General features: G+C 28.9%; 1 protein-coding gene and 2 non-coding genes across 3 annotated transcripts; 2 read left to right on the top strand and 1 right to left on the bottom strand.

Moving 5' to 3' along the window:
- The first annotated feature begins 30984 nt into the window (after nt 1-30984).
- On the top strand, nt 30985-42765 carry LOC111689881 (protein mab-21). Its single transcript, XM_046946285.1, has 2 exons — nt 30985-32189; nt 40332-42765. The coding sequence occupies exons 1-2, from the start codon at nt 31442-31444 to the stop codon at nt 40679-40681; spliced, it is 1098 nt and encodes a 365-aa protein (XP_046802241.1). The 5' UTR covers nt 30985-31441; the 3' UTR covers nt 40682-42765.
- On the bottom strand, nt 40045-40116 carry Trnaw-cca. Its single transcript has one exon. It is a non-coding gene; the product is annotated as a tRNA-Trp (tRNA).
- A 6154-nt stretch (nt 42766-48919) lies between the features above and the next one.
- Trnae-uuc lies at nt 48920-48991 on the top strand. The gene has a single exon. It is a non-coding gene; the product is annotated as a tRNA-Glu (tRNA).
- The last annotated feature ends 8941 nt before the right edge of the window (nt 48992-57932 follow it).

Here is a 57932-nt window from a genome sequence, read left to right as displayed (position 1 = left end):
ACTCGACAACACCTCCTCTTTGTGCATACCAAATTTCATTAAAATCGAATTAACCGTTTAGAAGTTACCGAATTATTTCCCTCTTTTTTTTTTCCTATACCACTGTGCTTTGTAGTTGTTAAATGATTGTGCTATTAAATGATCTTGTCATATTTCACTATTGAAGATTTTTTATTTGCTATTAAAATTAATGTATTTTATTGAAAAATATAAAAAACAAAAATTATGAAAGAAATACTATATTTTTAAATGCCTTGATTATATTCTTACTGTTGGTATATTTTTAAGATTGCTTACTTTTCAGTAAAATATTTTTAAATTTTGGTAATGAATATTGTAGGTAATGTACCTATTTCATATATTACTTGGCAATAAGTTGTCGTTATCAATAAGATAAATTATTTTTTTTTTTTTTAATAGAAATTGCCAATAGCAAATTTCTAATAAGGAATTAGTTAGTGTTTCTAACCGTAGTCGATTTTAGAAGTTCTTTCAAGAATTTATGATATTTATATTTGTGCGAAACCATTACAGATAGAATGATAAAATTACTTTTTAATGGGGCATTGAGTGAGAGAATATACTAGCAAAAATAAAAAATAACTGTAGAACCAGTTTTAAATCCGGAAAAGTCGGGTAAGCAGATTTGTAACCATTTACTTTTTGGCCATCGTCGAACAAAATTAAGTAGTTATTCACCCAAAAGGTAACTACTTACACATTTGCCCAATATTACTTGCCTACTTACCGAATAAGTAAAGATTTTGCTCGGTTGCTTATGAGTAATTTCATGTTTGTAAGTTCATTATTATAGAAATTCAAAAAGTACCTTTAATGAACGAAAAAGAATCAAAAAGTCTCCTTATACAAGTTTTCTATTACTTCAGACTCTATATCTATTTCTAGGTTCAATTTAATGGAGTAGTCCCCATTTATATGTTCATAATACATATGTTCTACATGCATAATTTCATGTTTCTAGGTTCAATATTATAAAAAAAAATCAAAAAAGTACTGTTTGTAGAAATAAAAAGTACCTGGAAGTTCCCTTTAATAAAATCTTACCAGCCTACTGATAATACTCACAACTTATTGCTGTCATTTCGATTAAGCCTTGTTTCATCTTGACAATGCATCGTTTTATGTCTATCGTCGTCATTTTGTCAACGCAAAGTTCTGTTTGACAACATATTGTTGTTACTTCGGTAACACAATTTTTTGGTTCATTTGATAAAGACGTCCATTTTTTATATTTTTGTTGTTGATTTGACAACCATCCGTTGTTTATTACTTTTGTCGAAGTATGTACTAAAAATCCGATTTTTGATAAAATTTGCAGAGGTTGCCTTAGATTTTTGTTCATGTATTTTGCCTTTAATTATAAAACGATTTTGCTGATTTTAAAAAATAAACTTTTTTGAAGTATGTCTGACGGAATTGTTGAAGTTTTGAGTCAAAAAAAACATTGGGTCTTCACAAAATTGATTTAAAGAAACAAACTGACGGATAGACAAACAGACAGACGGTTCCGTTATCGATTGTTATTAAACTGTCATATCGATCGTTCTATAAAGAGAGAGAGAGAGAGATCTCTTCCAAATATTTCATGTCGTAATTATAAAGAAAAAAATAAAATATTCTTTCGTCCTGAGTATGAAAATACTGTATTCGAGAGATATATTTATGTTTTAGGACTTTGAGAAATTAATGAATAATAACTTTGCAGCAATTTTTCTTCAATAAAAATTTAATTTTTATTTAATAAAAATCAAATGTTTCATTAAAAAATTAAAAAAAAGTTAAAAATCAAATTTTTCATTAAAAAATTAAAAAAAAAATTAAAAACTGATTTTTTAATAAAAATCTAAATTTTTACTAAAATCCAAATTTTTACCAAAAATTAAAATTTCCACTAAAAAGGAAATTTTGATTAAAAATCAAAATTTTTGCTAAAAATCCAATATATAAAAAAAATCCAGTTTTTAACTGAAGATTAAATTATTTTACTAAAAGTTTACTAACAGTTCATAGTTAGGAATGTTTGATAAGGAAATCTCTGGGACAGGTTTGCGTTTCTTAAAAAAAATTAGTGGAAAATACCATGAATTAGGCTGCACGAAAGTATGATCAGTTTCCTAGGTATAATTGCTTACTTATTTATGCTAAAACAATTATTAAGTTAACAATGGTTATTAAAACCAGTTTTTATAGGTTTTAGAAAACCATTGTTAACTTTAATAGTCGCTTTTGCATAAGGCCCTTAGAGTTTCTGAGTTATGTTATATCTAGAATAAATTCGTTCTCAATATATTTGGATTTAATTCTATAGAAAGCTGGATATGACAAAGAAAATGTCTTATATTACCTCCAGAAAATTATTCGGTTAATGCTCTTTATCTATTGTCTTCGGACTCAACCTTATCACCTGATATATCCCTAATTTACTTCAGACTATCTATTAGACACATACATATGAATGAGGTATTCGGCTATAAAACCATATTGCGCATGGCCTTACATACGCATGCGTTCCCAAACAATTCACTCATTATTCTGAATTCTCTGAAATGATTTTATATTACAGTTTCCGTCTCTTAGATGATTTTTAAGACATTCTGAAACAGTTTCTTCTTTAAAGAGGCTGTAAAGTAACTTTCCCATAATCCTTATTTTAACATTCTCCTTTAATTCAACTATTTGCTATTCCTTCTAAAAACAATTTCCATTATTCAATCATTTATTTAAACGAACATTTAAGTACAATGTTGCTATTATTAAAATCGTATAACTTTGCTGCAAAAGCAAATATTTTGCAAAATATGTGGGTATCATAAAAAAATTACTTGCCTTAAATGAATAAACTCAACTTTATTCCAATCGAATAAATTCTACACTCAAAATCATCATTATCAATAAATAATCTATAGAAAAAAAAACGAAAGAAAAAAGTACATATTTTTCGCCTACAACTCATGTCATTACGCATCAAAAAGTTCATTTAGGGAATATTTATATTTTCCACAAGAGCTTGCAATTGCAAGAATAAATCCAGAAAGTCAAAAGAAAACTAAACCAACAAACGCTGCGGGATATTTAAACAAATAACATGATCAGAGAAACAAACAAAAACAAATACTACAATAACAAAAAAACAACAATGATGTGTTTAACAAACTTTTATAAAACCCCAAAGAAAAGCCAACAAAAACAGAACTACAATGTCTTTACTTAAAAGGCGGCGGGATCAAGTAAAAAACACTCTAAGTCGACAAACGCACGAATAAGGCTTAAAAACATACAACAGCCGCAGAATAAAAGAAAAAAAGTATCTTTAGAAGGAAAATTGAATTCAAAACAAGCAAAATATCACTTCGATTAATTCAAACATGTATAAACGAAAACGATCATCAAAAAGAAGAAGATCAATATGTATACAGATACATATGTACATATGTATGTATATACCCCCATTAAGAGAAAAACTCACAGACAATACGGATTAAAGTAAAAGGATCCCTTTATAAAATGCTGCATTAATCCATGGATAATATGTACTCAGGGACATTTAATTAAACGCAGTAAAATTTTTCTACCGATCAAAAGAGCAAAGAGACAAACTGAAAACTCGAAATTTTAAAATGTTTTTGAAAATCAAAAGAATCTTATGAAATATTGAAATAAAATCCCTTAATAAAAGATCCTCTACTGTTAAAGAAAAGAAGATCGAAACCCTTTTCATTGTACAAAATAATTCAATTGAAAGAGATCAACGTCATCATATCTGGTGGTTGATTTTGTTATTCACCAAAAAAAAAAAACGAGAACTGCCGTTGGCGTAACTTATTGAAAAAAAACAAAACACAGACCTGGAAAAGAAGTTTCCCTTTAAAGATGAAGTTCGCAGGTTTTTTCTTCCAACATTCTTTTTCCTTCGTCCATCAAGTGCCTAAAAACCTATTGAAGCAATAAGTCTTAAGCTTGTTGTAGCATGAAATCAATTGGAAAATATTGCTTTAAAAAAACTTTCAACAGTTTGTTGTTGTTATTTATTTTTCAACCGCAGACACTAAATGTTGTTTTGGCGATCAGTAGGGATTTCGTGTGATGACGATTAAAAGGTAAAAGAACTTAAGTCAATTGGGACAGAGTAGAACAAAAGTGATCTTTGTATTTTGTATATAATATGTTTAATTTCTCTAAATTTTTGTATGATGTAAAATGTTAGTGAATTTGAAAGAAGGACCCGAAGAAATATTACTGGACCAGGGGACTTTTCCGCACTCCTTTAGCAGATTCTCTGTAAGGAATCAAATAAATAACCTACCGACGTCAAACATTGCAAAAATAATTTATTCTTCTAATAATATTAAAAATTGACTTAGTTTATTTTACATTTAAATGGCTAATTTTGTTTCTTACATCTGTGTATACTTTAGATTTTGATAAGTTGCTTTGGCGTTTTATTTTAATGGAGGCGGCTTCTTTTTAGCGCGGTCTTTTTACGCTAAACTGTTTATTTATTTTAGAGCCTTAGTTTGAAAAATGTGTGTTAAAAGAATAAAACTAGTAGAGTTGTAGAATCAATTTACATTTTTGTTAAATCTTAAAAGGATTTTTTTGCACTTTTTAATTTAATATTTTTTGTTAAAAAATCTAAAAGTCATTTTAAGGTCTAAGTGTACAATAATCGAAATTGTCACATTCATAACTAGTTTCGAGTAATCTATATACTCGCACTAGTTCTACAACCACGTTTTTACTCAAGTATTCTGATTTCAGAATTTCATCATAAAATAATCTAGTCTATAGTCTAGTCTATAGTCTAGTCTATAGTCTAGTATATAGTCTAGTCTATAGTCTAGTATATAGTCTAGTCTATAGTCTAGTCTATAGTCTAGTATATAGTCTAGTCTATAGTCTAGTCTATAGTCTAGTCTATAGTCTAGTCTATAGTCTAGTCTATAGTCTAGTCTATAGTCTAGTCTATAGTCTTGTCTGTAGTCTAGCCAATAGTCTACAGTATAGTCTAGTCTATAGTCTAGTCTACAGTGTAGTCTAGTCTACAGTATAGCCTAGTCTATAATAACTATAATAAGAGTTATTCTGCTTTTCTCCTGGCGCTAAACCGATTTTGAAGTGCCAAAGAATAAATAAATCTTCAGAAGTTCCATAGAATCCTACATATTCTCTTCAATAACAAGACAATGGATAAACTAAATTCTTAATGCAATACTAATGACAGAAACAACAAAAATACTCTTAAATAGTAATTTCCATATAACAACCTGCTGCTATTTAGCAAAACACAACAATAACAATTAATATAAGAATCTCTTAGCTAAATTAAGCTTGACAAATAGTCAAAAACAATAAAAAAACATTAATAACAAGTCTTACGATATCATAGAAAATTCCAAGCTGGAACAACAATATGTTAATACGATTATAAATTTCAATTAAATTAAGCTTAACAAGAAAATACAATGACACTAGTTTTTTTTTTCTTTTTTCACCTTATTTCATTTTTTTTTTTTTATTATTTTTTCAATTTGTTGTTATTTTAGCAACATTGTTTTACACAAATAGTACAAATTAAAAAAAATACTTTAGTATTCACAAAATTATAATATTAATATGCACTTTTCTTTATTAAAATCACACTTTAAACACTTTATTTAATTAATTAAATGACCAGCAATTTAATGGCGTTTTTAATGCAACCACAAGAAAATAACAACTAAAGAAAGGGATGATTAGAAAATGTAAACATATGAGGTTGGTTGCCAGATTGTTAATTTGAAGTGTGTAAAGGGAAAGTTTAGTATTGTGTTAAGGAAATGAAGCAGAGCTGGGTTTTTATTATTTTTTTGTAATAAATGTGCTATAATTGTTACTCGCAATTATTGAAATTTATTAATTTAAGACAAAAGTACAAATTTTTCTCTATTAAACCTATTTTTATAATCAAAGTCAGTTAAATCCCATTTTCTCATCACTAAAATACTATTTTGGTCTTTTTAAACTGTAATTAAAATAAATACACAAATAATTTTAAAAACAATCCCTAAAAATACTGTCAAAATAGTAGGCGCCATTTGACAGTTGTTTTGTTTTCATTATCAATGAATCATTTTTACGATCTCAACTTATAATGTCCACACAAAATGAAAACAAAAAAAAAAAAAAAATAAAAGTTCTCTGACCTTCTCAAAGTAACCCGCTGAGTTTTTCTAATCATTTCATAGCCGTTGATGACAATTTCTTACAATGTCAAATACAAGAATGTCACAAAGAGAAACAAAACAAAGTGCAGTAAATACGACAAGAGTGTAAATAAATAACAACAACAATTTTAACAAGGAATTCTTAAAGAAAAACTGTTAAAACTGGTGGGGGTTTTCAATCTATTGCATCATAGGCTATAGCTATAATCATTATTATCATCAGTATCTTATGGCTCTTGATTAGTTTTGATACAGGTTAAGATACAAAAACAAACTGAAAAATGAGAAAGAAAAAAAGCAGAAACAAACTGACAGCTTTAGTTTTGTCTTGGTTTTATCTTTACAACAGATCTTTCTGCCAAGGAATGCCAGTCGAAAGAATTTAAACTGAAACAACAACAACAAAAAAACTCTATACAGTAACAATTTTATGCTTTTTATTTCTATCCAAAATCCTCTCATCATTATCATTGTCATTATCAGCATGTTGTTGCTGCTTATGTCAATGTTATTTAGGATTCATAAATAATAATAATGAGTTGATTTAAATCTGGATGTTTTGACTCTTAGACTATGTCTAGCAAGTGCATAAATAGGTATTAGTGTAAATATGAGAGTGACAGAGATAGAAATAGAGAGATTGGGTAGTTTGGTAAACATTGACACCTGTACATTTTATTCCTATTTAAAAAGAAAACATTGTTGCATTTTTTGACATTTGTTTTTTAAAACTTTTTCAAAACAAATTGTTTTCATTAAAAAGGGTTAATTAACTCATACGTTAAACTCATTTATATTAATTTAGTTAATTAATGATCAGATAAGAAAACAAAACAAAAATAGTTTTATTATTCACAAATAAAAATTTATGAAGAATGACGAAAATTCCCCATATTAGTTTAACTAAATTAAAGAAAATTTCTTAAATATTAATACATATTTTCCTTTTTTTGAAATATGTATCTGTTGCCTATTAAGAGGTTCATTTATTTTGCATAATAAAACAATTTTCTTTAATTTGATGAATTTTTTAACCCTTTTTAGGGGAAACATTCAGAAATTTTCCAAATTGATGTTTGTTTTAGTTTTCTTTTTATGAAAAATTAACTTAGGAACCTCAAAAACAAATTGCGTTAAGTTATTTCTGTTTACAATAAAAATATTGCGTGGAAGTATTTTTGATATGAAAAACGTCAAAGAGAAAAATTTCAACTGATATCATGTCCATTAAGGTTTTTTTAAATTAATTTATGCAAGACCTTGTTACAAACAAACAAACATTTAGTCGTTGGTAAATGATATGAAAGACACCATTTCTATGAAGGAAATACAATTTCAAAACTTAAAAAAAATAAAGTTATAAATTGCCTGGAATATAATTTTTACTCACTTCTATAGTCTGAGACTAAAGTCAGGTATGTATATAGTCTAGACTACGGTCAAGTCTATGATCTGGAATATAGCATAGAATATATCCTATAGACTGGTATATACACCAGTCTATGTTATGGAATACAGTGTACTCTACAGCCTAAAGTTATATTTTTTTCCGGACACTAGTATTTTTTTCTGAACTATAGTCTATAGTTTTGACTATAGTCTGGCGTGCAGACTTGTATATAGTCTAATCTATAGTCTGAACTATAGTCTTGTCTATACCCTGGATTATAGTCTTGTCTATAGACTGTATTATAGTCTTGTCTATAGTCTGAACTATGGTCTTGTCTATAGTCTTGTACATAGTCTGGACTATGGTCTGCACTTTAGTCTTGTCTATAGTGTGGCCTATAGTCTTGTCTAAAGTCTGGACTTTATTCTTGTCCATAGTCTGTTCTATGGTCTTGTCTATAGTCTGGACAATAGTCTATTCTATAGTTTTATTATTTGTACTGATCATAGTACCTATTACCTATAGTCTGGACTACAGCCTCATCAATAGTCATGATTAAAGTGTAATATATTCTTTAGTATATTCTATAGTTTAGTCTATAATTTGGAATAGTCCTAAGCTTGGAATATAGTCTGTAGTCTTGTCTACAGTTTATATATTCTGAACTGCAGTCTTCTTTATAATCTCGACTATTGTGTGGTCTATAGTGTGGACAATAGTTTATTTTATAAACTTGACTATAGTGCAGTGAATAGCCTACTCTGAAGTCCTGACTATAGTTTAGTCTATAGTCTGATCTATCCAACCGTTAGGTTTAGATTATGGTTTTGTCAATAGTCTGAACTGTAGCTTACTCCATAGTCTGGTCTACATCCTAGTCTACATACTCAACTATATTCTAGTCCATAGTCTGGACCGTAGCATACTCTATAGTATTTATTAAAGTCTGGTATAAAGTATATATAGTCTGGACCATATTATAGCTTATAGTCATGACTATAGTTTAGTCTATACCAAAGACTATATAGTTTTAGTTTATAATATGAATTTTAGTCTAGACTATAGTCTGGACTACATTATAATCAATAGTCTGGGCTTAATACTGTTCTATAGTCTGAACAAAAGTCTGGACTATAGTCTAGTCTAAAGACTTATTTATAGTCTAGTCTATAGTCTGAACTGTAGTCTGGTATATAGTTTGGTATAGTCTATAGTCTGAGCTATACTCTAAAGGACAATTTATTATGTGGAAATGGTGTATCTATACTATTTCTTACAACACGCCAAAGGAATGCCAAAGCCAGCATGGCTTTTTAAATGAGCAGCACACCAAAACTCCATAAGGAACAGCATGTTACTCTGTATAAAAAACAAAGTAAAAGCAATCCAACAGAACAGGACAACCAATTTAAACAGCAAGCAGCAGTATAAAAATTTCCATAAGGACTCTCCTCTGTGATGGCCATTAGTTAATGGTTAAATTGAAAGACGACAACAACAGCAACAGTAACAAAAATATATACAAATTTCTTTGGGTCTGTGAGGTCTTATCAATTTAATGGTTGTTAATTAGACGGTTTCACTGTTGTAGGTTGTTGGTAAGAGTGGTACCAACTAAACAACCAACCAGCCAATTTCACTTCATAATACTTATCACAACAAGAAAAATATGTTTGAAAGGAATAAACATACATATTCGCTGGTAGTTGGTTGTTGAGGTTTTAATAAATGACATCAGTGGGGGGATGTTTGGAGTGATATCAAATAGAGTACCTACATTAATATTAAACTGATATTGAGTTTGTTAACACACCATTATAATCACCTGCTTTAGATTTTCATTTCTTTATTTGGTGTTATAGACTTATTCTCCATTTGTGAGTATATTCTCTAGCTCAAGATTTTTATCAATTAATGGTTGTCAATGTGAGTTAAAAAGGAATACTTGGAATCATATGGAAATTGCTTAATGAAAATGATTTATGATCATGGAGAGCATGAAGTATGTATGGCAACATATGACAGGTGTTGTGCCAAGATGTTTTATTGATTAGAATATAGAAAACACGCAGGCTGCTTTGCTTATATGGTAATTGTAAGGGGGTTTAAAATTTTATGTTTAATTTATATTATTTAAGAAAGATAAATAAACAATTAATAATATTGTTAATGGTTTAAGCAATTTATATTAAAGTGGAAGCCTTTTAAAAAGGATTGTCAAAGCCTTTCTTGCTAAAAAGAACTTAATTAATTTTTGTATGCTTACATATTTCTTTCATTTACCTTTAATATTTAAAGTTCATGCCTTTATTTGCTTCAGTTGACCATAATGATTTTGTTTGCCCCACCTTGTTTTTTTTTTATCTTTCTTGTTGCTGCTGCCGAAGCTACACTACTTTCCTTTTATGGTTGGTTATTTTTGTTGGACATGAACTCCAAGTAATTTTTATGTCACAGCTGCTGTATTGATCACAATCTTAAACGCGGTTGCAGTTTTTGCTTTTACTTTACTTTATTAAGCCAAATTTAATTGTATTTTATTTAGAGACTCTTTTTTCGCTCTTTCTCTATCTTGCTATCTTTGTCACTCAGTTTATTTTCTGCCAATTAAAGGAAGCTTCCCATAAGAAAAAACACAGAAAAAATCCTTGTCCTTAACAGTAGATCTGTTAGCATAGATAAGGATTTTATTTTGTCGGTTTTGGCCTGCATGCAGCAGTCATGTTGCAAGTCAAATAAAGTCGTAAAGTTTTGTCGTTAAATAAGATTTTTTCCTCAAGATTTTAACTAAAATAAGTGTATTTGTTTGCAAAAAAAAGAACTTGAAATAATGATTTAATTAGTGGACCCACTAACAACAAACAACAAAGCTACTGAATATGGGATACATTGTGAAACGTTCCCTTTTTAACTCACAGAATTGTCTTTTGAAAAATTATGTTTGAACAAATCATTTTTTTAAGAATGAACATTATGTATAGGCTAGTCCGCAGTTAAGCTTATAGTCTAGAATATCGTACGTTCTATAGTTAAGTCAATTTAAAGTCTGTATGGAATATGATCTAGTCTGTAATTGAGTCTAAAGTCTATAGACTGTAGAGAATTTTAGTTAAAGTCTTCTCTCACCTAAAGTGTGGACTACTATCTAGATTATAGTCTGAACTATAATTATTGGTCTGCAATATAGTTTAGTATGTAGTCCAGATTAGAGTTTAGTCTATTCTCTAGATCATAAACAGGAATGTAGTCTGTCTTTTTTGTAGAGAATTTGAGTAATTTTTTTTCGAAAGTCTTTTTTTGGAGAGTTTTCCCTTTCTTTTAGGAAAATCATAGAAAATGTTTTTCTTTTTATAGAAATTCATGGAAAATTCCTCTTTTGTGGAAATTTTTTAAAATTTATTTTAAAATTTCTTTTTTTTATGAAAAAATTTTCAAAAAATTTATCTTTTTTATAGAAATATTCTTAAAAATTTATTTTCCATAAACATTTTTTTCTTTTTGAAAATTTGAATAGAAAACTTTTAAAAGTTTCTTTTTTAGAAAAAAATTTTTATGAAAAATTTTAAAAAATGTCTGTTTAGAAAAACAATTTCAAATTATCTATTAAAAAAAATTTCCTTATAAAAAATTTTCCTTTTTATAGAAACTTTTAAATATGTATATTATATTTTTTTATAGAAATTTTTAAATTAAAATTGTTTGGCAATTTTATCCTTTTTTACAGAAAAAAATTTGGAAAAATTTTCTTTTAAAAAATTTATCTTTAGATTTTTTTAGAAAATTTTTAATTTTTATAGATTATTTCCGAAAATTTTTCATTTTTAAATTTTTAAAATTCATCTATTTAATGAAATATTTAAAAATATCTATTTGGTAGACAACTTTTAAAAAATTTCTCTTTTCTTAGAGAATTAAAAATTTCTCTTTTTTATATTTTTTTAATTTCTCTTTTTGTATAGAAATTTTTTAAAATATCTCCTTATTAAAAAATACATTAAAAATTATTTATTTTTATAGAAAATTTTCTCCTTTTTACACATATTTTTTAAAATTTTCTCCTTTTTATAAATTTTTAAAATTTTATCTTTTTATAAATTTTTTAAAATTTTATCTTTTCATAAATTTTTTTAAAATTTTATTTTTTTTATAGAATTTTTTTTAAAAAATGATACCTTTTTTATAAAGAAAGAGAAATTTAATAATATTTTTTATATAATAGAAAATTTTTATAATCCAAAAAATTTCAAAATTTTGATTATAGAAACATTTTTTAAATTTATCTTTTTATTAAAAAAAATTAATTTCATCTTTTGAAAACTTTATCTATTTAAAAATTTTTTTGGAAAATGCTAAAAACAAACAAATACATTAAAAATTATTTATTTTTATAGAAAATTTTCTCCTTTTTATACATATTTTTTAAAATTTTCTCCTTTTTATAAATTTTTAAAATTTTATCTTTTTATAAATTTTTTAAAATTTTATCTTTTCATAAATTTTTTTAAAATTTTATTTTTTTTATAGAATTTTTTTTAAAAATGATCCCTTTTTTTATAAAGAAAGAGAAATTTAATAATATTTTTTATATAATAGAAAATTTTTATAAACCAAAAAATTTCAAAATTTTGATTATAGAAAAATTTTTTAAATTTATCTTTTTATTAAAAAAAATTAATTTCATCTTTTGAAAACTTTATATATTTAAAAAAATTTTTTGGAAAATGCTAAAAACAAAGATACATTTTTGAAAATTGTACATTTATTTTTCTAAAGAAAATAAATAAATTGTAGAAAATTCAAAAAGTATCGAAATAATTATCTTTCATACAGAAATTTTGAAAATTTTTTTGTATCACTTTCTAAAAAATGCTTAAAAAACATTTTTTTTATATTTATAGAAAATTTTCGAAAAATTTCCTTTTAATGCTTCTTTTCCAAAAAGAGTATTTGTTAAAAATTCTCTTTGTTTTAGAAAATGCTCTGACAATAAACAATCGTTAAATGTAAAGCTGTTTTAAAGATTCATAAAACTCACCTTAATTTCGACCTCACAAAACAAAAAAAAACACAATGTATTTAAATTAAATGTGTCATAAATTCCATTTAACAAGGAGTTTCATTAACAACCTCTCTTTCTTTTTTCTTCATACGACACACAACCAACCTCACAGACAATTAAAATCAACATGAATTTTAAGGCAATTTCGATTAAAATCAATATTATATAATTCACAGGTCTCATCAGCCACATATAAAAAGCAGATGAAGTAAAAAAAAACTAAATATGCGCCAAAAATTACAAATTTATACGTGAAACAAACATAAATTTAACTTAAACCAAAAAGCCCTTGAGCTTTACAGAAATAAAAAAAACTACTAAAAAAGCCCAGCATACTAAACTCTACTCATAACCATCATCATTGTCATCATCATCATCAACCCAGTTTCTCAAGTAGAGAAATCCAGCATACGACTTATAACACAGAAAACGCTTAAGGCTTTGTTTTTGCAACAGTGATGAAAGCTTTAAGGACTGCTGCAATATTTAACCAAGCAAACGTCACGTTCGGTTTAAAAACGAGGAAGAAATAAAGTAAAAACAAACACTTTATAAAAAGGAAATTTCGTATGTCAAACCAGCGAACAAGTTGCATTGAGCGATAATCACAGCTTGTTATAAACGTTGTAATTAGATGTTCATTAAAAGGGTGGTCCTCACATGTCTTCGCTGGTTTTCGAAAACTTTTTTTGGTTTCAAAACAAAAAAACATTGTCATAATAAACATTAAACAATTCAGTGCAATGCTGTAACATAGCTGCTGCAGATCGATCAGTTTAAACTGCAACAAACAAAACATGCATCACAAACACGCCCCTATACACGCCTCATAAATAACAGGTCGGATGGATGGTTGGTTGGTTGGTTGGCTGGTAGACTGGCCTGAAGAGTGAGTACCTGAGGAAGATTGCAAACCAAATGAAGCGTTTTATGAAAAATGATTTTATGTTGCTTGTTGGTGGCTAGTAGTGGTTGGTGGCCCGTGGAACGTTTTTTTGTGTTGTGTTGCTTAAAATGATCTGTTAAATTTCCATCTGATAAAATAATGATGCGAATTTTCTTTAAACAAATAGCAAACATTTCATAATTATTAACAAGAAGAACGTACGAAATAAAGATGATAGGCGGACAGTTTAGCTGAAGTTTATTCACCTGCCTCCTCTTGGGGATTCGTGTTTTTTTTATTCCTTGTGTTGTATGTACTAAAATGTTTAGTTTTTTTAGGAATACACTATGAAAAAAATGTTGGTAAAAAAAATTTACATTTTTGCCAATTACATTTTTGATGGTATCAAATCGCACATGAACTTTTGTCCAATTTACATCATCTTTGACAATCGATTTAAAAACAATATCTTCTGTAGATCCATAGATCACATTAGATCGGAAATTCCAAACTAATCAAAACATATAGAAGTCATCAACAGAGTTTACAAATAAAATAATAAATTATATTGGTCTATAGTTAACATTAGATCAGAAACCTTAACTCGATCAAAAACTTATAGAAGTCATTAATCTATTTTGGGAAATGGCATACGATCTTTGAAATTAAAAACACCAAAATACGGATAATTGATTTTGAATATTTAGATTTGAGAAAGAATTCCTAGGGAATTATAATCGTTATGCAAAACGATCCTTAAATTTTGAACCAATGCAAAATCATTGATCATCATAACAAGGAGGAAATATTAAACTTTCTAGAAGCTTTGGTTAGATGTCTTAAGAGAATCACTCTTGTTATGCGTACTAGAACAAAATTCAAAGTTCTCACAAACAAAATCGTTTGCTAGAGGATCAATGATCGATCGCATTATGATTGTTATAACTATTTGTAGAGAAAGAATCGAATTATATAGTTGATGAAAGGAGTTATTGTTATAAACGTATAATATGCAGCAAGTGAGTAGTTGACTATTCCATTCGATCGTTGAATGATCAAATGGGTAATATCAAAAGGTGAGTGGTTGAAGAGAATTATATTTTTTCATTTATTGAGCGATTTTCATCAGTTGACTATGACTATTATTGGTGTTCAAGGAATCAAGTATTGTATTATTGACCGATCTTTATAAATTGAAAAGTTCAGCGATTCACATGATCACTTGAATATCACTAAGATCGCAATATTAATTGTTTAGATGTTGGATGTAAAAAAAAAAACATATTCATGAACTAAATTCTTGAAAGATCCTCAGAAGTTGTTTTTCTTTTAAGGTCACACGATCGCTGGATGATCAATGATAGAAATATAATAATTTGGGCTATTGACAAAAAATCACATTTTGCAAAAAATGAATTGTTTTTTTAATACTTCGTTGATCTTCAGCAGTTGAGCATTTGTGTATTTGGACGATTGCAGTCGCAATTTTAAGATTTGATGGATGGAGACTATATATAGTTAAAAATTTTACTTATTTTCTTGATAGAGGATTGAAGATTCAGATTCATATAAATTTCTATTAATTTTATTTCGTGAGTGTTATGAAATGGACCTCACACAAACGTCATTGTCATGACTATCGTCGTCGTCCTTTCAGTTCCCGTTTTCATTCCTATCGCTGTTGTTGTTCTTCTTAATCACATCACATTGTTGTAAAGAGTATGTTTTTGGCAAGAACGTGTGTCTTAAGTAAAAATTTCACGCCTGCCAGCAAATTTGCAATGTTAAATTGATTTTATGATTTTAATCGTTGTTTTAAGTCAAATTTCATATGTTGTTATGCTCTCACATTTAATACTCGTACTACGACGGACACATGTTAAAGCAATCATACAATCTCGTACACAGGGCAGCATCAAATCAAAAAGTGTAGAATAGGATGGTACATTTTGTGCGATGAAAACATTTTTCTAGATTCAAGAAAATACGATCAAAGTAATTTAATATATTTTGATTTAATTCAAAGTTTGTTTAATTTTTATAACTTATTTTATTCAATCCGAGAATTGTGGACCTTCCTAATGTACATAATTCTTATGTTGCTTTAGGCAAAAAAAATATATTTGTTCAGTTAAATGTTGGTTTAAATTTAGTACATCATGATTTTGCATTAAACATGTAATTAAAATACCATCTATTTTATTAGGGCCATGAACAAGAACAACGTCCAGTGAAAGAGTAAAATTTGAATTAAAAAAATGCAATTTAGGATAAAATTTAAGAAAAAAATATATTTTATAACAAATAACAGGTTTTGAAATACTTTCAAAATTAACACTTTTGTTTAAAAATTTAAGTCACATTTTACAAGATTTGCCAAAAGTTGTGGAAATAAAATTCTCTAGATACAAGCTTCTCGAAAATTTCCACTTCCAAAGTTTAAACATGTTCCATCGAATTTCTCAAATTTTCAAATAAATGTTAAGTTTTTTAATTGATTTAACAATTTTCATTACTTAACCTATAAAATAAAATTACAACATCTGTTCATTAAATTGATTGAAATACTTAAAAATCTTCAAATCATCATGATCCTTGTTATTGTTACAAAAAAAAGAAAAATACTAATCAAATAAAATCCAAATATTTCAATATTATATGACAATCATTGACAGTTTTTAAACAGATCAGTTAATAAACACACAATAATCTTAATCTCTTTTATTTTAAACGTCATCAATATCATCATAATCACCATCAACATACCACAAATGATCGATTATTTAAATGTATCTGCCTTTAGTTTCAGACTTTGAAGACCATGAAAATATTTAAAAAAAAAAAAAAAAAAAAAACGGTGGCGTTTACTTGTGTCATCAAGCAGAACCAAAAAAAGAGGCAGAATGATTTTTTTGACATTTTAACCTTTAGCTGCTTAAGGATCAATGTCACACATAAAAAAGGTCTTGTATGAGAAATTCTCAAACAACAGAAAACAACCAAAACAAGGCGACAAGTGGCCAAACAAAACGAAAAAGTAGTGAAAACCAAGTAAGAAAAAAAAAACAAAATCCCAATCCAGTCACACAACTGACATCTTAAAAATTCATGGATGCGTGCACAGGTTATTTACCTGCTAAATGTTTTAAAGAACAACTAAAAAAGATGCAGATGTACTGCAGTCGCAGCAGCACAACACAGCACAACTACAACATATACTTAAACAGTTCTTTTTTTAAATATGTTTATTTTGTTAAATGTTTCTTGTTGCTGTTGCTGTTGCTGTTGTAGTTGTTGTTTTTGATTTTTAAGTTCTAAAGAAACTGGCGCCTATATCCCGTCGCGTTTTCGTCTGATAATGCAGAATATGCATGTATGAATAACATTCAAATTAAGCGCTAAATTGGAGCTACACATAAACTTCTTATAGTGTTTTATTTTCTTTGAGATACTCTTCTTGATTCTCCCCATTTTTTCATTCGTCTTGTTTTATTATAAACCTCTTTAGCTTAAACCCCCCTTCACTGACTTTAAAAAGTTTCAGCATCCTTAAATAAGAGCTTAGAAACATATAACTCAGGGGGGGGGGGGGGGGGGGGGGGGTTGTTTAAGTAAGTAAGTAACAGCAAAAATGTTTGCTTGTTTTAATTTTTTACAAAAAAGATTTTGCAACATTATTTTTTACACAGTCTTGTTAGTTAGTTTGTAGGAGAGTTACAGGGATTCCCAGTAATAGTTGTTATTAGGAGAAACAAAACTTCTTTTATTTTTAATAATTTTCCACCAAAAGTTTGGTAATAACTTTTAATTGTAACCGCTTACCTATTAACATCATTTTCAATGACTACTACTTATCTTTCAGATTACTTGGAAGTAGTATTATGACGCGTTATTAATAATAAGTTTATATTTTCGTGAAACTTTAATACCTTAAATGTTATTGTGTAGTGAAAGTTTTTACTGGTTTCTATTTAAGAACTGACAGATCTTTCTTTCTCAATCTTCTTAACCTGTCAGAATAAAATATCATCAACTAATCTACCTTAATGTTATTAACAATAATTCATTCCAATGAGGACTTTCGATGTTCAAAGTCTTGGTCCGCAATATGATCACGTTTAAAGGATATGTGCATCTTGTAATTACCAGATAATGTATCCTACTTCTGTCGGGTTTTTATATTTAAAGGCAACTTACTATTGCATTTGAAGTTTTTAAAGCAACACACTATTTCATTTTGGGAAATTTTAAAGCCTTATCTTTGGGTTAAAAAACCTTTTGTATGACTTTGTTTCATTTCAAGCATTCTCAATACAACTCTACAACCCAATTATATTCAGATTGGGTACAACTTCAAAGCTCTTATTTAAATTTTTGGATTCACCTAACCACTAAAGAATTGAGATCATTTCAAGGAACATTTTTTGTTTTTGCTTCTCACGGTTTCTGGATTTCAAATTAGGCTTTCCGAACACGATGTCATTGATAGAAATGTGAGCAATGATGTCTAGGTAGTTATTCAAATAGGGTACAACTTCAAAACACTTATACCAATTTTTGGATTCACTTAACTACTTACTAATGAACTGAGATCAATCCAAGGAACAATTTTTTAGCTTCTCACGGTTTCTGGATTTAAAAATATGCTTTCCAAACACGTTGTTATTGATAGGATTGTGAGCGATTGAGTCTGTGTAATTTCTCTGCAAAATTTTAGACTAATCCGCACACGCGTATAAATAGTACTCTACAAACAACTAAGACTGGCTCAAAACTAATCCAAATATATGAAAAATCATGTTCGTATGACAACTGGATCATGTACTCCAACAATGTTTTCACGAAAACATGAAACAAAGACTCTTCAAAACAATATCGAAAGCTGGACTATTGAGTAACAAAGATGTTCCTCTTTTTGAAAAGAAAATTCTCATACACTCCTAATTTCTGAAAATCACCGATGGTAAAATGGTCACGTAAATGATCAGTCAACTACACAAGACAGCAGTGTCATAGTTGGACAAAGAATGGAACTGAGACGACCTTTTGAATAATTAATTTTGAAATTCTGATGTTTAGATAAAAAAGTATTAAACTTCGATCAATAGATAGAAAATTTTATCATAAAAGCAACAGATGTGTTGGAATGAACCTTCTAACCTTCTCTCGCTCAAAATAGAGCGTTAAGACCAATTAGGAGATTTAACAGTGGCGCATCAATTACTTTGAAGAATTCTGTGAAAGTTTGTGAAGAATATCCGAGGAGGTTATACGCCTGATAGTATTCGTATCCTTGGGGCAGATTATAAAAAGGGATCTAAACATGTCTCTTTTTAGTATCGCTGACGTTTACATAGAAGAAGTTTTTATACGGATTTCATACAATCGTCCTCAGTAAATACTAAAGCTGACGATTAAATAAAGATTTTTGAACGATCATCTTGAGCGTATAGCAATTTAAAAGATGATACCAATTTCAATGACGATGTTTGTCTCAAGAAGTATACATGTTAAGGAGGTACAGCGACGTCGTTTATTCAAAGGACCCACAGCTAGTAGTCTAAGGCGTAACGAATAGTTGCAGTTTTGGAAAAAGAAGATTGAAATATTTAAACACTGAAAATAATCTATGCCTAATATACAAGAAAAATATCGTACATTGTACGAAATTGTTTCATAACATATAAGAAATAACTTCGAATATGTCAAATCTAAATTTAGAATAAAAATTATGAAATTAAGGAAATTTTTAAGTATTGAGACAAACGAAATTTATTCATACAAAATTTGCTATATCGCCAAAGTTGCTATCTAACTCAAAATTAACATTTTTTATTGGAATACTATGAAAAACTTGCCACCACAAGAAAACGATTAAATATCCACCAAGTAAGTTTATATATAATTTCCACTCAGTTTATATCAAATTGTTTTAACCATATTCTGCTTGTCTTAAAACCAAATATGCACTTTATTTCAACCATATTTGTATGTAATAGTTGGTGGTGGTGGTAGTTAGAGGTGGTGTTGGTGGTTAGTCGTTGGTCGTCTGTCTATCCGGTTGGTTTCTTCAATGTTTGGATATGTTAACTGCATGCGGTGTAATTTATTTGTATAGACTTAAGAACCATCATCAGTTGTTGATAAATGCTTAATGCATTCATTTATTATCATTAGAATATTTGTTGTTGTTGTCGTTTTTTTCTTTGGTAAACCAAAATAAACCTAAGTAACTGCAAGGAAAAAAAACCTGTTCACACACAGCAGTTGTGGGGCAAATGGTATTTGTGCGGAGAAAAAATATGTTAAATTGAATAATTATAAAATTGCAAATTAGATAAATAATGTTGCGTATTTTTGGTAAGAAGCTTTACTGAAAAAATGCTTTAATGTATGACTGCTTATTGGCATAGACAACACGTTTGTGGGCTTAGAAAAATAACTAAATACTTAATATGGTATAAATATCGAGTATTTTGGAGCTTAAGTGGTGTTATAGATATTAAATGGAATTAATGGTTAAGATTTTTTTGTTTTAAAAATTTAAATTTCTAACAAACAAGACAATGTAAATTCTCTACTGGCTCGAAAGATCCATTTACTGTGACATTTTATTTTGACAGCTGCTGTTGAAACTATATAACAGTTTGGAATAAAATACTGACCAAATGTCCTTTAAACTATTTTCTAAAAACGAAAGTATCCTTGAACAAGATCAACAACTAACAGACCTAACTGTATCATCAGTAATACTCTAAGAACATTAATCATTTTTATCTCTCTCTAGGATACCTATTCACCTGTTATTGAACATCCCCGAGTCATTTTTAAATTTGTTGCAATTGCAAATGAGTATTGTCCCCTACATGTCATTTCACAACTGTTGATTACGTTAACAATTCGTTACATACTCAATAATGGTAAAACAAACTTGTTGGTTAACATTATCTTTTGAATTCCTTTGTCATCTTTTTGTCCTCTGTGGGATGTTGTTGTTTTGAAACTTTATCACACTCTTATTCTTTCATTCATTCACTCACTCACTCTCTCGCATACACAGTTGGTGAGGCGGCGGCGTAACATTGCATGTAACAAATAATTCACTGATCATATTTACTGATTATTTAAGAGACTATTTTTAGATGGTGTGGCTACAAATAGGGAAGGGATGGATTCATTGTTGCTATAGCAATTGCAATTAATTTATTAATGTTCGAAAATTTGTAGACTTGTTTGGTGAGAACTATAGAGGAAATGGTGACATTTTTTCTTGCATATTTTCGGTCTCGTTTGAGCATATTCTGGAAAGTTGTTCAAGTTATTGTACATGTGCAATAAGCAACAAACATGTGTTTGTGTAAAGGACATATTGTTTTCTTTTAAATTTGATAAGATAAGATTGAAAAAAAAGGAATGCTGGTGATATAACAGAAGTTAATTTCACTTTCAATGACCTAAAGATATAATTTTCTATAAGAATAAATCCATATTGTTGAAATGGAATCAGAGAAATTGTATGGTAAATAACAAAATAAGTTAAGAAAGTGCTAATTTGTAATGAATCGAAAATACGAGTGATCACACTATAGTATATTCAGGGTTGTTATTTAACTCTAAAACGATCTATTCGGTGCGTCAGTTTGTCTGTTAAAAGCATGATCGAGTCCAAACAGTATAACTTAAAAAAATTCTTTTACGCCTATCAAAGGACTTTAAATACGAGTATAGAATAATCTCTGTACCAAATTTTATGGGGATCGGTCCACAATTGGCTATACTTCCCAAATAAAGTCCCCTCTCAGAAAATAACTTTAAGGCTTATTACTTTTTTTAAAACAAGTCTAAAACTCAAATTCGAAATAAGTTAGTTTCTTACGATCAAAAATCTCTCTATGAAATTTTATGAGGATCGGTCCATAATTGACCAAACCCCTCATATAAGATCCCCACTTAAAATTTACTTTACAGCTCATCACTGGCTTAAAAATTCAAGTTAAGATATGAAATAATCGATGATTTTTACTATTTTCTCAACATGATCATCTTTTAAGTATAGACAAGGATCAAAATTATACTTGATCATAGATTTCCATTAAATTAAGATTTACATACGAATTTAGGTGATTCATATATAAAAGTTCGCATTTAATAGCAATAAAAAGTAATTGATGATTTTCACTATATTCTCAATATAATCGTCTTTTAAGGACCGACGAGGATAAAAAATATAAACGCCAGTGATATCAGATATTCACCAATTTTTCAACTGCAGCGCCATATATAGACCTACAACCGATTTATTATTTATTAGTTAAAAATTAGTTTTTAATGAAAAATATCTGCGATCATTTTTAACAGAATATAAGAGTGATCTGGTTTAGGAGTATACAGGTTTTTATATAAAAGTCTATTTAAGCGGATTTTAGATATTTATATTTAAATGATTTTTTTATAGAAAAGTGATCACAGATTTGCATTGTTCTCTCGATTGGAGCGTTCTGGCAGTTTTCTCAATTGGAGCGTTATTTAAACATATATAAGAGATAGTCGGTCGAGGCCGACCATATAATACCCTACACCTGTAAACGAATAAAATGTGATTTAGTTTTCATAATAAAGCATTTAAGTTGAATTGTACCTTGCCTCAGATATACTTAAGTTATTTATTGTTTAATAAAACTGTAAATTTAAGTAAAATTTTGGTGGTGGCTTTTTATAGGAGCTGGGGTTAAATGAGAATTATAAAGTTCATGAGGGTCATTAAGGCTAGTATATAACTTTGTTTTGCAGCTTTTTGTGAAGATACGAGTATATAAAACAGAATTATGAACTTAAGTCCTATTTGGCGGGTGCAGTTGTATGGGTCCTACGCGAAATAATGGACTGATGATAACTATTTTTAATAGGCTTCGTCTACGTTACCACAGAAGATCATTGCCAAATTTCATTGAATTATCTCCAAAATTGCGGCCAGTAGTTTGATTACAATGTTTACAAGCCCTATTGCGGAGTTCAGTTGTATTGGGGCTAAGTGAAACAATGGACCGATCTTAACCACTTTCAATAGGCTTGAAAGTGGTTAAGATCGGTGGTGTAGGGTATAAAAAATTCCATAACCAATATAAACGACAAACGTCGTACATTGTACGTAAATGTTTAGTAGTTTCGCATCACGAGTAGTTTCATAATATATATACGTAATTTTTCAATTTAAAAATATTTCATATTATGCACGAAATTTTCGTAAATATAACGAAAAAGTAGTTACTAATGGTAGAATAGCGATCACAAATTTATTGCTCAATATTCGTTTATGGTTTTTAATAAAAAATTCATGTTTGTAATTTTTTCATTTTACAAAATCCTTTATAAATATTTAAAAGTAACAATAATCTTGAGTTAACACCGTTTTATGAATATATTTCTTATTGATTTACAGGTTTCATTTTCATTGTCACAGTTTTATGTTAATAAACCCTTTATAATAAATAAACATATAATAAAGACATTAAAAAAGGCGCAAGTTGTTAAAAAACCTGGACAACACTTTACATTTTTGTAGCGTTACACACGTTTATATAAATAGGAATGGTGTGTATGAGTATGGCATGAAAAATCTATTAAATAGATATCAGTTGCCATTAACAATATGTTTTAAATGATAATTTCCTGATAAATTCTGACATTTAGTGACATATAAAAATGATTACATTACTTGACTGCGACGATCGGTCGGTTGGTTGGTTACATGGATATATATTTTTGTATCTTCTTCTATAGTTTTGGGGGACAGGGAGTTTTAAAAATTAAAGTTATTTTAGAAAAAAAAAGAAATTTATAAAATTCTCTAAACCAGAGAACGGCTGAAAACACTCCCGTGCTCGAGCTTTAACTATAACACGTACAAGAGAGAGAGAGAGAGAGAGTTCTCACTATTTGACTATACCTGCTTTATTCTCTTCTCTTGTGAATAAATTTTCTTGAGATCGTTAAGTTGGTACTTGAAGCTTCTAAATAACTCCTCTTTTTTTGATAAACAACAACTTAAAAAATATAATTTAACATAAATAATTAACTTAAAATAAATGAAAAAGATAAAACTAAAGCCAACAAACAAAGAAACTAAACAATTATAAATTTTCTCAAAAAAGGTGCTAATTAAAATTATCTTAATGTTTTTTTGGAAGTTTCTATATTTCTTATGCCAGGTTGTCTAGCTGAAGCGATGTTGTCCATTTGTCTCTCTGCTCGAGTGTAAAGAAACGCATTGCAGTGAAAACAAAACACACGATCACTTTATCTAGTCATATGTTAAAGTAACTTTGTTTTTTTTTTTTGTTTCTTCGTTGGTTTTTGTATAATTTTCTAATTTATAGCCCAAGAATAGCCTCTGCCAACCAACCAGACCATAGGAAAACTAAAAAAAAGCAAAATAGGTGTTGGTAATAGTTTTAGAAAATTTGTCTTTAATAAATGTTTTTCACTTAGTTTAACAATTTATCATAAATGAAATGAATTTCTAAGGCGGCATTTTCCCAAAAAAAAAAAAAAATAAAGTTGTAACGAAGAATTTTTGTTTTAAGAATAAAAATAGGAAATGTTTTTTTTTTATTTTGATAGTAGATTTATTAAGTTTTAGATTAGAATTGGAATTAAGTAGTTAATGCTTGGACGATTTTTATATTAATATATGTGATTGAGTTGCTTTGTTTTTGTGTTTTTTTTAAATGTACATTAATTGTACCCGCATAAATAGATAAAATATAAGAAAAGTTTTAAAAGAAATAATTTATATTAAGAAAGTTTACAAAGAGAACAAGTCAACACCGATTTTTATTAATTTTTCCCTTTTAGTGTTGTATAGTGATCTACAACCGATTTTTGGTCTTTCAAGAGTTATCACAGGTATTCAAAGTTTTGTCAATTTTAACGATATTAGAGTATATACAGTCGATTTTGGGTTATTTTTATATAAAAATAAGTTTTTTTATGAAAAATATCAGTGACCTTCGATTTTCTCTATTCACGCTTTTCTCAACTGAAGTTTTATAAGGTAAAAGTACGACTTTAAGCGAAATATTAGTGATCTCTAATTTTTAAATGAAAGCTTCATTAAGTGATCTACAGCCGATTTTAGTTAAAAATTAATTTTAATGGAAAATATCTGCGATCACTTGCAATGTTTTCTCAAATGTCCTTTTTTTCATAGAAAAATTCGTTTTTAATGGAAAATATCAGTGATCACAGTTTTTCGTTATTACGTCAAAGGATCTACAACAGATTTAAGGCTTTTAAACTGATTTTAAATTACATATAAAAAAGTCAATATATACGAGTGATCACAAATCCTGACTGAAGGATTATTTAAGTCAATTTTAGATGCACTTTTTAAAAGAAAAAATTAGTGATCACAGATTTTCATTGTTCAATCGATTGGAGTGTTCTATGTGATCTACATACGGATCTACAGTAGATGTAAGGTTTTTCACATAAAAATTAGTTTCAATAGAAATATCGGTGATCAAAGATATTTACTAGTGTTTTCAACTGAAACGTCATTGATCTACGATCACAGTTTTTTTTTTGGAAAATGTGATCTCCGGTTTTTAACTAAAAGGCCGATTTTAGTTTTTTATATAAAAATCAATTTTTTTTTTGTAAAAATAAGATTCTCACTATTTTCTCAAAATAAGATTCTCACTATTTTTAGGCCGATTTAAGATTTTTATACTTAAATGCACTTTTTAATAGAAAAGATTAGTGATCACAGATTGTTATTGTTCTCTCGATTAGCGCGTTCTATGTGATCTACATACATTCAGTTTTAGATGCTTCATATTAAAATCAGTTTTTTATGAAAAACATGAGTGATCAATATTTTCTCAAACGGAGTGTTTTAAGGGAACTACATCCAGTTTTAAATATTTCATATAAAAACGAATTTTTATATTGAAAACTGGTATTCACTATTTTCGCAATTGAAATTTAATTATGTTAAATATGAGAATATAGTATATTCACAACTTTGGGTTACTTGCGCCGATTCTGGATTTTTATATTTAATTTTAGTAAAAAAAATCAGAGATCAAACATTTTTTTTGTTCTCTCGATTGGAGCGGTCTAAGCGATCAGTTTGTTTCATATAAAACTCAGTTTTGTTAAAAAAAAATATATATAAGTGATCACATATTCTCAATAATTTATTAATTGGACTACTTAAGGGTTTTCATATTTAAATGCAAAAAAGATCAGTGATCATCGATTTTTTTAACACTTATTGGAGAGTTCTTAGTGATCCACACAAACATTAATGGAAAATATGAGTGATTATCACTATTTTCTCAATTCTAGCATAATTAAGTGATAGACAACCGATTTTAGTTAAAAGAAACATTTTTGTATGAAAAATACTAGCGTTCCTCCAATAGAGAAAATAGTGAGAATATGACTATTTTCCCAATTTATATTTTTCCAAGGATATACAGCCAATTATATCAGTGATCACAATTTTTTACTTTTTTCTTAATTATATCATTCTACGTCTCTAAGTTCCAATTTAATATGTTTAATACAAAAATGCATTTTTAATATAAAATATGAGTTATCACTTATATTAACTTTTTTTTAAGCGTTTTAAATGATTTACATCCGGTCTTTATGGAAATAATTTTTAAACAGATATTTTTTTCAATTGGAGCTTAATTTAAGGAAAATATTAGTGATGATGTTGTCTCAATAGGAGCGTTTTAAGTGATTTACATCAAATTGTAAAGGTATAAAACACATGTTCAATAACTATTACATATTTAGATTATTTTCTCCATTGGAGCATTATTTAAGGATATACATCCCGTTGAAATGATTTTTTTTAAATTAAATTTTTAAAGGAAATATAAGTGATCACAGATTTTTATTTACATTATTATTATAGCATTATTTATGGATCTTCAGTCGATTTTAGGATTTTCACACAAAGCAACTTATCACAGCTTTTCATTCTTTTCTCAATTGGAAAGTTTTTTTTTAAATAATATACAGACGATTTTAATAATTTTTTTTCATTTTAATTTCATAAAAAATATTAAAAATTTATTAATTTTTATTGTAAATAGTGCCTCAAAAACCTTATTTATAGCATTAGCATTAATTTCATGTTTAAATATCATTAATTATGTCTCCCAGCCACCAAAGGAAACATAAATAATGTCCTTGTTGCAAAGCAGACAACTGAAAACAACACACAGAAAAGTAATGACAATAATAAAATTAAACATCCCCTGGCTTCGAAGAAAACCCCAACAATGGTAAGAGCAATACAATTTCAGTAACCCCAATGACTTAAATCGTTATAATGGAGTATCTAGAGTAAGAAAAGAAAAACACCAAGTGTTCTCTTCTATTATAGAGAATTTTAACATCTAAAGGAAGCTCTTTTTTATATATAAACAAACACCACATGAGTTGTTGTTATGATTTCTTCAAACTCCCCAGAATTTGGATCGATAATTTTAAGAACAACAACTACAAAATACCAGAAAAAGTTAAGGAATAAATGGTAATTTTATTATTTCTTCCCTTGTTAAGGCAACACAACAAACAACTTCCTTCTTTCACACCATTTATGTATATTTGTATCTCTTTATACATTTTATTTTTTAACATGAATGTCTGTCTTCTACTCCATTTACTAAATGGTATTATGCCACTAAACTGCTTATGCCTCTCTAGTCTCTTCATCCTTGAATGTTGAAGTGTATGTATGTATGTATGTATGTATGTATGTATGTATGTATGTATGTATGTATGTATGTATGTATGTATGTATGTATGTATGTGTTTGAATGGTTGTTCCTTATGAATTTATGATGCCACATTATGTGTACATTTAATTTTGTTATTGTTGTTGCTGAATTTATTTCGTACATACATACTACATAAAAGTATTATATTGTTATAGTATTTTTTATATGAATTTTATATACATATACGAGGGTAGTCATAGAAATTATGGTTACCACCAAAAGTAGTAGTTTGTATGGCGCTGTATTTACTTTATTTATCATAAACTTTTATACGGCAAAATATTTCTCCATTTTCCATTTTACATTACTTTGGATCAGTGAAGTAACTAGTGCCAAAGATCATAGTTCATAGAACATTCTCAGAGTGAATCTTAACTTGGTATTCTATGTTTAGACTGATATCAACTGTATTACCCCCTATTATCACTATATTTCCCTTAAAACTTGAAAAAGTCTGTTTCCGCTTCCATTTATTTACCTCCCTAACAATCCTCGTTTAACCGTACTCATCAGTATGTTTGTTTAATACAATCTGCTACTGTATTTGTTTAATTTTTGACTTGTTGTCGTTGTTGCTGTTGTTGGTGGTGGTTTTATTCATTTCTGTTTTCGCTTTCGTTCCCTCAGTTTTGTTCAGAAAAAAAGAGAGAGTGCCAAGAGTTTTATTTTGTTTTTCACAGATTTGTTTGTATTAGTGCTTATCTATGTGAGTTTTTCTGTTTATTTATTTATTTTGTTTGTTTGTTTTTAGAATTAGTAGAAGTGTGCGCCTTTTAAAACATCAGGCATAAAAAAAGAGGCGGAGACTTTGTGGTAATTTATAGTAAACACATTTATTAGAGGTTTGTTAATGGGGCGAGCAGAGAGTTGCCAGATGGTGGAAAATATAGGTAAATTGTGAGAGTATATTAACTGAAATTTATATTAAATTTGTTCATATTTCAAGAATCCATTTTTAATTATCATTAAGATTCTCTGTGATTGAATAGAGTTTATATACTATTTCCTTATTTATCCATATAGTAATCAGAACTATCTTTTAAAATTTCATAAAAAATTGCAGCTGAATTCGAATAAACATATCTCACTTATCACAAGAGTCCATTTAAAGATCTATATTAAAAAAAATTTTTTTGATGAAAATTAAAGAGATCACTGCTTCTATATGCATATTTTCTAAGATATGGAGCTTTTTTTTAATCTATTACCTATTTTAGGTTCTGTGCATTAACCCTTCCACGCACAAATCTAAAACGCTGGACTTTTTATGGATTAAACTTCACCACACATTTTATTTTGACGTAGGGTAAAAGAGGTATCATGCGCCATTGGGGCACATCTGTCGATGGGAATAATTTGAAAACCTTATAATCGATTTTATCACATTATCAAATTTTGTTTTCGTTTAACTTTACACATGACGTGAGGCAGACGTGAGAGTATTTCTGTGCTAACTTTTTAAGTTTTTGTGATAGGTAAAATATATTCGTTTGCAATAGAATGTCAATAATAGTGAACTATAAGAGTTTTTTCCTTAACATCATTTGAAGCCCGAAAAAGTATAAAACAGTAAAATATTTTTTTTGTTATATTATTTTGTTTTATTTTACTAATGACAAGTCTACCCCACCTCCTTGACGTATTTACCCCATGGGTGGGGCGGTAACGGCGTATTAGGTCAATGAGAAAAAATTAAAAAAAAAACGTGTACATTAAAATGACTTGGGAAAGATCGAAAGGAATAAAACTAAAGCCAACATATCTAAATATCCGAACCAAGAAAAAATTACAAAAATGTATTACAGTTTCATTTTTGATAAAAGATGGAAAAAGTGTTTTCCAAGGATATTGCAGGATATTATTCTTTTAGGCAAGTAGTGACATCAAATTCTAAAAAATAACGTATTTTTCTTAGCTGTAAACTCAAAGTAACGCTCTAAATAGAGAAAAATGTAAAATGAGAGGATATATAATGAATGAAAGCTAATACTTATGAAATTGACTTTATGTAAAAGTACATCATAATGTTCTTGTGTAGAACACATCATCACTATGGTTAATATCCATCAGATTCTATAGCGTTAGTTACATCTTCTGAATATTCTTTTAATACAAATGATTGGAAATGGACATTTCTTTTTTCGACTTTTTTGATATTAAGAATCTTTTTCTTGAACTAGTCGATATTAATACCATATTAATTTGAGGTATAAGATGGTAACAAACATTGAAATTAAACTAAACAAAAGGAATAAGGATCGTTAGAACGATTCGAGGGCTTTACAAGATTTACCATTTAACGTAAGATAGGGTTTGAAATCTATTATGTCTTAAAGGAAAGTTTGTTTTTATATAGAGAATATCAAGGTTCACGATCACTTTGGATCTTCATTAAAGAAAAATAATGATTACTGTTTTTTTCTGTTTTTTTCTGAAATTTTTTTATTTTTGTGACTGTGGGCCAAACTGCAATTTGAAAGAAGAAAAATCTGGGGAATATATTTTTGGCTTTCAAAAGCTTTTGAATCAAGTCCTCAAACCCTAAACTTAATAGGATTCTAAATAAATATTGAAAATATTTTCACAATCGATTAATGATTACAAAAGTGGAAGTGCTCTGAATTTTTACCAAATTACGCCATAAATTGAATTAATTGCCATGAGAAAAATGGGATTGCAAGAACTTCAGAAATTCTACGTATAGGTCAACATTCCACTAATGCAATCATTCTTTATAGGAAAATATATCTTAAAAACGTCCCTCTGTAAACTTTGAAAGTAATTACTCACTGAATGTAAATTGAATTTTCAGCTTTTGTGTGATTATTATTAGCTAGTCAAGATATTGATAAAATAGGGATTTGTTAGATTTTCTGTGAATACAAAACTCAAAGTGAAGGTGCTTCCTGTTGCAGAATAGATACACCTAATGCTATCTAAGTCCTAGACTTCTCCGGAGATCAGTAGGTACGATGAAAGTGTTTCCTGTAGCAATTGATTAACTTCAAACTATCCCAGTCCTAGATACAATGGAGATCTAAACAAAGCCCTAATGTTGCAAATTCTTCGTCTGGTAACTTTAGAAATACTCAATTTTACGTTTAAACAAATACATTTGCAAAAAAACAACATAAAACGGCATAAGCGCCATCGCTATCTGACGGCGCTACTATAAAACCATAAAACCACACATAAAACAAATAAAAAAATACAAAACATCGGTGGAAACCCCTGCATACCCATACAAACATCAAGTCAAAGGCAACAAAAGAGAGGAAACTAACCAAGATAAAACCAGCCATTAAAGTAAATACAAAAGTACAAATAAAACAAACAAAAAAAAACACATTCAAAACTCTTAACAAATCTCGATACATAAAACACCACCATTTCACTCTAACACACAACCGGAAAGGGTCGACAAAAACAATATGGCTACCTTAGTATCTGAAAGAGTAACAAGAATAGCAACAGTTATCAGCTGAAAAGACAAAATACTAATAAGAAATTACACGCAGAGTTTGTTAGAGCATAGTTGAGGAAGGAGAAGAAGAAGAGGAACTGAACAAAATAAATGAGAAGTCGTTGCCGCCGTCGTTGTTGGCGTTGTTGCAGTCGTTTTCTTGCGGTGAGTTCAGCAAACGAAACTCAGTCAACATTTAGAACTTGACGACGCGTGAACGTGGTGGAGAGTAATTGTGTGTGACGTCGCGTGTTTGTTAAGAAAGTTTTATAAAAGAAGTTTTGTGGTAATTTTCTTAAAAGAAAACGAAAATAAATTACGAAAATTTTGGATATACAAATGATTAAATATAGAAATATATCTAACCCAAAATAAAGTGAAAATTATATTAAAAGTTTAAAAATAAAACCAAAGTTTAGCAAGAAAAGCTTAACAGAAATAAAGAATAAAAATTGAAATAAGAATAAAAGTTCCTAAAAATATTTTCTTAAAGTAAAAAAAAAAAAACAAACAAATCTTACAGAAAAGTTGTGAATTATTAGCAATTTTCCTTTAATCTACTAAACAAAGCTTTATAAAAGCTTTTTTGTCACAAAGTTCAAACGTGAAGCAGCAACATGTTAGTGCCGTCGGATATGATAGCGGCACAATCCAAAATGGTCTATCAAATGAATAAATACTGTGCCGATCGTGTTCAGACACGCAAAGCCCAGATACACAAACAGATACTCGAGGTGTGTCGCATAGTTCAAGATGTTCTCAAAGAAGTTGAGGTCCAGGAACCTCGTTTCATATCCTCCCTTAACGATTATAATGGTCGCTTTGAGGGTTTGGAAGTTATATCACCCACAGAATTTGAAATCATCATATATTTGAATCAAATGGGTGTTTTAAATTTTGTCGATGATGGCACCCTGCCCGGCTGTGCGGTACTCAAACTAAGCGATGGTCGCAAACGTTCCATGTCTCTATGGGTAGAATTTATAACAGCTTCCGGTTACTTGTCAGCCCGTAAGATACGTTCACGTTTTCAAACGTTAGTTGCCCAAGCTTGTGATAAATGTGCTTATCGAGATATAGTGAAAATGATTGCCGACACTACCGAGGTGAAGTTACGTATACGCGAAAGGATTATTGTACAAATTACGCCTGCCTTTAAGTGTGCCGGCCTGTGGCCACGTTCGGCCTCACATTGGCCCATACCGGGTATACCATGGCCACATCCTAATATTGTTGCAGAGGTTAAGACTGAAGGTTTCGATATGTTATCGAAGGAATGTATAGCGTTGCAGGGTAAAAATTCTGCTATGGAAGGTGATGCCTGGGTGTTGAGCTTTACAGATGCTGAAAATCGTTTGTTACAAGGTAAGTCTGAGGGAAGTATGGGAAGAATTTTTATTAGGGAAAGGTGGAATTGCCGTCGGTAGTTGTAAGTTAGTTTTATTGAAGTTTTTGAATAAAGTCTTAAATAATTTAACTGTTAAGTGTTCGTTTTTGCATTTGCAGATTTTCAAAAAATTGATATCGTTCAAATGGAAATGCTTTAGAAATTTTCAGAAATGATTTTTTTTAAATTAAGTTTAAATATAATTAAAACCCATATACAAGTTTTCTAGCTTAAAATTCATAATTGGATTTGTGAACATTACGAAGATCTTACAGTTTCTTTTTGGACTGATAAAGCTCCGTCGGCACCAGTTTTACTGTAATTATTTGCAATGTTATGTCAACAAAATTTTTAAAATTTTTGTATAGATCTATAAGCACTGCTTATGATTATGAAATGTGCGACTCATTTGGATTCATATTGAATCAAAAAATATAACTATGTAGTTCCACAAATTTATAATAAACTATCTTAACCTTACGCCATTCTCTGACCGATTACTAGTCCTTATTTCAGGCGCTTTATTTGATATGTGAACTCTACATGTAAAGATCTATAATCTATATATATAAAAGAGTAGCGTTACTGACTGACTAATTCATCATCGCACATCCCAAATGGCTAAGCCTAGAATCCTAGACTAGAGTCTGTTCTATTCTAGTCTATAGTTCATTCAATAGTTTAGTTTATAATAAATTCTTAAGTTGAGCCTATAGTCAAAAGTCTAGTCATTAGTCTAGTTTAGGGTATAATCCATATATCTTTTCTACAGTTTAGTCTATAGTCTTTTCGACAGCCTATGTGTATTCTATAATCTATTTTATGTCTATAGTCTATTCGACAGCCTATGTCTATTCTATAATCTATTTTATGTTTAGTCTAAGGTCTGTTCTAACTTTACTCAGTCTAGTCTACAGTCAGGTCTATAGTTTGGTCTCTAGTCTAGTCTATAGTTTGGTCTATAGTCTAGTCTATAGTTAGGTCTATAGCCTAGTCTATAGTCAGATCTATAGTCTAGTCTATAGTCTAGTCTATAGTCTAGTCTATAGTCTAGTTTATAGTCTAGTCTATAGTCTAGTCTATAGTCTTGTCTATAGTCTTGTCTATAGTCAGGTCTATAGTCTAGCCCATAGTCAGGTCTATAGCCTAGTCTATAGTCAGATCTATAGTCTAGTCTATAGTCAGGTCAATAGTCTAGTCTATAGTCTAGTCCATAGTCTAGTCTATAGTCTATCGTCTAGTCTATAGTCTAGTTTATCGTCTAGTGTACAGTCTAGACATTAGTTTAGTCTAGTCTATAATGTAGCCTATATTCTAGTCTATTCTATAGTCTATTCTATTGTCTAGTCTATAGTCTGGTATACAGTTCAGTATATAGTCTGGTTTATAGTCTTGTCTATAATCTAGTCTATTGTTTAGTCTAATTTATTGTCTAGTCTATTGCCTAATATAGTCTAGTCTTGTTTATCGTCTAGTCTATAGTCTAGCCTTGCTTGTCGTCTAGACTAAGGTCTAGTCTTAAGGCTAGTCTAAAGTTTAGTCTTTAGTTTAGCCTAGTCTATAATCTAGTCAATAATATAGTCTATAGTCTAGTGTAAACTCTATTCTATAGCCTGATATATGTAATCTAGTCTATAGTCTAATCTGTAGCCTAGTCTATATTATAGTCTATAGTCTAGTCTATGTTTTAAGTAAAATGTTGTCTTTCGGTAGCTTTGATATTTTCAATTTTTACTGAAATTTTGCATTAAATTGGTAAATTACAATTTCAAGCTTTTTCATAAATTTCTGGATGTTTTTGTGACATGGTTTATTGCATAATATTAGCATGAGTCTAACCTAAGACCAAAGTTCATATCAGAACTCATCTAAAACAAATGTTCGATTTCAAATTTAAGAAAATTTTTGACAGAAAATGCTTAATAGATAAATTATTACCTGATAAAAGCTACAATATTTTATCCTTAACACTAGCACATCATTTTTTTATTTTAAAACCACTATAGATAGAAACTCAAAACCAATATTTACAATTTAATTTAATAACAACAATACGAACACAAATTAAGATGTCAAAATAGACTTTAACTATAAATACCTACTACCTCCCCACAAAACGTGCGGCTTAAACTATTCGATTATAAATTTAAAAAAAAAATGTTACTCAAATCAATGTTGGAAATTACAAAAACAAAAGGTGACACCAGTTAAATGACTGGCGTCTAAAATATGAAATCATAAACTTTGAAAACCGACAGACATAAAGATACAAAAACAATAAAATTAACCAACTTAATAAAAGTAAAAATACTCTATAGTAAACATGAAAAACATATAACAGCAGGGGGATTAGAACATACAAAAAATTATAAAGATTCGAAAATAAAATAAAATATAAAATTAAGAAAAACAATAAACACTTAGAGAGCCTCATGGTACTGGAAACAAGAAAAACGAAAAACGTCATTCGGTTAAAAATTTTATTTTACAATTTATGACCAGTAATCAGTGACACACTTAAACCTAAACTATAATTGATTTATTTGAGAGCTTTATATGCCGATTGATATAATGACTTGTAAATTAAATTCAAATAAAATAAACGATAAGCTATTTTTATTTTAAAACACTACTGTTATTATTATTACAAAGATTTAAAAATTTTACTAGTGTTACTGATATTTTATTAAGAATATTTATTTGTTTTTGTTTTAAATTATTGTAATAATTATTGCGAGTGACAAACATGATCTGACCAACTCAGGGTGTAACATTAATTTGCTTAATTTTCTTTACAATTATTATTTTTTTTATTAAATTGTCAATTGATTGGTTAAATAATATTTTATAATTTTTCTTTACTTGTCTGGAACAAAGTCTGAATTCTTTATTAGACTTGAAACTATTAATTAAAAGTTGACTATTAAATTGTATTTTAAAAGTTAATCTAAAGTTATGCATTAATAAGAAAGGGTGTTTTATTAAAAGATGTTTTTTTGATTAGTAATAGCAATGCACTTTGAATAAGTTTAATCTAGATCAAGCACCAAAAGAGAGTCGTTAATAAGCTCTCTTCGTGGCTCAAGAGATCACTAGAGAGTGTTTTCCCTATAACTGATCTATAATCAGTTAATAGCAAAATTAACCGAAAAGAGTAAACCCCTCAAAATAAAACTCATTTTCTGAAATCCCTTTCAAAATTCAACTTAACATTTTCATAAATTAAAAAAAAACTCACTTTTTTGTTTTTGTTAAATAAAATAAAAAGATTATAATCTAAACGATAAGCGTTACGTTAAAAAGAACTAAAAAAACCCTAAAATATTTATACAAAACATACAAAAGAAATTCCAGGTTCTCGTTTTTTTTCGTCTTTTAACATGAAAACTGATCATAAATCTGTGTGAAACATTGAAATTTAATCTAAACGACAACGACGACAATTTTGTTTCTTGTTTTATTGAGTTTTTTATTGATGTTTTTGTTGTTGTTATTGAGTTTTTTTAATTTAAAATTTATTTATTTTTATTAAATGTTTATTTTGTTGCTGTCAAACAACAGCTGAGATTTCTTTTGTTTTAAGAAAAAACAAAGTTTTAAATTAGTTTGTTTTAAGAAAATCGTGTTAAAGAGGTAAAAGGGTGAAGAGAGAGAGAGAGAGATACAACTTTTTTTGGGGTTAACATATTTTATGTAAATATTAAAGAAAAAGTTTATTGCATTCATTGTAACAATTAAAAATTTCATTAATAGCAAAACAATACTTTTTTTTTACTACTATTACACAGAAAAGGTTTTAACATATGTAAATTGATCGCATTGACTAAAATTATTAATATTTATGAATAATTTCCTAAATAGTATGAAATTATAAATATTTTCTTCTTTGGAATTTTATTATACTCTATTTGCGTATTCATGTAAAACTGATGAGCACGATACAGTTAACAATCAGATGAAGTTTTGTCTCGTAATCTTAATTGACCCAAAGCCCATTAAAAATAGTTGAAATCATTCCTAGCCTCCATATAACCGTACCCCCTAATAGGGCTTTTGAGTTCATAATTATAAATATTGTTCTAGTATATCAAAAAACATCAGCAAAAACCTGAATGACACTGTGGATTTTCGTAATTGATCCTAATCTCCATACAAGCTTCTTCAGAAGGATATAAAAGGCCTCCATATAAATCCTATTGCAGAAAATCCATTAAAAATCGAATCTTTTTCTGAATGCAAATGATTTAGGGAAATAATTAAATTCAATTCATACTATTTATTAAAAATTTCATTCTAATTATGAATTATTTTTTTCATGGAGAAGTAAAAAATAAGATTATTATAAAACTTTCTTAACTTACGTTTATATTATTTATTAAATTTTATCTGAAAGAAAAAAGAAAAGTAAAAATTAAATACATTTTAAAAATATTGATATTCCAAATTAAACCTAAATCATTAAAACCAAGTTACTTTTAAAGATTTTGATATTCAAGTTGTCAGTACATTCTTTTGACGAGAATGATTTTCTAAAGTTTAAATAAAAAAGTTTATGTATTTGGGATCAGAGAAAAATAAGCTTTCAATAAGTTTAATTTTAAGGTTCATTAAGTTCAGGTTATATTTTGTGTGCTCTATTGCATTATCATCCAATGTACAGAAACTCAGAACAATGAAAAAACGATTAGAAGATTTTTCGATCTAAATCCAACAAAAGCTTGGAAATAACTAATAAAGCTATTAAGCATTTTATTGCCCCCCCCCCATGCTTTACATTTGTCTGAATACGTTCGACCAATTTCATTAAGTTGTGTCCGTTCTCGTTAAAATCATATAAACTGTTCCCTTATATCAAGTGGCCCTATGGGATTCACTTGGCCAAGTGTTTAGTTAGTTAGTTTGAAAGAAAAATGTGTATTAATCAAATCCGAAGAAATGCACCTATGCCTCGAACTTATCCCCTCTAGTCTATCAGACTAATGGCCAATGGTTATAGTTTAGTCCCATTTTGCTTCACAATTTAAAGTCATGCGTTTCAAAATTTTCGACATATTCTGTCCGATACATAGGCTTTCAGTTTGTCCAGTATACATTGATAACGTGTCCTATAATCGCCTAAAGTTATGAGTAAGTGCCACCTAATGTACAATAATTGCTATTATTGTTACGTCGAACGTCTTTATGTTCGTAAGTTCAACTACAGTCCAATACGATATATTATAACTTGTCGGCAAACTATGCCCTAATTGCCTCCTGTATGTTGGAAAATATGTTAACCTATGTTGGACTTTTCTTGAAATGATTTAATATGTGTACGACCAGAAAATAACATAATTTGTTGCCCGGAAGGCAAAGTTTCGTATTTTATCTTGTCTCGGTTATTGGAAAGAGTTCCCTTTTGGGTGCATATAGTGGGAAGAGAATATCGGTTAAAATACTTATAAACAGTAAAGTTCATAATTCGAAATAATGCGGTGACAATAGATACCCCGGGGCGGAGTAACTGTTGGAGTAAGCTTTTTCAATCAGTTGGTATATAATACAGGATGGATGTTGGGTAAACGGAACTTATCCGTATACTAAGTGTGAGCGTTTCGGATGTTGTTCTCTGTATGAGTGCGCCGAATGAGAAATGTTCCCGATCTTATTGGTGTTGGTTGAAAGGTATCTTTATACGTATTCCATGTGCTTGATTGAAAACAAAAGTGATGTTTTTGCATCTCGGAAGTTAAGCAACGGGCAGCAATAGTCAGAGATTAGACCCAATAGTTCGACAAAGAGTCAATACATCCGAAAAAGACAATGATTTCCATTTACATCTGACCACCTGGTTGTCTCTATTTCATATTACTCTGTGTGAAGACAATCGTCACCCTTTGTAAGCAATAGAGTGGACATAAAGTTAAGCATTTTGCTATCTCTTTGTAATCTATGGGTGACGATTGACTTCTTCACACATGTTAAAATAGCTATTCACCGGGACGTTCGGTAGCTAGGGATAGTTCGGGACGATCCGACCGAACTGCTAGGGATAGCACGAGGACTTGAGATAAGTGCATATCACCGGCGTGTAAGAAGCAAAAAAGGCGGCGGAGAGTAGCCCAATGGTGGAAAAAGTACCACACTGCAGGTGTGAAGGTATGAAGCACTTGGATATTTTACACAGACTGCGTGTTGTTTCCGGTATACCCATGTTTTGATATAATATTAATAAACATTGCAATCGGCTTTGAAATTCATGGTTTATTTTTAAAGCTTTCGTTTTATTACCCTAATAAACTACAAATTTTCAATATAAGCCTTTTCCATCGGAATAGAATTCTGTGATAAGAGAGATGGAGAGCTACGAAAAATATTAAGTTTCCACAAATGTGTCATAAATAAAATTAGAATTTTAAAGACTTAGGTAAATAAAGATCGTAATATTTAAGAGATAATGAGATTTCTGTAAAATTCTTTATATTTATATTAAGGATTTTAAATAATTTATTTAAACAATATTGGGGAAAAAATTCCCAACATGTGACAAATAATGCTTATAATCATAATGATGACGGCTATAATAAAATATTTCCTGCCTTTTAAAAAAATAAAAATAATAACAAACATTTTATGGTTGTGACAAACAAAATTAACGGGATTTACAATTAGTATTTAATACTTTATGTTCTACTGTTAATAACACAACTTGTAAATGTTTAATTTATTAATGTATTTTATCGCATTTAATTTCATTTACTTGAATTTATTTTTGTCATTAATTTGTGATCATTATAATTCAAATTTATTGTTTGTGTTTTTTAACAATATTTTTAAATCATTTAATTATTTCCTTTTTGTTTACTTTTTTATATATTATGTGTAAATTGATAAGATTAGTTGATAATTTATTTTAGGTTTTATTTAGTTTATTTAGATTTTAATATAATTCTGAGATAATTAATTAAATCACATATTAAATTTTGTGTTTTAATTTAAAAATAACTTATGAAATCAATATTTTTAATATTTTTTTTTATAAAAAGTGAAAAGTTTAAAAATAAAAGTTGAAAGTTGTGCGATTAAACGAGTAATGAGTGACTAAGTTTTTAAACATGATTGGACTATCCCAAAAAAAAAAAAAAAAAAATACAGGTCACAGTGGGGTAGAAGTTTAAACTATTTTAACTCTGTACTTTAGTTGTTGTCTTTAGATCAAGCATCGATAAATACAGATTTCTCTGTTTTATATTGAAGGGGGCTTTTGTTAATTTTTTTGCAAAATTTCTATTTAAAAAACTTATTTCTTCAGCTAAGTTTTCTCTAAGAATACTGACATAGAACTAGTGCTGTAACTAGTTCTTTTGGGATAGATTTATGTGTAATGATATTATTACTTAAAAATGGCAATGATCTAACAGAGAAATTTACTCTTTTTAGGCATTGTGGAAGAGTAGATTTTATCTTCTTAAATTGAAGTCAATTGCTTATTTAATACCGACAATATTTTCCAACTTTTAACCCACTGTTCTCTTTTATATGTGCAAAGTTAAAAAATTTGCACCCGGTATTTGATTTTTATTTTATTATAATTTTTTTTTTATTTGCAATCAAACGAATAAATATTAAAACAACACCTACTCTTGACTTTTAAACGATTTTCAAATACAACAAATATAAAAAATTTAAAACGATTAAAATAAAAATCCAACAAGTGGTCGATGGTTAACAGAATATATTGATTATTAATTATAAAGTCAATATTGACAGAAACACCAAAAACAAATTAATAAAAACATAAATAAAAGAAATAAATTAAATAATTACACAGAACCAAAAAAAAAACGACTTAATTGACCCCGACGTGATTTGAACACGCAACCTTCTGATCTGGAGTCAGACGCGCTACCGTTGCGCCACGGAGTCTTGTTAAGCAACAAGAACTAAATAATTATAACAGAGAGTGTAAACGCAAAAGAGAGAAGTAAAGAGACATTATAGAATTATTCTTAAAATATTTAAATATAATTATTGATTTTTGTTGTTTTGGGGGGTTTTTTATTGTTTAATTTTATTTTAAAATATCAATGTTTTAATCATTTTTTAATATATATTTTTCCTTACTCTCTTCTCTCTTCCAGGTGCCAGTCGCCGTAGATGTTTAAGTATTTTAAAAACCCTGCGTGATCGTCATTTAGACCTGCCTGGTAATCCCGTCACTTCTTACCACTTGAAAACCTTATTGCTCTACGAATGTGAAAAACATCCCCGGGAAATGGAATGGGAAGAGAATTGTATTGCCGATCGTATTAATGGTATATTCTTGCAATTAATTTCTTGTCTACAGTGCCGTCGGTGTCCACATTATTTTTTGCCAAATATGGATTTATTTAAAGGCAAATCACCGGGTGCTTTAGAAAATGCCGCCAAACAAGTTTGGCGTCTAACACGTATTATGTTAACAAATGCACGATGTTTAGAGGAATTGTAAGCCCAATGGAAAAAAAGGCGCACAAAATTATATTTAGTAACTAAAACATACACAAAAAAATTCCCCCTTTTCTTGGTTGTAAGGGGGGAAATTTGAACACAAAGATATTGTTATAACAAAAACAACAAAAGTTAATTGTATAATAGTTAAACAAAAATTTTTATTTTTTTCGCTTATTTAATTTATTAGATTTTGTAGCATTTAGTTTAGGTTTTATTTTAGTTTGTAGCAAATAATTTATTAGGGGCCTAAATTTTGAAATTAAAAAAATTATGGAAATTTTTAAGGTTTTTAAAAAATTTCATATCTGTTTTGTTAAATACTTAACAAAATGTTACATTTTACAAAAAGACATTTTATAAGTGTGTTCGTCTTGAAGAGGTAATTAAGGAAATTTGAAGGGTTTTATTCAAGAAGAAGTAAAACCATTTACTGTAGTTGCCCAGCAAAAACTTCCGTTACCATGTAAAGGGTTAAAATGCTAAACTTTATTTAAATAATAGAATTTGATGATATTTTTTCACAAGTAATTAGAAAAATCAGTCAATTAAAATCGTGTGAAAAAACGCTATTAAATTTAAAATAAAATCGGATTCTTTTCGCTTCTTTGGAAGTCAATAAACATCACTTCCACAGAAGGTGAAAAAATAATTTAGAGTTACTTTGTTATTCTTTTGGAAGTACTTCTTTTTATTTTTGCTGGGTATATCTTCATGCAGAAGCAGTCTAATGAATTAGAAAGTATTTCTATAACTTATTATTAATAAGACGTTATAAAAGTACTTCTATGTAATCAGAACGATAAGTACTCATTACAAAGTATGTTAAATGGTTAAAATTGCAAGTCATTATCAAGTTTTTGTTGGGTGTTAACTCAAAATTATGTTTTTAATTGAGAAAAGTATAAAAGAAATCTTTGTTAGACCAGGGTCCCGTTTTCGAGAAAAAGCTTTGAACTTTGAATAAATCTTTATGAATAGGACCCATTTACTACTTATAAGCAACTAATATAGGAAGGAAAAGTTTTCAAATTATGTCCTTTTGTCTACATGAAAACTGTACCAAATTTTTTAAATTAATAACCTCTTCCTAAAGTAAATTCTGTTCAGCCTGAAATGTACTATTTAGTTGTTCATTGTCTATAATACTCGCTTACAAATAGGGAGTTAAATAAGTCATTAAAATATTTGCTTATGTGCATTATACAAGTCATTTTCGGATCTTTGGATCTGGACTTTTGTCGAAAATTAATTAGTATCAAATAAATTCTATTTGTAATGATGAAAAATTTGTGAAAACTTTTATGAGAAATATTCATAACGTTTTATATATTTTATGGGGTTTTTAACACCATCTACATTATTAGTTTGTGAAAAAAAAAATCATTTCCAAAATTACTATTTCATTCCTTTACTGGTATGGTGACGATTATAGGACCTATTCCTGAATCGGTGTATACTTGTTTATTGATATGTGGACTAGACACCCTATGAAACCTATATAGTTCATACAGAAGAGAATGCACGGGGAAAATGGGTATCTATAGACTAGTGTATAAACTTTCTTTGTACTAGTCCATAGACTATGGACTAGTTTATACACTAATCAATAGACTATACTATTGACAAGTAGTTACCCAAAAATATTGGTCCTACACCCACCTTAAAGTATACAAATCGACAAAGTCACTTTAGAAATCGATTTAGCTATGTCCGTCCGTTCTCCATCTGTCTGTTTGTCCATGTGAACCTTATGCGAACGCCACAGGTTGAAATTTTCTTTCAGCAGCAGGATTTGAATGTTAAAAAGAAGAAATAATCTTTCTTTACTTTTAAAAAGAGTACTTCTTTTGAATTCCTAACAAATTTTTCTTTTTACTTAGACGAACACCTTATGAAAGCTTATTTAATTAAAGACATTACAACCAGTGACTTAAAAGAATTAATAATTTATTAAGCATTTTTTTCTCTAAGTTTTATGCCAAAATAATTATTAATTTCATAATTTAAATTTAAGTTAAATTTTTATAAAACTAAAAACCTTGTAAATTTTAAACAAAAAAAAAAATCCCAAAAATTATATTTAGAGAAAATTTTGATAAAACAAAAAACTTACTAAATAACTTTGTAAAATAAAAAATAATTAGAATTTAATTTATAATAAAGATTCCTAATTTTAAGGTGCTTATTCAAACCAAGAAAAATTATTTTTCTGCTTAAGAAAAGAAATATAAAACAAACATAAAAAACTGTATACGACTATTTTTTTGAAAAAAAAAATTAAAACAAAATTATTATTTTTCATAAACTTATTATAAATAAAAACACATAATTAAATCAAAAAAATAACTATTTAATTTAATTTAATAATAATTATAATGATATTCCTAAAATATATTTACTTAATTAGTTGTATTTATTATTTAAATGTACAATAAATAAAATAAAGAAAAAAAACTGTTAAACAAAAATAAATTTATCAGTAATTAAAATTAATTTTGAATTTAATTTTAAAATACCAAACAACATTAATTACAGTTAAATAAATAATAAAAAGAAATATTAAACAAGAAAAAAACACAAACAAAACTACACAATAAAATTTATTATTAATGATATTTTGACAAAATTATTAAAAATAATGCGTGTTTATTTTAACTTTTCTTTAAAGTTTATAACTAGTACGTGATTGATTTTAAATTCATTTAGTCTTAAAGGTCTACTGTGGTACCCTACAGTCATTTTTGACAACTATAAGTTTAGAAAAAAACAATAATTGCTTAAAACAGAATAGTAAAACTTTGTTGTTCAAAAACTGGTCTAGGAGTAAAAATAATATTTCTTTTAATTAATACTATGAAAGCTTAACTCAAGATCTATTATTGTTTAAATTTTGGATACCATAGGTTTAAAAGTTTAGAAGTTATACTTGCATGAAAAATGCATTAAAATCATAGCCTTAACCCTATAGCTAGCTACTACAAACCTCCTAAGCACTTGCTACTCCCACTTGGAAAAACATTTGTTCATACATTTTTATGGTCAATTGTGCATAATTTTATTCAATTGTTGGATTGTGACGAGTCTCACATCCAACACAATAATAATTTCAGTTTCAGTATTCAGTTGTCTGTCATGTTTGGCATTTAAATGAGTCAATACCAAGCCATTTGAAAGACACTTAACAATGGTCATAAAGTAGTTTAAACAATTTTAACAACAATTGAAACATTTGTTGAAAATTAATTTTTACTTAAATGTTCATTCATACATATTTTTTAGGGCATTATTATTTATTCATTTTTTGTTTTTATAATTATTGTTTTTGCTGTTTTTAAAGGGAAAAAATGACTCAATTGTGGTATATGTTTTTTTACTTAAATTATTTTATTAAATTTATGTGTCTTCAAGTTAAATTATAGTTGCAATAAATTTTATATTAAAATAATTTTAAAAAATGTTCAGGTATTATAAAATGGGTCACTTTTTGTTAAAGTTATGGCGCCGTTAAAAAAAATTTATGTTGTTTTGGGATTCTTTTAAAAAAATTCACAAATTTAGAATGATTTGATTTCATAATAATGTTAAAATGTAATTCTTACTAGAGAGATATAAAATTTTTATTTATAAAAGATAATATTCACAATCACTCTCAGATGACTCTCCAGATAATTTATACTGACTAATTTGTTGGATATATCTTCATATATACTTGATTACCTTCATATATACTAGATTATAGACTAAACTATACTCTAAACTATAGACTAGCCTATATAATAGACTATATAGCAGACTATAGGTGAGGCTATAGACTATACTGTAGTCTTAACTATAGAATAAAATATAAATTCTATATAGAATATAGAATAGACTACAGAATAGACTATGAACTAAACTATCGAATATACACTACACAGTAGACTATAGAGTAGACTATATGCTAGACTATAGACAAGACTATAGGCAAAATTATAGACTAGACTATAGACTAGTCTATAAACTAAAGTATTGTCTGGAATATAGACTAAACTATAGGCTAGACTATTGGTTACACTATAGAATAGACTGTAGACTAAACCATAGACCAGACAATAGGCTAGACTAGACTATAAAATAGACTATATGACTGGACTATAGACTGGACTATAGACTGGACTATAGAATAGACTATACCTTAGACTATAGAATAGACTATAGAGTAGAGTATAGACTAGACTATAGACTAGACTATAGACTAGACTATAGACTAGACTATAGACTAGACTATAGACTAGACTATAGACTAGACTATAGACTAGACTATAGACTAGACTATAGACTAGACTATAGACTAGACTATGGACTAGACTATAGACTAGACTATAGACTAGACTATAGACTAGACTATAGACTAGACTATAGGCTAGACTAGACTATAGAATAGAATTTTTCTAATAAATTGTATTAATAGTTAATATTTTTATATTTATTACATTAAATTATCTTAAATAATGAACCCCTTCACCAACTTCAACACAACATTGTTCGAATACCTACTTGAACCCCGTAATTATGTCCAAAGTTCAACAAATAATTTCATTTCAAAAATTTAACTCAGTTTTTCCTATACAATTAACATTGTAGGGAAAATATATTCAACAACTTCTTCATTTGCCTGGAGTACTCAAAAAAGCCCAAGTAAAAGAGAGTGAGTGTGCAGTGAAAAACACACAGAATAAATAGCCTGCGGGCCATATTTAGTATCAAACATAGTTTAAGATGCATAAAACGCAATAAAAAACAAAATGTTTACGGTTTTTGGTCTGCAAACGAAAAAAGAGTACAAACTAAAAAAAATGAACCTGCTAACTGGCTCCTTATTTTACAAAATTTTGTTTGCTGTGTTTATGGAAGATTGCATCAAGAAATTAAATTAATATTTACTTTATTCTTGACAGCAACAGCAACAATCGACGTAACAACTAACTAACAATAATAGCAACAACATCAACATTTATTGTAACAATCAAGTACCCTATAATCATGTACGCTGGTGATGACAGCATAAAAAGCACCTAATTACACCCTGTTCATTTTAAACCATCATGTGCCACGGCCACACAGGATGAGGTTCACTTTTATTTGGTTTTTTTTATATACATATATATATTTTGTTTGTGTTATTTTTTTATTTTACGTACAATTTTTAATGGGCCACTAAAAGTTTTATGCTGAAGGAAATTGCTGTAAAACTTATAGAAGAAGATCTCTGTTTTCTTCTGGCATTTTAGCCAGTTGCTGTACTGCCTCATTTGAAGTTGAGAGTAAGTAAACAAAAACGTATTATGCCATGATTTAAGCGCCATTTACAAATTGATATTTAACTACAAGAAAATTTGCTATAAATTGTTTAGAAGATTATTTATTATATTTAGGTTTAAAAAAGAAAAAAAAAGAGATAAATTGTTAAAAATGTTTACTTTCAAAAATTATTAAAAGTATTTCCATAAGAGACTAGAATATAGAAATGACTGGATCACTAAGCTATAGACTAAAATACAGAATAGACAAGAATATAGACTAGACTATACACTAAGCTATAGACTAGAATAGACAAGAATATAGACTAGACAATGGACTAGACTACAGATCAGACAATAGACTAGACTATAGATTATAGACTAGACTATAGACTAGACTATAGACTAGACTATATACTAGACTATAGACTAGACTATAGACTAGACTATAGACTAGACTATAGACTAGACTATAGACTAGACTATAGACTAGACTATAGACTAGACTATAGACTAGACTATAGACTAGACTATAGACTAGACTATAGACTAGACTATAGACTAGACTAATTATTGGAATTGGAAAATTTTGTGGAACTAAGTCCAGTAAACAGAGTTTAAGTTAAATATCCTTTTTATTGCTAAGCCCAAAAAATCATTGTTTTTCTGACCCTGTTTAAATTGTAAATTATTGTTATTGATTTTTTTTGAACCATAAAAACGTGTTAATTTCATACATAATTAACAAAAATATATATTAAACAGACAAACGATTTTTTTTTTTTTTGTTTTTAAAATTTATTACATTTTATTAACCGAGGTCAGTCACTCAAACAGATTCATGTGGAATCTTCAAAAAAGAAAAATATTAAATAAAAATAAAATAAATTTTAAAATTAAAAAAAGAAAACAAAAATATTTAAATTTAAAAATGTGTTTTAATAAAATTTATTTTCTTTAATTTGCATTTCATTGTTCGGTCATTAATTTGTATATTTTTATGACCCATACTTAAACATTTTTCAAAAATTTTCGTCTGTATTTTTAACTATTAAACGATTTTTGTTTTGACATTTTTTCTTTAGAGGAAAAAATGAAATTCTAAAAAAATCAAACAGTTAACAAGTCTTTTTGATTTGTTTTTCCTAATTTTGGAATAATGTTTTGTTTTTATTAAAATACAAAAAATTATTAAAATCTTGTTTTTGCTTAATACGTGTTGTTTTTTTTTTGAGATTTTAAAGATAAGCAAACAAATTTTTAATTATGGAGTCTGTTTGTCTAATCAAATGATTTTAGACAACCCTTTCAAACCAAACCCACAGACCTCCTGGTTAAAAAAAATCAAAATTTACATAAATATTTTTGAATTTTGCCAAACTACGCCATGCTTGTGCTTGTCTACGTCAATTTAATGAAGGCCTAATTAAACTCTAGATTCATAATTTAAATAAACAGATAGTTAGTTTTTTTTAGTTATTTTAATTTGTTAACTAAGAAAAATATGAATAAATATTTAATAAATAGTTTTGAGAGAAGGTTTCCTCAGCTGCATGTTTTGAAATTTTTGTTGGGAGAAATTTTTATTTAGGGTACAAAATAATGAACTTTTGTTTACAAAATTTTGATATTAGTAACAGCTCTTTGTAAAATTCTCAGACTATTTAAACATGTTCCTATTGCTCGTTGAAGTGTCCAGAAAAATAAACCTTGGAAAAAGAAAAGTTTACCAAAATATTCTTTATTGAGAAATTGTATTAAATATCGGAATTATTGGTCAAAGCCTGGATGTGATTTTGTGTTTTGCCTTAATGGCAATGTACATTTGTACAAATTAGTAAACTAGATACTTCTTGATAAAGTTCTAAGGAGGATATCATTCCTTACAACAGTAGCTCAGAGAACAAAACCAACCAAATTTCTATTTTAATGTTAAATTGGATCCCAACCGATCTGTGCAATAGATGCGTAGACACATAGGTCATGCAAATGTTATAGAGGAGGCATCTTTTCTTCGTGTTAATATTGATTTACTGCACTCCAAAACTTCCCTTCAGCTTAAATTTTGGCTACACTATCTCCGAATACTCTGAACGGAAGAAAAATAGCTCCTCTAAAATTATCTCCGAAACCTCTCTTCAGCTTAAATTTTGGCTACACTATCTCCGAATAGTCTGAACGGAGTCACAGAGTCCGACAGGGACATAGACATCTTTCACCGCTAAAAGTTGTAAAAAACGATATGACGTTCGTCATATCTTCTTCAACTAAGTCATCCTTATCTCAGCAATCTTGTTGCTGTCATCACAGGCCATAGTTTATTTGAAGAGAAGTCTTGGTATACCTCACAACGACTTCTGTATAAGCTGTCAAGACGAGGAGTAGGAAACTGTAAAAGATATCTTCGATTCGAATTTGTAGGAAAGCGACTATTTCAGATTTGTCAGAACTATCCAAACATAGACTGCAAAGATTAACGCCTTCATCAGGCACATCAATTGGTTTTAAGATCACAAATCTAAACTGTATCAAGGCACTTATTACAGGATCCAAGTGTGCGTCTTCCGTAGTATGGATACCATACCATAGGTCGCGAAGATATGTAGATTTCAGGAATGAAACCATCAGTTTATTTTTTAAATTACGCAGTAAGTTGTATAAGATTCGGATAGAGCTTCCTACGTTTTGAGATCATTAATAATAATGTTTCGCTTATTTCTGTATTTTGAATTCGTGGATCCTCAGGAAAGTTTGTTTTACAAAACAATATTGTTTGTTTTCATAATTTAATGTTTAAAAGAATTTTTTTATTCCAACAACAACAACAACAATAGAAACTATATTTACGGCATTATAATAACACACAACTAATAATAATTTATTTTAAGAAATTGTTTGTTAAATAGATTTGTTAAAAATTTCTTAATATAAGATTTTGCGATAGCTTAAAACACATATCCCATATGGTCTAGTGGCTAGGATATCTGGCTTTCACCCAGAAGGCCCGGGTTCGATTCCCGGTATGGGAAGAATTTTTTTAAATTAATATACAAATTTTTTGGTCAAAAAAATTTAAGAATCAAACACAAAAGTGCTAAATGTCTTGAAAAATATTTTTGATTAAAGTTCAAAAAAAATTGACTTTGATATTGCTAATATAAAAAATATCATGTTTATTCAGATATATTGAAAATTCCCTACCACACTCGATTTTATAACTAAAAACATCTCCACTAAATGATATCCTTCATTAACCTGTTGCTTGTTAGCTGTCATTATAAGTTTCTCGAAAAGAAACCTCATCATTTCGATGAATTTCTGATAAAAATAAGTAGATTTTTAAATTCAAAACACACTTTAAAGGCCACCACACCTATAAACAATGTCATCTGTAAATAATAATGACTATAAAAATGATTCCGTTCTTTTTTTTTGAACAATTTTTTTGTTTTTGGTTAAAATAAATAAAAATATACGTATATGTACATATGTAGCCTAAAAGAAACAAAGGTATCTTGAGCTTTTCAAACTAAAATCATCAATTTCAATTAACATGAAACTTCAATAATAAAAAACCAAAAAAAAATGAGTAAAAAACAACCTTATAAGCGGCACCTTATAAAGGTTCTCATTCATGCAACATTCAGATTCAGGCACAAGTTGAAACCTACTTAAAAAACAATGGTTGAATGGTTGGATGGATGAATGGTTAAAAGTAAAGACGAGCTGGCGAGTGGCGAATGAAAGCAACAGCCCAAAAATTAAATCAATCACATACAAAAAACAAGAAACCTCCTGTCAACAAAGCTGCAAGCAAAAAAGCTAGCAGGAAAGCTAAACAGTCAGCCAGCTAGCCAGCCATACAGTTTTGTTTTGATATGTGCAGCACTCATTGCACGGCCGGCCAAAAACTCCAAAGGAGGCCAAAACCATAAATATTTACTCCAACAAAAATAATGCTAAAAACAAACGAAGAAAAAAGAACTCAATTTATATGGCAGACATAAAGAAAAATGTCAACGAAAAAGGCATGATAAAGGAAAAAAAGCCTAAATAGCCGACAACTGCAGGCTACCCAGACCCTACAAATAGAACAGACAGACAAAAGAAAAAAAAAAACACAAAAATACATCAAACAAGTTTTAGAAAAAAATACCAACAACAACTAAAAAAGTTAATCAAGATAATAAACTTTTTCTTTAAAAAAAACAACAACAACAAATATTTATTTATCAAAAACTTTAAATAAACCTTTTTTTAAAAAAATCGCTTTTTTCAAAATCAATTAGACATGATCATTGATCACTTATTTTAAGTGTCCACTCTTGTTGTAAAACTTTGTTCAACCAAAATCTTCAAATGAGTTTTTTCTCCTCTCTCTCTTTCTTTCTTTTTTCCTCACTTTTCTTAGCATTTCAGTAGTCAAAGTCACATTGTAACTAACACTTGTTGTGCTATTGAGACACTGCCTCAGTTGTCTGTCTGTCCAAACAGCTAACCATCCATCTGTCTGTCTGTCTTTCTGATTGCCTGCCTGTCTTTTTCTTGTCGTTTACTTTTTTTGTTTTACGTATAGATCTTCAATGATCGATATAAGTCTTATTTTTCTTTTCGTTTCAGTTTCGTTGTTCAAACGTGTTGAAAATGTTTAATTAGTAATTGAGTGCGTGTGCAAGATCGTTGCATTCCATGCACTTTGTGGCAAGTACCCTATTGGCGATCTAGCAGCAATGATCAATTCCCAAGATACTTCTTTAATAAAAGTCAGTTCTTCAATCGGAAAGTTACTGTTACCCTTCTCGACATCAAAATCTAAATGATTTTAAAGCCCTAAAATCTTAATGATTAATCTTTAGACATGAGTCTAAACAAATTGGAACTCAATGTATTCGTTGTTTAAAGAATAGTATAAAGATTAAGTTATTGAAATTTTAGCTCATTTTAAATTCGTTACATATCCAACACTTGTCGCTGTCACCGTAGTTTCACATTTTATTCAATTACATTCAATAAATATCATTTGTAAATTGAAGCATGCGTGTAAAATGATCGTTATATTAAAATTATAATGATAAAATTTAATTTTATTACATTTTCAACAAGACAAAGATTTCCATAAAACCTAAACGTGTGTCCATTTATGGTGATTTATACGTTTAAAACCAGACCCTTTTTTTCGTTTTCGAAAAAACCCAAATCGTTTGTCTTATGCATTTCATTCAAGGTGCATAATTCTTGGAATAGAAATCTTTGTTCTACTATTTTTAGTTTTTTTTTCGTTAATATTTTTATAGGTAAAGCCAAAAGTATTTAGTTAAATTATATAGTTTGACAGTTTTCGTTGATTAGTTTTTAGGTTTACGAAAAAAAAAAACTAAAAACAAAAAAATTGTAGGTTTTAACAAGAATTTGTAGCCGCAAGACGTGATGTAAGTTAAAAAAAATTTAAATATTTATTAGAAATCAAATGATGGGATGATGGTTTTTGAAATATGAAATTCCTAAGAAAAATGCATATTTTTTTAATTTGTAGGAATTTTAAATTCAGTGGGAATTTAAGTTGATTTGGGTTTGAATTTCAAAAAATCAAATTGTATGAGAAAGTGAGATCAAAATATAGATAAGACTCTAAAGCATGATATGAAATCAAACAAATTGTTTTTAATAGGAAAATAAAATTTTGAAATTAACACTCAATTAAACTAATATTATACAAAAAAATAATTTGTCCAATTCTCAATCGATGTCGTATCGTTGTAACGTTGTATGTCATAAAAATTGTCAAAGAAATGTTTTTGAAACCAAAACAAATCAATAATAAGATAAATACGACATCGATTGTGAATTGGACATTGTTAGCTAGGAACTAATCATTCAACATAACAATTCCGATTCCGCTTAAAAATAATTTTTCCTTTTTTAAGATCCATAAGGAAACACATCATCTTTTAAAGCTCTGGTCTAAGTTAAATGCATCCTAGGGAGAACAAGTAATAACAGGACGTAGAACGGCGCGAACAAGATCTAGAGGGGAGATAAAGCCACCACTTTTTTTTTTAAATAGTTTTAAACCTCTTAAACTTTCATATCTGGCGGATAATACAGTACGTTTTTTTATACATTGCTTATCAGTTTACTGGTTCTCAGTGATCTGGCCAGAAAATACCTAGATAAGATCTACGGAATATCATAACCATTTGCATCATAGATATTTGACGTTGATGTCAATTTCGACTTCAAGATCTATCGGCATTCATTCGTATTTATTCTTGCAAACGTTAAGAATCTTTTGATTTTGGAAGAATTCTACTTCGTTTTAAAATTGGCGATTGAGAAACTCCCAATGAGTTTTCCAGCTTAACAATACTCATGGTTTTCAAACTTTTTAATTATTCTTTCTCACTGCTTCTGAGTCACACAAACCATCTTTTGTATGTTGATACCAGTGGAACGCATTCGTCATAAACTTCGATAAGCTTCCGATTGTCATCCGTTTAAAAAATACCACTTTTGAGCCACACAACCTAACTCTACCATGGTACTTCGCGCAAAGGGACAGATGTGTCGAATTAGATCCAAACTGTAATTGTGAGTTATTTCAAAAGGTCATTTCGTTTATATACTCAGATAATTCACGAAAGTTGGACTTTTGGGTAACTCTTGGTATTCGCTGAGAAGGCTCTTCCTGAATGAAAAGGCCATATGGAAAATAAAATCAGAAGATATTGCTGGAGAACAACTAGAGTCGCACTAGAAATATTCTAAGTAGATCCCATACCGACTAACTCATCTTCCTTTTCATTGTCATTGAAGTCTCCATGCGCAGGAAGATAAACTAAAGTGATGTCAGATAGACGATTCAGTTTTGAATCTATCTGTATTGTTATCAGCCAAACATATAGTTTCCTTTTAAAAATCGATTAAAACCTTAAAATCGACATTAGGTTAGATTGATAGGAGGATGAATACCACATAAAATCCAAAGAAAAACAATTAGGCTCCTATCACGACTGTTATGCGCTCCTTTTAATGGTAAACGAAGAAAAAAGGTAATTGTTTAGAAACGCAGTTTCCTGAACGTAATTTCTATTTATATTCGTTTGAATCCTTGCTTTCAAAGAAGAGAAAACAAGTTTTAGAAATACGGTTTCCTAAGTTTAGTGAAGGATATCTTTTTCCGGAACAACATTACTCTCAAGATACTTGGATTTAACTTCGACAAATGCATATCAATGGCAACATGCTCTAGAGTTTCACTGTCCTCTCTTTATGCTCTGTATTCGTTTGAATTTGCATGTCTAAAGAAGACAAATTTTTTTTTAGAAACCCAGTTTCTTGAACGTAATTCCTAACGAATTTCCAATCAGTGTTGGTGAGGAATGTTATTTACGGAATAACATAACTCTCAACTCTGACGAAAGGCAGACAATGCCCAAGAAGCTCCAGAGTTTCTCTGTCCTCTCCACATGCTCTATAATCGTCTAAATTTGCGCGTCCAATTTTGTATAGTTGTGCCAGGTAATTCTGCGAGTTTACTCAGATAAAGTACTATCATATTAACTTCAGACTTGCTTGATTTAAGAAGATTTCTCGTCATATTCTTATCTGAGTCACCACATAAGACCTTTGTGCTTTTAATGACCGTTTTATTATTGCAATAGGCATTATGGAATTATCTCATTCATATTTTTAATTCATCATAAGTCAGGCTAACTACCTTCCCTTTAAGAATATTCCATTCGCCCTTTCGTTGACAACTGGCCTGATACCCAAATGATGTAAACCTTACCTCTTAAAGAGTATTCAGATAAAGATATATTACAATTATTTCAGGTCTTAAGAAGGAAGGTCCTAATTGACTTCTGATTGTCAGCTAGATCGGCTAGATCGGCTATTACTTAGATAAAACACTCTTAAGCTGTAAGATAACTTGTTCGACTGCATTTAAATTGAAAAAGGTGATTAAGTAATTGTGCACACGATATACAATAAAATAATTATATGATTGTGGCAGACTTGTAGATAACCCCTTCATAACACTTGTCATAAATACACCAATTATTCGAACATTATAAAAATGTTGACACTTAATACTAATTATTACAGGCATAATTAAAGTAAATTACCTTCAAAATTTTAACCCTTTTTTATGTTGCAAATTTTTAAAACAAACAATTATGAAACTAAACCAGTAATAATATGAAACAAATTACAGGCAACTCAGCAGCAGAAATCAAGAAACCACACGCAAACTTCTTTTTTTGGAAAAAATATAAAAAACCAACCATCATTTAAATTTCAAAACATGAGGCACAAGGTATTTCATCAAAAAAAAGCCAAAAAATGAAACAACAAAAAATTAATAATAATACTCGTAATAACAAGGATACAACCAACTAAATAAAAAACAACAATAAAACAAATGAAATTTCAAGGAGGGCTCCTAAATGGCGTTATGGTACAATAACCCAGGCAGGCATGTGTTTGGCATAATAATTTTTAATCATTTCATTTTATTACAATTTATAAACGATAGTTGGTTAGTTGGTTGGTGGTGCCATGGAAAATTAAATGATCATAATTGAAGCAGTTTTTTTTTTTTGTTCATCAACCACTTGTTGGTCTTGTTGCAGCAAGAGCAGCAGTAGAATGCCAATGAATAGAGCTTTGAACAAAAAAAGATTTTGTTTCTGGCATTTTTAACAAATGTCAATGTTGTTTAAAAACTTTATTGAATTATGACAGAAGACAAATTTTTGCAACAATTTTTTTTGTATTTGTTTGCTGTTGTTAGCTGCATTCTTTACTATAATTTTGAAATGAAATCATTGTGTTGTGTGTTTTTTAACTTTTTTATCAGATCTTTTGATATTTTTATGTTTTTAACATGATTTTTAGTTGCTGGTTATAATTCTGAATACAAGTTTGTTTTTTTTTTTAAATTTATAAAAATTATGCGTGATGATTGTAAAATTAGTTGTGTGTCTTTACTGCGGCAAAAAAAAAAAAAAGAAAAAAATTAAACAAAAAGAGAACAAACCAATGATCGTACATATGAACGTTAACGACAATGATGAGAGGAGCCTGATGATCATGATGAAGACGATGGTGATGGCTGCCACAAATAATCACGTTCGAATTGTGCTCAAATCCGTCAAGTGTCTGTCGTTAACAAATGAAAACTTTTTCATTTTTTGTTTGTTTAGTAATTTTTTATAGATCTTTTTGCCTGTTTTTTTTTAACACAAAATCATGCATAAGATCTTTGTTAAATAAACTGAAATGTTTTTATTATTATTTATACTATAAAATGGCAACAACAACAACCATGTTACAGAAAAAGGAGAGAATACAACACAAAATATCATGTAGCTTTCAACACTGTTTTGCTACCATTTTAAGTTTTGACTTTTTAAACATATGCCTGCTAAACACCTCTGTAAGAGTATTTTGAATTTTTTAAAGATTTTGTAACATTTGATACTATTTTTAAGAGGAATTCCTAATACTTTCAGTCATCTGTAGTTTTGTATCTGTTTTTATGGATTTAATAACTTAAACATTTTAAGATACGAGGCGATGCTTACAGCCGAACGCCGATCTGCCAAAAGCGATTATATTACACGTCATTAGTGTATACTATGCACTTTGCAAGGTTATAGACAATCATCGAATGTGCCTGATCGTATACCAGACACAGAATATGTCGGAAACTTTGAAACGCTGATGCCAGATAGAATGTATTGGTCAATAGGAATCCATTGCTATACGAATACCTCTTAATTGGTGAAGACCAAGAAACAGAAATATATTTATATATCGTTTAACCTAATGATAACACAAGCTTTCAGTCAGAAGTCTAAATAACGAAATATGTAAATTGCATTAGAATAAATATGGCACATTATATTTACCAACGCTAGAAGATAATTAATGGATTGAAAGAAAGCTTTAACTGAATATTCTCCTGAACCTGTTGAACGAAAAACCGTTCGGGGCAACTAAAACAGAATTAAAACAATGGGACAAATAATCATAAAAGGCCTCTTGGAATAAAGAAACGGTGGGTAGAACCACAAAGATCTTACGAGTTGACCATGATGATAGCAAGGCGAGAAATCTTTTTAAAATGAGAAAGTCTGAGGTGAGTATGATGATACGTATTCTAAGTGAACACACATGATTACGAGCAGATCTAACTTTGCTCTTCTGAAGCGAGTTTCAATGTTGTGTTGATCGTATACCAGACACAGAATATGTCGGAAACTTTGAAACGCTGATGCCAGATAGAATGTATTGGTCAATAGGAATCCATTGCTATACGAATACCTCTTATTTGGTGAAGACCAAGAAACAGAAATATATTTATATATCGTTTAACCTAATGATAACACAAGCTTTCAGTCAGAAGTCTAAATAACGAAATATGTAAATTGCATTAGAATAAATATGGCACATTATATTTACCAACGCTAGAAGATAATTAATGGATTGAAAGAAAGCTTTAACTGAATATTCTCCTGAACCTGTTGAACGAAAAACCGTTCGGGGCAACTAAAACAGAATTAAAACAATGGGACAAATAATCATAAAAGGCCTCTTGGAATAAAGAAACGGTGGGTAGAACCACAAAGATCTTACGAGTTGACCATGATGATAGCAAGGCGAGAAATCTTTTTAAAATGAGAAAGTCTGAGGTGAGTATGATGATACGTATTCTAAGTGAACACACATGATTACGAGCAGATCTAACTTTGCTCTTCTGAAGCGAGTTTCAATGTTGTAAAGTATAACTTCGATTATGGTCACCTACTTCAGAATAATGAAACGGTGGGCAGAACCACAAAGATCCTACGAGTTAACCATGATGATAGAAAGATGAGAAATCTTCTTAAAATGAGCAAGTCTGAGGTTAATTTGATGGTACGTATTATGAAGGGACACACTTGATTACGAGGAGATCAATATATGCTTTTTTGAAGTGAGTTTTATGGCCACATACTTTAGAAAGTCTTGGAATAATAAAACGGTGGACAGAACCAAAATGATCAAGTAGAATAGATCTAATATTATTCTTCCGAAGTGAGTTTTATTGTTGTAAAGTATTAATGACTTCCATTATGGTCATAGACTTCAGAAAGTCTAGAAGATATAAATCTTACCATCGATCTTACAATATTTAAAACAAACTTCCGTTGACTCTAAGGAAGATAGTGATCGACTGAAATTTTATCAAGATTTAAGTCGATTTAAGTTTGTTTAAGAGATTTTGAGTTCACAGCTATATTAAATGGTTATTTCCAAAGAAAATAACGTTAGTATTAAGAATTTGGCGTCGCTACATGATAAAAAGGATAATATCCTGCGATATCCTTCGAAAACACTTATTCCATTTTTCATCAATACACGTCGTAATACGGTAGTGAGGTCATATCCATAAAAATTACAGCGGTTTAAGTCCAACAGGAACATTGTGAATGCTCATCGGCTTAAAGTCATTGAGGCAGATTTCAAGAAAAAGAAAATAAGAATGGGGTGCACCCTTTAGCACCCCCAACCAACAAAAACATGGCGAATGCTGATCGACTTTGAATCATTGCGCCGAATGGTGCAATTGGTGTTCCAACCAAAATCAAAAGCATTTTCAAACCGGTGTCACGGAGAAAATTGCATAACTTAGCCATAAACCCCTACGTCAAGCGCGGCTGGATTATAGCCAACTTTAAAGTCCTTAAATTAACTTAACTTCGGATCTGAAATTTCACTTTTACGCTATATTCATCTGTAGCTCAATACACATTCGAACTTCATCGTTTAAAATGGTAGGACGCCTCCAACACTTACTACTCATTATCCTTTTGATGTTGCACAGTGGTATAGGAAAAAAAAAAGAGGGAAATAATTCGGTAACTTCTAAACGGTTAATCCGATTTTAATGAAATTTGGTATGCACAAAGAGGAGGTGTTGTC

This window comes from Lucilia cuprina, chromosome 3 (genome assembly GCF_022045245.1).
Source record: "Lucilia cuprina isolate Lc7/37 chromosome 3, ASM2204524v1, whole genome shotgun sequence".
Classification (NCBI taxonomy): domain Eukaryota; kingdom Metazoa; phylum Arthropoda; class Insecta; order Diptera; family Calliphoridae; genus Lucilia; species Lucilia cuprina.
The sequence above is the reverse complement of the archived record's forward strand: the minus strand, read 5'-3'. Positions and strand labels throughout refer to the sequence as shown.

Excerpts from the sequence above, each read along its gene's own strand:
- LOC111689881 (XM_046946285.1), top strand. The coding sequence starts at position 31,442 with ATGTTAGTGCCGTCGGATATGATAGCGGCACAATCCAAAATGGTCTAT. Across the intron at positions 32,190-40,331 it reads TGAAAATCGTTTGTTACAAG|GTGCCAGTCGCCGTAGATGT; the intron begins GTAAGTCTGAGG and ends TCTCTCTTCCAG.